This window comes from Mercurialis annua, linkage group LG1-X, assembly GCF_937616625.2.
Source record: "Mercurialis annua linkage group LG1-X, ddMerAnnu1.2, whole genome shotgun sequence".
NCBI lineage: Eukaryota > Viridiplantae > Streptophyta > Magnoliopsida > Malpighiales > Euphorbiaceae > Mercurialis > Mercurialis annua.
This window is the reverse complement of record NC_065570.1, coordinates 62845920-62918008: the sequence shown is the minus strand read 5'-3', so window position 1 is coordinate 62918008 and position 72089 is coordinate 62845920. Positions and strand designations below refer to the sequence as shown.

Sequence of the window (72089 nt, the reverse complement as noted above, 5' to 3'; positions counted from 1 at the left end):
ATAATTATATATATATATTACTATCTGTTAATGCATAATTTTAAGCCATCCTTGAGCTGGGGGAACCCACCGAATTCGGCCATCTTCTTTTAATTGCCCTGCCTTCTTGATTTGCTAAGCCGAAACTCACCAGGCAGCAAGTTGGGAGCAAACATTTGCCAAAACTGACTCATCTGTCCCCGCCTTCTACTTCCAAACATTTGCAAACATTGATGAAGACTCTTCTTCTTGCTAGAGCATCCTACGTCGGGAGATAACCGGAACAAGTATGCCATATGAAATTCCAAATGTGAAATTCCAAATGTGTAGCAGAAGTGACAACTTCCAAATCCGGTTCCATAAAGCAATAGATTGCACCTCAAACTTACCAGAAGCAGCCCTATAACAACTCTTAACCGAAAATTTTCCTTTCGACTCAAAAATCCATCACCAACCATCCTTACGGATAGTAATATCAAGAATATTATCCGCATCACTACTACTAAACATGTCTCTCACCAATCCTATATCCCATGCATTTGTAATACCTTACACTGTCGTGATGCAAGTTTCCGACGTGTGATATGTGATCCTTAAAAATCCCGACGTGGCACATGTGATATTTATGATAATTGACTTTTGAAATTTATATAATCAATACTTAAATTGGAGTAATGTGAATATGAATTAAGAAAAGCGAAAGCTATACAATAATTGAGGCATCGTTGTGAATAGTGATTACAATTTGTTAGGTAGTTTGGTTGTTGAGCGAAATTGAATTCGTACAATTCTTGAAGGTATTTATAATAAGTTTTATGACTGTTTAAATTAAGATTTAATCGATAAGGTTTTGATTAATTTTCCGGTGTTACTCGGAATAGCATTCAGATATTCTCTGAAACTAACATGTTTGGGTAAAACTAGAACATTTCACAATTAAACTGTTTGATTAAGTTATAAAAAATTATATGGGTTTATAAAGAGGTGTATCTGAATTTGAGCCGTTCATATTATTAAATTAAGGGTTGTTTATATGAAATACTGTTTTTTCTCCAACATTTATTTTTTTACTATCTCTTCTAAATTTTTACATCTCATACCAACTTTCTTTTCTTTTATACTACTTTTTTAAAAAACTTTATTTTTTATATTAACGCTCATTTTTCAATATTTTAATTATTTTTTTCACCATTATATTCTTGCACTTAATATTTATCACATACTTAAATTATGGCCTAATGCCTTAAAAACCCCCGACCTTTTAGCCCCTTTTCAATCCTACCCTGACGTTGAAAATTTGTCAATTTTACCCTATTTTGCATTTTTGTGTTTCAATTGTACCCTGAAATATTAAATTAACGTCTTTTTCATTTGCAAAAAATTTAAAAACATTCTCCATGTCTAGCATATATGAATTGTATGTTTTTAAAATTTATTTAAATTTAGTTAAATTAATTAAGAATTTAAACTAATGTTAATTTATTATGGTTTTTAGTTAGTTTTTAAAAGTAAAGGACTTATTTGTACTTTTTTGAATAAAAAAGAATTAATTTCATCTCTAGACTTAGTTAATTGAATGATTTCATCATTTAAGTAAAAAAATTAATACAAATTAAAAAATTGGGGTACAATTGAAAACGGAAAATTCAAAAGTGGGTAAAATTGATAATTTTTCAACGTCAGGGTGGAATTGAAAAAAAAGTCTAAAGGTGAGGGGTTTTTGAGTGATTAAGCCTTAAATTTTTAATTTTTTTTTGAATTTTTTTTACTGTTGATGTTTATCGCCGGTTTTGATATCAACACAAAATCAACACAAAATCAACAATATATAATAAATAACTAACTAATTTAAAATTTTCAATCTTTTTTTACACTAATTTTTATTTTTTTCAACATCGTTTTAGTTTAATTTCATTTTTTTATTTTATTTCATATATAGTGTGATTTTTTTTGTTAATGTTAAAATCAACTAAATATTAACATAATATCAACGCAATATCAACATAAGATCAACATTGTAACATTACAATAATTTAACATCACTATTGTGTTCTTCACCAATGCTAAAATCAACAAAATTTCAATCGAAAATCAACACAATATCAATACTGTAACATTCCAATTATTCAACATCATTATTTGTCTTCTTCCCTGATACTAACATATCATTATCTAGTCTCAGTTTAATTTAATTTATTTTTTTTTAGTTTATTTCACAGACAATATTATCTTATTTGTCAATGTTAAAATAAAAAAAATTCAATTGATATCAACATAAAATCAACAATATTGTAACATTACAATAATTCAGCAATCACCCATCATCAACAAGTCGTGCTGCGGAATAAAAAAACGCAGAAATACAACAAAACACAAGAAAATGCATAAATAACAGAATTTTATTCCATAAAATCACAAAATTATTCTACATAACATGAAATGAGTATTAGATTCTTTAAAGATAATCTTTATACATGTTTAATGATGAAAACATAGTAAAAAATAAACAAATTACAGATCTGAAAATGAAAAAAGAAGAATAATAAATTTTAGATATAAAATCAAAACGATAAAAGAAAGATGATGGCGAGATGAAGGCGGAACGGCGAAGGCGGAACGACGTAGACGGAACGGCGGAGGCGAAACGACAGAGGCGGAACAGCGGAGGCAAAACGGCGGAACAGTGCGAAGAACAGATCTGAGAATTGTGTGAAAGGTGAGTTGAGAGAGAAAGGAGAGAGAAATTCGAAAAGAGAGAAAATAATTGTAATTGTGAGGGTTTGTATTATCAGAGTTCTATTTATATGAACGATATAAAAGTTATAAATTTTTTCTTGTAAGGTGGTTTTGAAATATCAAATATGAAACCGTATAAAAATAAATTCTTACTTAATCTTGGTTATTTGGGTAACAAGCCCTCAAATTAAAGTTGAGAAGGTCAACGATGACAAGTGTTTTCCATGGCAGGCCCACTAATGGGACCCTTTATCTAACAATTTTTTTCTCTTTTTTTTCATTTATTTTTGTTCTTTTTAGCTAATTCAACATTCTCTCTCTAAAACACCATATCCTTTAATCTCGCTGAAAAACAATGAAATTTATGATCAATCAAATCCATTTACCTTGAAAAGTTAAGAATTGGATGTTTCATACTTCTCTGAATAATAATTTATTCTCTTTTGATGTTATACATTATGATCTATGGACTTCTCCGATTTTGAGTAATTTGGGTTATAAATATTATATTGTGTTCTTGGAAGATTTTACTAATTTTATTTGTACTTGCCCTTTGGCTAGAAAATCAGATGTTTTTTCAATTTTTGTCAAGTTTCATGCTCTTATTCAAACATAGTTTGAACGTGAAATTAAAAATTTACAATGTGATAATGGCAAGGACTTTGATAACCAAAATGTTCAAAATTTTTGCCATAAACATGGGTTAGTTCTCCGTTTTTCATGTCCTTATACGTCCTCACAAAATGGTAAAGCCGAACGTAAAATACGCTCACTAAATAATGTCATTCGTGCCCTTTTATCTCATGTGTCAATTCCTCCCTCATTTTGGCCGTATGCTTTAAGCATGGCGACGTATCTTCAAAATGTTTTACCAAGTAAAATTCTTAATTTTCAAACTCCACTCTCTATTTTGTATAAAATACCCCGAATTTATCTCATCTCCGGGTTTTTGGGTCTTTGTGTTATCCACTTTTACCTTCCACCACTCTTCACAAACTTCAAGCTCGTTCGAAGCCGTGTGCTTTTTTGGGATTTCCGGATAACCATCGGGGATATAGGTGCTACGACATGCTTTCAAAGAAAATCATTATTTGTCGCCATGTCATTTTTGATGAAACTAAGTTTCCGTTTGCATGCATGCCCCCCTTCCCGACATATACTTTTTTGGATAGTGATGAAAATACATACATTAGACACACATCCAACAAGCCTCCCAATATGCCCCTTCTATCCAAAATCACGATGGTACTGTACCTTCACCACCCAACACAGCGTCAACTAATCTCACTACCCCACCGGCCCACACTTTGAACATCCCATCAAGCCTGGCCCACCAGCCCACTCACCTTACCAATAGTACGACCCCTTTTGTTCTCTCACCCCTCCTATTCCATCAAAACCCATTACACGTAGCTAGAGAGGGATTTTAAGCCCAAAACCCTTTTTAATCTCCACACTCAAACTATTTGCTCACCCATTCCCACAAATACCATGTCCCAACTTTGGGACCCTAATTGAAAAATGGCCATGGACGACGAGTACCAAGCTCTTATTAAAAATGAGACGTGGATTTTGGTACCTCGTCCACAAGATGTCAATGTTATGAGATGTATGTGGATTTTAACTCATAAAATACGTGTTGATGGTACTTTTGAGAGGCATAAAGCCCGTCTTGTAGGTAATGGGAAAACTCAGCGTGTTGGCATCGACTGTGGGGAAACTTTTAGTCCGATGGTCAAACCAGCTACTATTCGCACTGTGCTCAGCCTCACATTATCTCAATCTTGGTCCATCCGACAACTTGATGTTAAAAATGCGTTTCTCCATGGGAAATTGAATGAAACTGTATACATGCACCAACCTTTAGGTTTCCGTTATCCGACCCATCCTGACTATGTTTGTTTACTCAAAAAGTCTTTATACGGTTTGAAGCAAGCTCCCAGGGCCTGGTACGCCAGGTTTTTTGATTTTGTTTCGAAAATTGGTTTTACTCACAGTATTTCGGATAATTCTTTGTTTATTTATAGACAGGGGGATCACATGGCTTATCTACTTTTGTATGTTGATGACATCATCCTCACTGCTTCCTCTGACCACCTCATCAAGAAGATTATTTCCTCACTTGGCTCCGAATTTGCTATGAAGGACTTGGGCAGGTTAAGTTCTTTTCTGGGTATTTCAGTTACACATCATCCTCATGGCTTATTTCTGTCCCAAAAGAAGTATGCTTCTGAGATTATTAACCGGGCCGATATGTCCTCTTGCAAGCCATCTGCTACACCTGTTGACACAAAGCCTAAGCTCAGTGCCACCGCTAGCCCTCAGTTTTTTGATCCATCGCTGTACCGCAGTCTGGCTGGAGCTCTTCAGTATCTCACCTTCACCCGGCCTGATATCTCATATGATGTTCAACAGGTATGCTTGTTAATGCATGACCCAAGGGAAGTACAAATGGCAGCTCTTAAGCGTATCATCCGTTGTCTCCAGGGGACTCTGACACATGGTTTACACTTGTATAAGTCCTCTACCTCTACTCTCTTATCCTATACAGATGCTGATTGGGGTGGGTGCCCTGATACTCGCGGATCCACTTCTGGGTACTGTGTCTACCTTGGTGACAATTTGATCTCCTGGTCTGCTAGGCGTCAACCAATGGTATCCCGTTCTAGTGCCGAAGCAGAATATCGTGGCGTGGCCAATGTTGTGGTTGAATCATGTTGGCTTCGCAATCTGTTGCTCGAGCTTCATTGTCCAATTCAAAAAGCAACTTTGGTTTACTGTGACAACGTTAGTGCAATCTACTTGTCTGGTAACCCGGTCCAACACCAACGGACCAAGCACATCGAGATGGATATCCATTTTGTTCGTGAAAAAGTGGCCCGCGGTCTTGTTCGGGTCTTACATGTTCCTTCTCGTTATCAGTTGACATTTTCACCAAGAGCTTACCCCAAGTTCTTTTTGAAGATTTTTGCAACAGTCTTAGCGTTCGATTACCTCCCGCTTCGACTGCGGGGGAGTGTTAGAATATATTGTCATATATTTAGTCAATCATGTAAATATAGTAGGCACTTATTATTGTCATATTAGTAGCCTTGATTTAAGGTAAACATTGTATATTTATAGTCAGATCAGAAATGAGAATAATCAACAGATTACCTTCTTTCAGCAAGGACTTCAAAAGGATTTTCCTGCTTTAACAAAATTATTTGCCATTGATGATAATTGACAATACCAGAAGAAAATAATCATAAAAATATATGTTGTTAGTTGCAGAAAAATGAAGAAGACGATGAACAAGAGGTTGGGGCTTTGATACCATAACAAATTTAGATAGTAAAACAAATTTTATTAATAATTAAAAGTTGATATTACAATAGAAAAATCAGTTTACATACACGCTGATTTGGTTTAAGAGAAAATAACTGCCCTACAAACTCTAACAAACTTATCAAACTTAATGACACGCTAATCGGATGGAGGTATAAGAGTGACTTGAATCATAAGCTGCATTATTTGAGTTATCAAATTTACAAAGACCTAAAGTTATTTTTACTGGTAAAGTTTAATGCAAAGTAGAATTAGTATTTGAAATCTATGGGAAATCTTGTGGCATTTGGTTGTCTTCAAAATTTAGAAATGTAAAAACAGCAGAGTTTTTCGGAATGATCTTCCAAATAAGGAAATGGTTATTTTTAATTGCTTTTCTAAAGCAGTTTTTTTAAGAGTTTTAATAGGAGTTTCTGCTGTTCGGTTTTGGACTTCTTTATAAATTTTTTCAGTATTTTGTATTTAAACAGTTGATCTGCTTGTCCGCTATTTTTTGCCTAAATCCTTAGTGTGCCACCTAAAATGTATCACATTTCGTGTGAAACTTTAAAGTAGCGGTTTTCGCCTGACTTTAGTACAATTTTATTCATAAAAAATGAATTAGTGTTTGATTGTAGATTTTTGTCATTAAGCTCTTAATTCTTTATTAATATGAGCTGGCATTTGCAGTCTGGAGATGATTCAAATTTGCTATCTAACCTAAAACTACAATAGTTCAATATAAAGTTGAGATGGCCGAGTTGGTCTAAGGCGCCAGATTAAGGTTCTGGTCCGAAAGGGCGTGGGTTCAAATCCCACTCTCAACATAATATTGGTTTTATTTTCTTTGCCTATTTTTATCAGGTATCAATGCATTACTCGCATAATTTATTTCAAAATTCAAGAATGTGATCCATAGGGTTTTAATATACACAACAATGAAAATAATTTTTTTTCTTCATAGGATGTCATTTGAAAGCTCAATTAGATGTCAATGCAATTATAAATTGAGGATATTACTCTTTATGCTTAAACTGCAAAAATAGTTGCACCCATAATGGTCTTTTTTTAATTCATTTAATTTCATTAATTCAAATATAAAATAAATATATTTGTAAAACAATTCGAAATAATTCAAAAATTAAATCCGTTGATCTGAAATGGAACATATAACATGTTTCCTGATTTGCATATCTTACGAATATAAAAATAAATTATTGATTGTTTCGCTAATTAAATGTAGTTTTCAATCAGTTTTCGATCAAATTTCTTCAATCACCCGCAAACTCACAGCGTCTGATTCAATTATCACTTGATAACTCTTTCATAAAAAAAGAGATAACAAATCTTTCACATAGAAAGGACAATAAACCTTTGACAAATAACGAACAAAATAAAACATTTAGAAAAAAAGAGTCAAATAATAAAAAATAAATAAAACTAATGTAACTCATAAACGATTCCATTTTTTGGTTAAAAGATCTTCAATTTATCTTTACTTCTTGATAATTGAATTGCGCTTAATTGGTAAAGTTTAATTCATCAAGTAAAGATGAAAAAGAATTGGCTATTTATTTTTTTCTTTAAAACTAAAATAACATAAATAATGGAATGACTACCGTCAACAAAAAAATTAAACCATTGACAGCTATGCGCCAGAAAAAAAATAAGAAAAAAACTCTAGACGGCTAGGATTTATTTAGAGTGAAAAGACAGATTTTTAGTTGCAACCATACTTAGTTAAGTTGTTTTTAACGTAATATTCGCTTTGATTAAAAGTATTTTTAAAATATTTGTTTAGATAAAAATAGATATAAAAATATTTATTTAGTTTAAGGTTTAATTTTTAAGATTTAAAGTTTTAATTTAACATTTATGGTTTAGAATTTAGTTTTAGAGCGATGAGGACGGTGGTGATTGGCAGTGGTTAGCGGTGGCTGAAAGTGTTCACTAATAAGTAATAACTGTCGTTGAAAATGACGACCGACTAGTCTAGCAATTTGTGTCACTGTGTCATATATGTGTCGTACCCATTTAAAAATAGCCAGATTATCTCAAGCCGAACATGACATGTTTAACTTGTGTTAAAATATCAAATTCAAACACGACACGTTTATTAGACGAGTTAACACGTGTCAAACTGTTTAACTCGTTTATTGTTTAACACATTTATAAATAACATGTTTAACCCATTTAACATATTGTCTAATTAAATGAGTATAATCAGACAACAAATCTCCAAAATAATAATAAATAATAATACAACAAACAACAATAATAAATTATATGTATTATATGAGTATATTGGTCATATATAATAATTTAATTAATTAATATAATAAATATAATTTAAATGTGTTTTAGACGCGTTGGGGCGGGTTTAACCTGTTTAATCCGCTATTTAATCGTGTCATAGACGGATTAACACGTTTATGACTTGGAGCCGTATAAGTTCAATACGAACCCATCTAATCTTGTGTTGTATTGTGTAAACGGGTCGTATAGAAAATTCTCAGCCTACGACTAACGGTGGGAATAATGTAGATATGTGTATGGACCGGGATCGGTAAGACGATCAAGATTTATTATTTTTATATAAATTCAAGTCTGGCCTGAATCCGGTCTGGACTTCATATTTTACTATCAAAACCCGGGCCTTAGACTTTAAATATGCAGGCTCATGCCGGGTTTGAAAAAGTTTACATAAAAATTTCATTGGAAAAAAAGCCGAGCCCATCCATAAAATGACAATGCTCTTTTTAAAATTAGGCTTGAATCGAACGTAGAACAAAATATTATTGCCAACCTAGCACAAGATGGAAGAACCTGGATGGGCCTCTAACCAAATCCATGAACAAGTATACAGTGGGGACGAAGGTCTAAGGTGGTGGACAACGTGGAAAATGTAGAAATGAATATGGACCGGTCAACCGGTCCACGAAGGTAATATATAAAACGGTCTATAATAGTACAGTTTTTAAAATTAAAAAGATAAATTTAAAATTATAAATGGTTAACCATTAAATCAGTTAATCATTTAAAACGGTTTGGTTTTCAAATTTTACGGTTTTTGACCAAGTAACCATTAAAAAAATAGATATAAAAAAATTCATAGATAAAATTTTAAATATAGTCTAATAATTATACTTTAATTTTCATTCTATTTAATTAATAAAATATAAATAATAAAATGAACAAAAAATTATAATTATATTTTATATTACTATAATTATTTAAAAGTTTAACTTTTATAAAATAAATAATCATTCACTATATATAGAGTTGTATAAGATATATTCAAACCAATCAAATCAAACCAATTCAAATAAAGCAAGCTAAATATTATGATTTGAAAAATTACTGGTTTGATTTTGATTTGAAAATAAATAAAAAATTATTAATCTTATTTGTTGTTTCAAAAAATTTAAACCAATATTAAACTAAACTAAACCAAACCGACATATATACACACAAACAATATACATATATTTTTTTGATAATTAAGGGAAGGGAGAGCGCTTGTGGGAGGAGATCGATCCCACGACCTAGCAGATTACTGCCTGGCACTTATACTATTTGAGCTATAACTCATTGGTCACATATAGAAATTTTGTCAAAAACATAAATATCGTTAATTAAAAACAAAAATCCTATCACTATTTTTTAAAATTGTACTTGATAAAATTGTATATTTAAATATCATTTGATGTAATGATAATTATGATTTTATATTTGTACATGTATTTATCGATCAATAAATTTTATATTTTTATAATATTAATGTCATATTAATAAAATATAAAGAATTTATAATATACAAATTTTATGAATTTTTTTTCACTTATTAGTCATTATTATAATTTGCTATATAAATCTAATATTTATTTTAATGATGGATAAATAATTTTAAATTATTAAAATTTTGATTTTACATGATAAATAAATAATTATTTGATGATGGTTTGAACTGTTTTTAAAGAAAAAATTATCAGATCAAACCAAACCAATTTTGCTGGTTTGTCATCTGTTTAGTTTGATTTTAGTTTGAAAATTTATCAAACCATTATATTTGGTTTGGTCCGTTCAGATTAAAATATTAGTAAATCAGTCAAATACAATTATATATATATATTCTCTGATTTAGTTTATAAAAAGAAATAATTACTTTTAATGTCTTGAGATTTGTTATACTACTAAGTAGACCATGATTTTTTTGGTTGCCCATATGATTTTCAAGGCTTCGCCTTTATTAATCTGGATCTGATCCACGTCGCGCAGCTGGCATGGTGGGTGAGTCTGCTAGCCAGAATTTTCTGCATTTATATGGTTCGAATCCGAAACTTTATTTAAGCGATAACAAGCCGCTTACCACTTGAATCAATCCCCGTTGATAGTAGACCATGACTTATAAATGTTATACTAAAACGCTCTTCCGTTATATTTTCTGTTTGTTAAAAAAATATACTATATGTCCTTTGAAGTTTTATATATTATACTAATCAACCATTTTATTTTATAATATTACACACTTTATCATCATATTTATTGTTGACATGTTTAGTTCTTCTAATCCGATGAAATAGAAAAAGATATAAATGATATAATTTTTTTTATATTATAATTAGTATGTCTGGCTGTAATTTATTTTTAAATATAAAATAAATCTAAAAAATACTTCCTCCAGTTCATAATATATGTCATATTTGAAAATAAAAATATCACTTTAAAATATCAAGAGAGCATTTATTGCTATTTATTTTACTTTATCCCCATCAATATATAATTTACTGAGATTAAAAGGTCTTTGAAATCTAAAAATAGTAGTAATTAATATTAACAATTTAATAAATGTATATAAATCAGAATATATTTATTATTTTATTAATTTATGTGAAATAGTCAAATGCAACAAATATTATGAACAGAAAGGAGCAATAAGTATGCATTAATAATAATAATAATAATAATAATAATAATAATAACATGATTTATCATTAATGTGTATTTATTACTAATTTCTATTTTATGTGTCGCTACAAGTTTGCAATGTTATTACATTTTGGTGTTTTTTTTATGAAGTTAAAAATTCAACTTAAATGTATGATTTTAATATGTACGTATTACTATATTAAAAGTAAATAATAATACGACATATTAATTATAATAAAAAATAAAAGAAAAATCCTTTTTTTATTATTTCTATGTTTCTTTATAATTTTAAATTTGAAAAAATAAAACATGTTAAAAAATATATATGATCATGGTAAAGTGTATAATTTTTAAAATAAAAGGATCGATTAGTATAATATATCAAACTTAAAAGGGCATGCGATATATTATTTTTCTTAACGAACAGTTGACTAACGAAAAATGAATTTTAGCATAATAATACAAAACTGCGGAGTGTTTTAGTATAATTTAAATGTCAAAATCTAACTAGTGTAATATGTACAACCTCAGAAATTGAAAATAATTACCTTTTTTAAATGTGTTTTCTTTCCTGTGTATAGTCTAAATGATATTAAGTATCATGATTCGATCAGAGTTTTATGTTTTTTTTCCTTAGATAGAGTTGGGTAGAAAGGAAGGAGATATTACAAAGCTGTTACAAGGGAAAGAAATACATAGTAATTTCTTTTTGCCTGTTGCGCCAAGTTGTGAGCTTCTATGTTGTTCTTCTGATCAATGTGATGAATCCTGCATATTTGAAAGAATGTTAATATATGCTAGATATTTTGATATGTACTCAGTGATACGAGGAGCAAGTTCCCGTATTGATGGACTGGGATAGAAGGGTGGCATCGCCTTCAAAAATGACACGATTCCACTTCATTCTAAGACTCTAGTACGTGACTTCTCACAAAGCCATAAATTCCAGGATACCCGGATCCCATGTTCCTGAAAATGGAAGAGAACTTCCCCAAGCATTTTCCTTTTGAGTTATAAGCTACGCCTGCAATGGACCCAAATTTCAGATTCTTACAAGTCCCTGCCTTATTGTGATCATATTGGGATGGGGCAGAACATGGCCTGGGTATCCTCTTCTAAAAAAAGCGTTATGATGAGGTACTCACTCCAAGACTGGTCATGGCTGTCAAACATGTCATTTAACCTAGAAGGAAAGCGTTCTGATGAGGTACTCATTCCAAGACAGATTATGGCTGTTAAACAGGCCATTTAACCGAAGGGACTTAGTCTGGAGTAATGTTCGTCCTGATTCTAGGAGTAAAGGAAGTATCTGAGGGAACCCAAGGATCAGAGTTTTAAGTTAATTTCTCCTTACTATTATAATAATTGAAAAAAATGTTTATATTTATGTATAATTTTAGCATGATTTTTTTTTATACTTTTAGCATTATTTTCCAAATATACTAATGTCTTAAAATTCAGAACATATACCATCATTTTTTTTGTCTTGCCAAAAATACTTACAATCAGTTTTGATCTATGTAGCGGGATGTAGGGGTGGGCATGGACCGGTTAACCGGTCCATGAGGGTAATTTGTAAACCGGTCCATAGTGGTACGGTTTTTAAAATTAAAAACTTAAACCTAATAATTTAAACGGTTAACCATAAAATCGGTTAACCATTTAAAATGGTTTGCTTTTTTGGTTTTGCGGTTTTTAACCATGTAACCATTAAAAAAATTAGATACAAAAAATTATAAAAATTATTGATAAAATTTTAAATATAGTCTAATAATTAAACTTTAATTTTCATTCTATTTAATTATTAAAATATAAATCTTATATATACCTACTTCAATAAGGTAAATATTTTATTAAGAAAAATATAAAAAATTCAAAATATTATATAAAAATATTTTTTAAATATATTTTTGTGTTTAGAATTTTATATGTGTAGATTATAAAATGTAGTTTATTTGAATCATTATATATATAGAGAGAGATTATTTATAAACCGGTTAACTGCGGTTTTTAAAACTCCAAAACCTAGACCTTAACCATTAACCATAAAAATTAAAATCAAAACCTAAACCTAAACTCTTGGACTGGTTAACCACATTTTTTGGTTCAATTTTACGGTTTTGGTTCGGTTAATCGGTTTGACCAGTTTTTTTGCCCACCTCTAGCGGGATGTTATACATTTATGTGTATAAAATTAAGCTTATATGGCGGATATAACACTAAGTACATCAGATCCAAATCGATTGAGGGTATATTTGAAAAAGGTCATAAAATGATGGTATGTATAACATGGTTTCAAAAATATGGTACATTTAATAAAATGGTTAAAATTGTGGGTTGATATGGATATTTTTCCTAATAATAAATAAAGTCTAAGAAATGTTATTGAACTTAATATGTTTATTAGTTGTGGGATTATATTATTTAGCTGTAATGAAATTATACTTAGAAATGAAAATCTATCTCCACACATATTTACTTTAGTTTGATCCATTATGAAGGATAGTTAATCAGTCATGAACAAGGAATTTACTTCTATTTATAAGAGTACTTTAATTAGATGGTTAATGAACAATCTTCAACTGACCTTGATTAGACCCATCGATTTTATAATCAAGTTTAGGAACAAGCTATCCTTTAATAATGATTGTTTATAGAGGTTAGCCACAAGTTATAAATAAGTATTAATAGATTTATGATGTGATTATTTCTAATGTTTTTTTTTTCTTGTATATCTTTCTTGTGACTGGTTGATTTTCTTTTTCTTTTTTGATTTCTCTATTTGTTACAATACTGCTGTGATTTGAATCTTCGTTCTTCTATGAAAATAGAGATGAGCAAAAAATATAGCTCATTAAAATTCAGGGTTTGATTAATAACTTTCTTTAGTTTAATTACAGTTAGGAGTTTTAAAAATTTAATTAATGAAATATTTTTAATTTTAATTATTATTTTTAATAATTTAATTGGTTTAATATAATTAATCGGCTAATTCAATAAATTCAATTATACATTTTTAAGATTTTGATTAATTAGTTAATTTGATTCTAGTCAATTTAGTTAATTCAATTGGCTCAATTTTGATTTTTTTTGATAAATGATGATTAGATTAACACAACTGCGAAAAGTGGAAAGCAAAAAAGCTAAAAATGCTAGCTTGAAGTTTTGATTAAATTATTTGATTTTTAATCAAATCGACCATTTGCTCACCAGCACATAAGGATACTCATATTTTATTGCGTAGCACTAAACCCTCATGTTATTGCATAATCAAACAATAATAATTGCATAATTTCTCGTTTAAATTTACGTAATATACTTTAGATAATTTAAAATAGACGTACTTTGAAATACAATAGAATGAAAGAAAACTAGAATTAAACCCAAAAAGAATTAAGAACAAAAGTTCCTATTTCTTTGTAAGGTTGACTATATTGTAACAACAAAAAGAAAAGGGAGTTTGGACTCAAAATATCAACTTGATATTATTTAATTTTCCTTGAAATATTAAAGAAGATTCAAAGAAATGCATATGTAAATTGTTTAACTAAATGGACCAATAAAGTGTTAGTTTTTTAAAATATAGCTAAGCCACAATCATCAATAGTTGGTGAAATAAAAATGGCTTTTGTATGGTCAAGAAGACATCAGGAGTGACTTTGAATTGGTATTTACACATGTAGAAAATTCTCTTAAAAGTCTTTGTCCGTGTGGATGTTAACCACATTTTTAAAAATTTAACCGTAATTGAACCGAAGTGGTTATTGGTTTATAGTCCAACCTGTTGAATTAGATAGGAGTATGTAAAAAATCGAATCAAATCGGAATTTTCAGTTTGTTCGGTTTGATATATATATATATATATATATATATAAAAAAAAAAAATTGATTTATGAACATAAAAAAAAGCTTAGTTAAACTCTAACATAAGCCGAACTAATTAAAATAATTGAACCGAATCAAAAATCGACTGAACAAACCAGTTCAGTTCAGTTTGAAGAAAAATAACTTTGATGAATTTTAAAAAAATAAAAAAAATTAATTTGATTCATTCCATTTGAACATAAGTACACAACATAAAATTAGGTCAAGTGGCTATATTCCATATTTTTATTTAAACCAATTTTCCATTGGTTTAACCGATTTAAACTCCGAATGGAAATTAAAATGGATTAAACTCTAATCTAATTGAGTTTTCAATTTTGACATTTTTACAGACTGAATCAATTACTGATTTTCGGTTGAATTGGCATAACCTACCACTGATCTGATCTGATTTTTAAAACATTACATTTACCTTCCCATTGCTTATATATGTACTCAACACGATTTATCATTTAATATCAACCTTTTTTATTATTATTATTGTTAGTGTTTCTATTTTTATTTTATAAAAGGGATACTCATTTTCTTATTAAATTATAATATTGAATGAGTTGACAAAAATATATTTCTTCTTTTCAAAATTAATAATTGTTGATACTTATTGAATTTTAAATATAAAAAAAATGCCTTGTTGAGTTTTATAAGAAAAGGTAATTTATTTGAGTTTATAGTCTTGGAAACTTTCATTCGAGTTTGGACTCCAATAAGTATCAGTGTAGAATTTAAAACTTTTCCGATTTACCACATGTATAGTATCCGTCTGCTGATCTGGTTCGATTCATTGACACTTTTTATATATTTTGTTTTAAAAGTTAAACATTTTATATTAGTCAACACGATCTCAAAAATTCTTCCCATAATTAATTTTGAAAACGTTTTATTTGTTAATTGATTTTTTTACCGTTTAGAATTATTACTATTATTAATATTTTTCCTATATTACTTCATCTTCCTCTTTCAATTAAACCACACAATATTATACACTTAAACAAAAAGCTTTTTCACTGAATTTATTCAAGCAATATAGAGAGGTATAATTGTACGATTTTCAGCGTGCATTGTTAATCATAATTGTTTGGTTGTTTTATCGTAGGGACATCGTGATTGATAGTATGCTTTGCACCATTTGAACATTATTGAGGAACGATCTAAAGAAAGTGACCTAGTCCGCGATTCAGCCAGAAACGTAATAGGTAATTTTGTTCTATTTCATAAACTGGTCCAATAATTTTAAGGTATGTACAGTTTTTGCGATGGCTTCCGATGATGTTTCTAGTTTTGAATATAATTGTTTCGATGCTAACAAACCGTTTCATTTTAAGGGTCTGTATTACAAAAGGTGAAGGCAAACAACTTATTTTCCTTATAATGAAAAATGTTGTTTTTGTCTTTACTATTGATATGTATGTTATTAATGATACTACTGAGAGAGAAGGACTGGATAAACATAATAACACTTTACAATAATGGCTTAATAATGACTACTTGTTGAAGAATTTCATTCTTAATGCTTTGTGTGACGATTTGTGTTGATACAATTGCTGAAGCTGAACAGAAATACGATGAGACTGAGTCGCGGACTAAGTCACTCTCTTTTAGACGTTTCGCGGTACAGCTCGGTGGTGCAAAGCTGGCTATCAACCGCGGGATCCCTAGGATAAAACAGCCGAATATACTGCTCTCACTGCACTGTGAAAGCAGCTCTGAAAACACTTCTCTGTATTGCTATTTCTTTCTTTCTTGTATTGCTTTATTTCAGTGTATTTTGAAATGAAAAGAGGGACCATTATTTATAGGCTGGAGGAAAGAGCTGTTGAGAAAATTATACAGATGGAATATAAATGCTGAAAATATTTTTGATAATAAATTGTTTACAACAGTCAAACACATATGGAGCAGTTTAAGGGATATGTTTTATTTGAAAAATAAAAATCTGTTGCATTAAAAATTATTTACGTATCAAAAAATAATAGTGCCAACCGAACCGACCCATCCAACCCAGACCAGGCCAGGCCGGACAAACAGCGCACGTGTGTCGTAAATACGGTAGGATGTAACTCCTAGCCCGTTCACAAAACTAGGTACCCTTTGGGGTCAAACCCAAATGAGAAATTCCAAATTAATAACCCAATAACTAGAGTTCTCCTAAGCAATGTGGGACAACACATAAACTCTCCATATTCTCATTTCAAATAACAAGACACTTCCTTTTTATTTTATTTTTCAAGTTCAATTAATTTCAACAATTTGTATGACTACTACAATTCTGATAAGACATCAACTAAGATTTGGGATGTGCTGTAAAACAATTTTAACACAGAGGAGGATGGAACAAAGAAATATGTTGTCGGCCGCTACCTAAAATACCATATGATTGACAAAAAATCCGCTGAGGCACAACCACATGAGTTATAGAAAATCGCTCATGAAATTATTTCTGAAAGTGTGGTTTTAAATGAACAATTTCAAGTTGCAAAATCAATATTTGGGCAACGGTTTTTCTCTCTCTCCTATTTTCTCTCAGCGCCAACGCTGAGTGCTCAATGGCGGGGAAAAGGTTAGTGAAATCAGCCGTTTCTGTGACTCCGACATGAGTAAAAGTTGTCATCGTTCCCAGTGTTCCAGTTGTCAAGTCAGATGTGGTTGAAATTAACCCTAATTTGGTCTCTATTGGTGGTGATTCAGTTATTATTGAAGATGATCTGATCGGTAATATGGATCCACTTGCGAATGATGTGATGTCTGCATTTAGCGGTAATGTGAGTGATTTATCGGTGATGGTTTGCCCACAAAGTTAATTTATGTATTAATTGTCCATTAATTACAAGTTGAGGGGACAAATTGCTATTTAAGTCGACTATGGAGGGCAATCTCTCAATAAAAAATGAGTGGTTAGGAATTGCCGACGATGCGTCAGCTATAGCTATAAAAAGGCATCACTCATAATAATTGGGAAAAATAAAAGAATTTGAAAGCTTTGGACCATTAAGAAAGCACGACATCGATCCTTCACCTACCACACAATCTCTCTTTTCCTTACCAAACCCTCTCTTCTTCTACTTGTTGTTTGGCATTAATTATTATCAGTATAAGCTTTTGTATTTCTTTTTTTAAAATCTTGATCATCATTAATGTCATCAACACACCACCATTAACATCTTTTCGATGAATATTATATTTTGCCCTTCATTCAACCATTTTAAAAAAAATTCTGCTGTTATTAATAGGGACAAAATATAAAAAAACAAAAATAATACAAAATATTTTTTTAATTTGTATATAGTAACAAATAGAACCTCTAAAATAGGACAGAGAGAGTATATATTAATTAAATTATATCACATAAGATATTATATACTCCCTCCGTCCCGTTTAAGAAGGGACAAATGACTTTTTCACATATATTAAGAAACCATTAACTACTATAATATTTTCTTATTTTACCCCTATTTATGATAGTGTTGTATTTTGTGTATAGACTAATAATCATTAATTATGGAAAGAGAAAAAGGGTTAAAAAAAGAAAATTCATATAAATTGGCACAAAAAACATGATATGGCCTTTTTAAGTGGGACAAATAAAAATGGGATATGTCCCTTCTTAAATGGGACGAAGGGAGAATTAATTAAATTATACCACATAATATATTATTAATGTATAATTCATAATTTTATATGATATTTAGTTATTTAATTTTACTCTTATAATAATTTATTTTTATTTTTATTTACCAGAATTATATATTTTTATTAAGATCTGTTTAGTTAACTGTTGTTTTTAACTAATAGGCGATAATAGATGATGATAGCTGGTAGTCGACACCTAATACTAATACTCCCTCGATCTCTTAGAAGTTCCATTTCATTTTGCATAAAGATTAAGAAGAGAATAATTAATTTTATTATTTTATTTTTGTTTTTAACAATAGTGGTTTTTATGTTAGAATTATAATCATTTATTTTAGAAAGAGTAATAAAAGATAATATTCTATATAAAATAATGTAATATGAACTTTTTAGATGAAACATAAAAAAATACGTCTCTTTTTAAACCGCGTGAAAGAAATATTTAATAGAATGCTTAAATATGAGAAAGGAAAATATTTTAAAAACAAAAATCATCTTTTAAAAAAGACAGTAATTAAAAACGATAAAATATTAAAATTTAATTGATTATATTCAAAAAAAAAATGAAAATAAGATATTGTCATCATAGTCAAATTTGTCAATCTAAAGTTTGTGTTTTTCTTACAGGTATTTTTATTAGTTTGAAATAAGGCTTAATTGCACTAAAAATCACAAATTTTTGCGTGTTTTTGATATGGCATATTTAACATTATCTATCACTTTTTAGTATATACGACACGAGACCGTTTTGGATGTAAAACGACGCCGTTTTACATGTAAAATGACACCGTTTTGAATGTAAAACGACACTATTTTTCAAAGGTTATGCAACCGATGCTAAATATGTCAAAAAGTGTTAGATAATGTTAAATACCAAAAGCACGGAAAACTTGGTGATTTTTAGTGCAGTTAATCTTTTAAATAATCATTATTGCATAGAACTATAATTTTATCTAAAAACTATTTAAACAGTTAACTAACATTATAAATCTAAAAGTAAAAAAATGATTATTTCCAATAAATATATAGTAAATTGAAACAGAAAAATCATACAATTGAATTTTAATTGGTTGGTGAAAAAGTGAGAAAAACTAAAAGGAAAATTATACATTAAAAGATATAAAAATCATGCATAACTTGACTACAAAACATCATAATATAAGCTTTAAGTTAAAACTTGCCTTAGCTAAATACCCTAATAGACAAATTGCAACTTACAAGCATGAAAGTCGATAAATTTTGTATCTATCTTCAACCCCAATTTATTGAAAGTATCTCGAATAAGCTTAAGTTTGATTTAAGGTAAAAAGTTGATTTATATCAATAAATTTTTAAGTTATAGCTATAAAAGTTGAGCTTTAGTGAGCAAGTTATAATTTTCATATTCTTAAAAAAAGTTAAAATATTCATATTTTAATATCATATTAGAGATTAAATATAGTATTTATTTCAGTTTCAAATTAATAGACGATATTCATATATTCTATTATTTTAAACTAAAAAAATAATATAAATGATTAGTTGTCATATATACATTTATAAATATACAAATTGTGTTAAAATAGAAATCTACTAATGCTAAAAAGTTATTACTATATTAAATAAAAATAGTATGACACTTTTTTATACAAATTAACTTATTCTGTTTTAAATAAACTAATATTCTTTTTGTATATTTTTATCCGTTTTTATGGTCTATCAATTTGAAACGGACGAAGTACTATTTATGCTATAGTTTTTTGGGGTAATTATGAGCACTTCAAGAGACACCATATCATAACTTGAAAATAAATAGAGAGGATTGAAAAAAATGACTGAAAAATAAAAAAATGAGGCGACTAAGAAAAAAATAATATTGAAAAGAGTACACGGACAATTAAAAATAATTGTTGAGTGATAGTTAGAGAAATGACCCCCCATCATACCTTTTGTAGTTTCGCCCTGTTTAGACGGTAAATATAAATATTAAATAGACATATAAATGTCCCGTCGGTCGCGCAACGTCCCTCCCTTCTGATAGAAAATATACTTGAAAAAGTTACCTGATGGAGGCAAACTAGCTGCAGCATTTTGCAACTAGTTTTTTTAGGGTTTAGAATGTGGTTTAATGTCTCAAAAACTATTTATTTTTTTAATAATATTCCGACGTTGTAATTTTTTCAATATTATATTTTACATTTTTGATTTTTAATTATACCCTAAACTAAAAATTGTAGACAATTTTGTTACTATAAAAATAAAAACATTCAAAATAATTAAATTTAAAAGTAATATTATATTCTTTTCTATTTGAACAAATTCAGACTAATCTTTTTATTTTTTAAAAAATTCAAATAAGTTCCAAGTGAAAATTTAATTAGATATATTATTAATTAATTTTATTAAAATCAAAAACCGACTCCACAACGCCCTCCTTCGACCTGCCGCAACCCTTTGACCCGCCGCCGCTCTCGGGGTGCTATTGAAGAAAAAAAATTAAAAATCAGTGGTTTTTGAGACATTAAACCTTAGAACATAATCATAAATAGCCCCCCATGTTTTTGTTTTTATTTTCAATAAGTTTTTTTTAGACCAAACATCTCGTTTAGTCTAAGTAATTAAAAAATAGTTAAATAACACGTTATGCGATTTCAATTTTCTATTTAGAATAGCTGAATGATGTGTTGTTCGAATTTAAAAAAAATTAAAAATAGTTGAACGATACGTTTATAGACTAAATGTTTTTTAGATAACCGAATGATGAAATTATGCCCTCTTGAACCGGAATCATGATTCTACCACTGTTGCAAAGGGTTAATTTGTATTTCACAATAAAAAATCAATATATAATAAAGTTTCTTTTTAACTCTAACTGTTAGTTCATTTCTTAGTTAGTTAATTAATTTGGTGAGTTGGGTGATCGAATGAATTGTACTTGTTAATCAAGAGAAAAAAATGCATGCTTCTAAAATTAAAATTATCATAAACATGATTATGGTATATAGGAGTCAAAAAGTTAAATATGATGATCGATTCAATTTGCACTAAAAATTAACTGAATATTTTTATATCTAGAACCAACTAATTTGAAAAGATAAAAAAATGTCATAGTGTCAAATTAAACCAAATTAAATTTATCAATTCCGTTCGATGAGTCGGTTTCTCCTATTAGAGACTAATGCAGAAAATAAGAATAATTTAGGGGTGAAATAAGATAAACAACAATTTGATAGATTAATTATACTATTCTTAAAAGTGGCTAATTTATTCTTTTCCTATTTTTGGAGAAATAATTTTTCTTACTATGTCTAACAATTCTTCCAAGCTCCAACACTGTCTAAAGCCATTTCATGAGTATAGAGCAACAAGGTGGTCTTACATAATGACAATGTATTACACAATTAGTTGGTGGCGTTTATTTTAAAATAAAGAACCAAACAATTTATATACCATACGACTATGTGAAGTATAATGTCAAAATTGTATGTATTTAAATAATAATAATATTAGAAGCTGATATTATATATAAAATAAATTAATTAGATTGCTTACCAGTTAAAAAGCTGTGGAGACTGCTTTCCCCACCAACCTAATAAATTGGCAGCCTTGTCAATTTTTGGAGAAATTTCCTGTGATGCTACACGATTTTTCTTCTCTAGTACATAAACTTCAATTTGTAACAATAATTTACCTAAACGGCTAAACTACAAGTTTATAAAATTAAACTACAATTTGTTAGGAAATCTCTCATCAGTATAGGGACATCCAAAAATACATATCCGACAAATTATTTTCTTTAACCCTACTAAACGTATAACATATGATGGTTTCATATGACGTTATGTCACACTTTATAATGGTTCTAAAACCATTATCTATTGTATACTTATTAAGATTAAAAATATGTTTGACAGATATATGATTAGTACGTCCGTATAAGTATATTTGACGACGAAATATCTTTACCATTATAAAATTATAGTTCAAGTATATTGTAGTTTTGAATCAATGTTTAGATTACACTCGGTTTACACTTGAAGAAGGCAGAAATTTAATATAATGTTAGTGATTTTTTTTTCCTATTTAATCCATTATAACTTTTTTTTATGAAGATAGCCCTTTATAACTTTACACTGCCATCAAATGTTCATTGTAAGTAACTTGCAAGAATAGTGAGAATAAATCTGCAACTTATAGTCTAACAAAATGATTTGTTGGTAAAATTCAAAAAAATCTTGAAACCAATTTAGATGGATTTAGTTTTAGAAAAGCCAAAAAGATTTTAAGACAACTATATTGGTATATTCCACATATCATGGAATCCTATAGACTTAATTTAAATGCTTAAATAAGTTAGAAGTATGCGCAACAATCATTTAAAATAAAAATAATAATTATTATATATTACTAATTACCTATCTATTTGGTTAAAAAACATCAAGTATTCTTCTAAACAAATAGCATGTTTTATATCAAAAAATAAATAACATTTGCATAAAGTGAATATCAAATGTGACAAAAATATTTCACATTCTTAAAATGAGCTGTCAGACAAGGATGCATCATAAGATATAGCACCGAATATTAATTACTTCAAATGTTATAACATTAACAAAATTACAAAAGACAATGACTAAAGTAAGGTAATAATAATAAGGGCTAATGTCATAAAAATTCACCAACTTTACACGTTTTCTCATTTTAATCACGTAGTTTATGTTTTCTCATTTTTATACACGAACTATCACTTTTCTCAAATCCAAACACGGTGCTGAGGTGTCACGACTCCATTGGTGCAATTTGCTGAGGTGAAGATCATTTCACACCATTGAATGAGTGTCACCTCAACACCGTGCATGAATTTGAGAAAAAATGGTAGTTCGTGCATGAAAATGAGAAAATTTAAACTGCGTGATTAAAATGAGAAAACGTGTAAAGTTCGTGATTTTTTTTGACATTAACCCTATTAATAATAATCATAATATTGAAAAGCAACCAGGCACCAACAATGTATACATCAATGTATACATAGCACAATATATCAAAAAATCAATTAATTTTTCTAATTACAAAAATAGATTCAAAATTTATATCATAATTATAAAATACTAAAGTTTATAATTTAATTTATTATTAACCCAAAAAACCGCAAACATGAGTAGTCAATAAAAAATAAATTCATTATATACATATGTTCCTAAAAAAATTGTCGTCTTAATATGCATATTCTCATTTCATTCGGAACTGGCAAATTATGCTGTAGTAGCTACCGCTTCATTGGCTTTGGCATTTACGGGCTTTTAAAGAATGGAATATATATTTCAAATTATCATAAAAATAAAATAAATATTACGAAATATATACCCTTTTCCTTGAAATCACTCCGAATTACATAAAAACATATCTTTTACTCAAAGATTTTGAGTGTCAAATGTGTACTTTCACATTCTCACACTTGAAACAATTAAAATTAACAAATTCCAAAAATAAAATAAATTTGCCCATTTTTGTGTGTGTAAATTAAAATACATTGCTAATCCCCTCTTGAAGGGCACCAAGGGGTCATATCCATAGGATAGCTACCCAAAACCCTTAAGAAAGAAGTGAATTCTTGAACTTCAGCTAATGCATTTTGTGCCCTAACTTCAGCCATTGAAGCTTCAAAATCAACATAAAACATATACTCAAAGTGCTTTGCTGTCCCTACATTTGCATCATCCACCAATCTAATCGGACGGTTCCTATGCGGCCTTGATTCAATTTTCGTCAAACTTATGTTCCTGAACGCAAAAGCTGATAACACTTTAAACAAAACACTCGTTCCTTTATCATGAGCAAACACAATACTCGTTTTAAACGGCCGATCTGTTCGTGGAATTATTGGCTCACGCGCCAACATCACGAAACGCGTCACGTTACTTGAATCGTCCTGTATACCGTCCGCTAAGATTTGTAATCCGTATAGATCCGCCGCACGCGCGCTTGCGATGGCGGCTGTATCGCGGAGATTGTTAGCTGCTATGTATTCTGCTGCACCTGCTGTGTCGTCCACCGCCTCACGCGCCGCTTGGAGACCGAGTTTGGTGAGAGTTAACTCGCATTGAGCGAGTGCTTGAGGATGTGAAATCACGCGATTAATGTACTCTTTTCTAACGCCGGGAAGAGCTAAGAGACAGTGATGAACTGGCAGCTGAACTTCTCCGACGATGTGGAGGCGGTGACGGAGGAGGAGATCATAATTTCGGTGAATAGAGCCACCGAGAGAATTCTCCACCGGTAAAACAGCTCGGTCGGCGATCCAGAGCTCCACCGCTTGAAAAGCGACTTCGAATTGGTCGCAAGGAATCGCTTCACAGCTAGGATAAGCTTTACCGGCAGCGGCTTCGGAGTATGCTCCAGGAACACCTTGATAAGCGACGCGGAGCTGAGAGCCGTGCATCGGAGCCGGTGAGAGATCCGTAATTGTCAACGGCTTCGTCAGCTTGTTGTTATCGTTCCTCGATGAGCCTTTCAAAGGGACTAAATTCAGATCAATCGAAGTTTTATGACCGTTGACAGAAGCAGCGGAGGAGGAGGCGGAGGGAACATGATTAACGCCGCCGTTGACGGAGTCGCCGGAAGATTGCTCTTGAGAAACAACTTTGCTGGCTAAGATAGCACATGAACTTTGCCAATCAGTACGGCATGAAGCGACACCGTTTGGGAAATGAAATGTCTCAGAACGGTGGATACAATGAAGAACGAGCTTGTTAGGTGAGTTAACAACTCGATGAGTGAGTCGAGGCCGAGTTGACGGAACTACCAGGGATTTAAGCGGGTGAGGAGGAGAAATCGCCTGCATCTTGACCTACTGCTGCTTAATGTGAGTATTAATTAATTAAATTAATTAATGAACAGAGAGAAGAAAGAGTTTTTTATTTTTGGTTTTTTTGGGTTAAAATATAAAGCTTGGTGTTCTCTTGGAACGGCAAGCTGAGGAGAAATGAAAGAGGTGGAGGGGTTTATATATGAGAAAAGAGTAATGGGTATGTGGGTTTGGTCAATCTCACACCTACCCCCTTCCTCTCTATCACAAGTTCACAACTATATACTATTCTCATATTATTATTTTAATAAGTTATTACTTCTTCTCTAATTTCATTATTTGCGACCTTCAAAAGTTTAAGAGATTATTTTTTGTTTTTTTTTATTTTACTTCAAATAAACTAATTATTGGGTCGGATATTCGCCCGGCTTTCTCCCGAGTCTGTTTTGTATAAATCAAATTCGAACATTTAATTTTTTTACAGTTAATTTGATATGAGTTCAAACTCATAATTTTTTTTTTATAAATGATTTCGAATTTTCATAATGTATTAAATTTTAATGTATGTTCGAGTTTGATAAATTTAACATATGAATCAGATTTGAATAAAATATATAATTCAAATTGGCTCGGGCTATTAAAAGAATCTAGTTGAATTCGATTCAAATATGTCCAAATGTCGCCATTAATAGGTAACCTGCAAGTTGGCGTGTAAACAAATAGGCCTGATCGCGAGTTATTTGAGATGAACTTGAAAAGTTCGAGTTGAGTTCTTGCTTAAGCTATTCTAGTTAAATCTCGAGTGGAGCTCGAAATAAAGGGGCTCGTGAAGTTTGCGAGTTTAAACTAGTTTTTCTATCTTTATATTTAAGTGTATATAATTTTATGGCATAATTATTTTGAAAATCCAATTTTTGCATCTTTATATCAATTAAAACAAAATCTTTTAATTTTTATAATTATGTTCAATTTAAAAGGTTTTTTTTTAATTGTATTCAAAATTTAAACTTTATTTTTTAAATTCCAAACTTTTATATCTTTTATCAATTGCCATCATATTTTCAAATAATGTTTAATTTTTAAAGAGTACTTCCCTCTGTCCCATAAAAATTGGTCATACTAAATTGGGAAAAGGGTCATTTATGCCTCTAAGGTTTGACTAGAGGATCAAGTAAGTCTTTAACGTCTGGAAAGGTTCAAATATGCCCTTAACGTTTTAAAAAGTGAACAATCAGCCCCCTGATTTCGACAACTAGGCCCTCAACGTCTTATTTTTAGTCAAAATCAGGGTCTGATTGTTCACTTTTTAAGAGGTTATGGGCATATTTGATCCTTTTCGGACGTTAGGAGCCCATTTGATTCTTTAAACAAACCTTAGGGGCATAAATGACGATTTTCCCTACTAAATTTGTATGAGAAATAAGAAACAAAAATTAAATTAGTTACTTTTAATTAATTTTTGGCTTAATTGCACCAAAAATTACCAACTTTCGCATGTTTTTGGTATTTAACGTAATCTTTTTTTCTTGGCATAAAAAATCATCAACTTTCATTTTTTGGCATATTCGTCCACATAGCCGTTTTCTTTGAAAAATTAAGCACAAAACGGCGCCGTTTTATATTCGAAACGACGCCGTTTCACATCCCGTGGACAAATATGTCAAAAAATGAAAGTTGGTGATTTTTTATGCCAAGAAAAAAAATTTATGTTAAATACCAAAAACACGCGAAAGTTGGTGATTTTTTATGCAATTAAGCCTTAATGTTTCTCATACTTTTAATGTGCCAAAGGTTGGGTTTTTTATGTTTAGTTTTTAAAATTGATTTTTTTAATATTTTGTGCCAACTTAAGAGGTGCATTGATCATTTGTTCTTAATTTTTGCATTGAATTAAGTGATAATAAATGATGATTAAAAAAATATGATATCAGTGGTTGAAATTAATGAAGGGTAAAGTTGACATTTCAACTTAACTAACCAAATTAAAATGAATTATTGTTCTATTAATAGAGATTTCGCCTGTCTTTATAGGATGGATGTAGTATTATGAAATTTTGGTTGAATTTGATTAAAGATGCAATGTTTGCATTTTAAAAAATAAAATTCAAACTTTTGGACATAATTGTAAAAATAAAAAAAGGTTTTAAATTTGACATGATTGTATTGGTCAATGTTTCTCAATTTATATTGCTATTGTGTGCTTTTATCTTATTTTGCTGTAAAAAAAATTAAATACATCAAATATGATAATTTTGTATAGTGGTTTTTAATACAAATACCAGAAAAATGGAAAGTATTTACACAAATATTACATAAAATTTATTTTTACAAACAATATTAATTTTAAAAAATATTTAAAAATATTTTATCTTTTTATATTCAAAATACGATTTTGTATACATTCAGTGCGAATTTTTTTTTTATATATATATATAAGATAATATGCGTATACAATTTTATTGTATATATCTGGGTAGACGAGTGGCGGCAAACATGGCGAGAGTTGAGATTTCATGGCGGCGGCGAGCGAAGCAACGACAACATTGAGCAGAGGGTAGCGGCAGTGAGCTGAGGAGAAGGACAGTGGATTACGGTGGTGATTTTGTTAAGGTAAAGATTAATACTAGTGGTGGGTGTCAATGGATGAAAAAAATAGGTTTTTAAGAGATGTAGAAGACGAAGAGCAAATAAAGGTAGTATTCTGTAAATTAAAAAGTTAAGTTAGTCTTTTTATAAAGAGAAAAATGAGATAAATTTTTTGTAAATATTTCACTCTTTTGTACTGCCAACTTAGCAAATTGTTAACATGGCAACGCTCCTTATCCAACCAAACTCATGATAACCAAACTAAAATCAAATCAAATTAATCAATTTTATTATTATAAAATTTATATATATATATATTAAAAAATTAGTAATATTTTTTAATTTACTAATTACAAATTCCAATTAATTTAATTAAACCGAATTTTATTCTGAAAGAAAATTCATTCCAAAACATTTGAGACTACAGTCATTCACCCCCGCATGGTTGTTTGCACTTTAACAATCACTCTGGCAACCATCTTTGGAGAAGATGAACAATGAGTTTGTCTTCTCCAAGTCGAACTAAGATCTGGGTTCGTCTGGGAGAAGACGGACGCTGGTGGCTGGTGTGTGGAATGGTTGCTCGAGATTTTATGCTATAATGAAGCTACTCAACATGACATGCTATTATGTTCCGAGTTTTCCCCACAACACTCGCGGGCATTGCGCAAAGATAGTTCAACAAGTTAAAACCTAGATCTATTAAAAATTATACTGTCACTTTCTAACGAGTGCTTGAGCAGGTACTTGACGAATATACTTGCTTAAACTATAATGAGTATACTTAAAACATGTAGGCAGGAGGAGGAAAGAATCTCTGAAGCGTGGAGAGATTTAATAACGAAGCAATGAAAATTGACAATCTCAATATCGACATGGCTATCGAAGCCCTTAGAAAAGGGACTAGATTCGATAAACTGGTGGACAACCTGTTGATCAACAAACCAACATCTTTTTCAAACTTGATAAGAATATCCCAAAAGTACTTTGATTTAGATGGGGGAAGAAGAGCATTACAAAGTAAGGAGACGAAAACAAAGAATAAAGTAAGAAAAACCTAAAAAAAATAAAAATCAAAACATGAAGAGAAAAAAAAATCAAAAAAAAAAACAAGAAAGCTTAATCAAGAAAGAACTCGGCCTAATAACGCTAGGTCAAGAAGAATAACATAAAGTTCAGTATGTCAAGAAAATTGATAATATTTAAAGAAGAGTGATGTTGTCCAATATAAGAGCTAATTCAGAGATAAGGATTCTCCTAAAATAAGGGCTTCACCCAAAAATAAAAGCTTCTTCCGAAGTAAGGTTTTCAATCTGAAGATTCACCAAATATAATGACATCACCTAAATAAAGAAAAATGGAATAAAATATTTTACTAAATAAAGCTAAAAATAACATAAAGAACACGAAAACACTGAATCTTGAAAGCTTGAAAAAACAAGTAATAATGGAGAAAATTGAAAATTAAGCTTCTAGAGAGAGAAAGTAAAGAAAAATATGAAAAAGATGAAGAAAAAATTATGAATAATTTGATTGTAATGAATAAAATGAGGGGAAACGCAAAAGACCCGAATCCTAAAGGACGCGCGTACATGATTTAACATGAAAGATATGATTAAATACAAGGGACACATGTTGATGATATGGAAAATTATTAAAACACGTGTCGTAATACAAAATAAAGCATTAGTTATAAGAAAAACGCTAAGGCAAAAAGAGTCTCGCCAGCAAAAAAAATCTAATTAAAGAGTCTTATCAAAGAAGAAGAATTGTCAAGGCAAAACTCAACAAGAATCAACAATAAAAAAGCTAAAAAAACAAACAAGCCATAAATACTAAAACATCAGCTTACTTGTAGAGGAGCTAATAATAGAATTTCAATTTCATATAGTAACATTATAAACCGAGTCCTGTGGGATTCACCTACTGAGACAGACTTTGGGACTCGCTGAAAAATGATAAGTCAAGAACGAAATTCGAGTTAAGAAATACCGAGTCCTACGAGACTCATCAACTTAAAGTAGAATCCATACGGATTCGCCTAAACAAACAAAAGACTGAATCCTATAGGATTCGACACTTACTTCCAAATACGGATATTCAAAAATCTAGAATCTAAATATAATTCAATTCCGATAATAAAGGAGAATCTAGAAATTCTAGATCTTCTGAGAGATACTTTCCTACTCGATATCATATCCTTATTCAAGAGAATAATCCTATTTAATGACTCATCTTTAAATAGGACTCATGATAAATAGGAATCCTTTATGATCTATTTGGATTAATATGTTAAATAAGAATCTTTTTCGTTAGAATTCTACATATTAAAAGGACTTGAGGTTATGCCTGTGCACATACATAATTACAATTATTCTCAATAAGTTCTTAACCTATTCGTAAAGTCTAGACTGACTTTATCATCGGAGTGTTATCGGACAACCACTGTTTGATGAGCAGTCTAACCATTGTTTTGTAAGCCTTCATTCGTTGTGAAAACAGACTCCCTCAGTAAATTATAAAATATGTAGACTTTTATATATTTTTATTGTTTAATTAATTATTTAATTTTATTATAAATCATATATATAAAAATATAATTATACAATTATATAATTATAATATTTAAATATATTTTTCTTATAAGATGTAATTAATATTAATGAATTAAATAATTTATTTTATTATAGGGTATAACTGTATAAATTAATATTAATGAGTTAAACAAATAATTTATAAGTTAAAAAATTATAAACTAATCTTACAGAGATGTGAATAGTAAAACTCTACATATAGAGTAAAAAGTTAAAAATTATAAATATAATAAGTTTAGTTATATTAGAGTTGATTTACTCTATACGATGGAGCAATACTCTTTTATAAAGTTGAGTTGGAAATGCCCCAATTTTATAAGAGAGTGCGATTCCAGCTGTTGGTAGAAGACTGCCTAGCTGAATGTGAGGGGAGGGATGTTCGTTTCCAATTTGCGAAACGTTCGTGTAACCAAGTGGCTCATTCTTTAGCCAAATGGGGTATCTTTTATGGTAGAGATTGTGTGTCTGACGGAAATGTTTCTTTTCCGGTTAATGAACTTGTAACTTCTTTTATTCATTAATAAAGTGCAATCTTGATTCTCAAAAAAAGAAGTAAATAAACTAGTATATATATTTTTAACTACTATATAAAATCATTTCAATAAAAAAACCTACTCTATATAATTGAAAACTATATTGACTAATAAATAAAAAAGGCCAAATGACAAAAAAAGGTCAAATCTTCACAAAAATTCAAAACTTTCGATTTTATTCAATTTATCCTGAAATGCATGATTTTGTTTCAATTATATCCAAGTACACAATTTTGTTTATGTGGCGCTGATGTGTGGCAATGCCACACATCAGCGCCACATGAACAAAATTGTGTACTTGGATATAATTGAAACGAAATCATGTGTTTCAGGATAAATTGGATAAAACTGAAAAATTTAAACTTTCGTGAAATTTTCATAAAAAGTTTGGATTTTAATCATTTGGCCATAAAATGAATAATTTTGTAGTTTAATTGGTTAAATGATTTTCTTTATATAATTCAAAGAGAGAATTGGAAACTCAATTTAGGAAAAAAAATGAATCAAACTTACTTTTAATTTATCATTGAACTAATTAAATTGATAGATATGAATTGATTTGATTTTTAAAAGGCCTAATGCCTTAAAAAAAACCTGACCCCCTTTTTAATTCTGCCCTGACGTTGAAAACTGGTCAATTTTACCTTATTTTGTATTTTCTCGTTTCAATTGTACCTCAATTTTTTAATTTTTTTTACTTAAAAGATAAAATCATTCAATTAACTAAGTATAAAGATAAACTAGATTCGTTTCCATTCAAAAAAAGTATAAATAAATTCTTTATTTTAAAAAATTAACAAAAAACCATAATCAAATTGAAATTAATTTAAATTCTTAATTAATTTAACTAAATCTAAATAAATTTTTAACATATATAATAAATATATGCTAGATATGGAGGACGTTTTTAATTTTTATTTTCAAATAAAGAAAACGTCAATTTAATATTTCAGCGTACAATTGAAAAAAAAATGCAAAATAGGATAAGATTTGTGATTTTTCAACGTCGGAGTGGGATTAAAAACAGACTAAAAGACTAGGATTGAAAATAGGCTAAAAGGTCGGAGTTTTTTTTTAAGACATTGGACCTTCTTAAAATAATGTAGTTAACATTGATTATAAGTTTTCACATTAAACACGTATTAAGATGAACCAACCTCTCTCAAAAAAAAATGATGATAGGATTAATAACCAAATGGGAAGAAAGGCAGAAGATAGTGTTGCTCTAGTGTGTTATTTAAATAGAATAAAGTATTTTTGCCTAGTAGCATCCTTTTAATTTGGACCATTATTTGATATCATGATTAAAGTTAACACTTCTAGATATTGTATTTGACTTTAAAGAATTTTCTCAACTCAAACCAAAATTGCAAGAATTTAATAAGAATAAAATAGAACCATTAGGTTTTGTTTATCAAAATAAAATTATATAAATATAAAATTAAAGTACATCCAAACAAATTAAATGTCAAAAAACTAAAAACACTAAATTAAACTCAATATTTAATCTACTAAAACATAAATATAGCAAATAGTTCAAAAATTCTAAGAAAAAACAAATTACGACGCACAATAAATCGAAAAGATCTCGTACACCATTTATACATATGAAGAGAAATTTATAATTTGTTTTATTTCGAAAAATACTTCAATTAAACTTTAAAAAATATTATTTTTAAAAAAAATGAATATCAAGTTCGAACATGCTGAAATGTGTGGAGTAATTCAATGATCTATGCAAATAAACTCGAAATGATCATATTAAACATACTAAAACAAAAAAGGACTCCAAGATCATAGTAGCTTTATTTAAAAAAAACAACAAAATAGGAATAGATATAATATATCAATAAGTGTTTATATAAGAAGAATGAATAAAAATACCTTCGTCAAGTTGATCATTATGAGTGTTATGTAAAAAGCATAAATTTAAATAACATCAAAAAAAATGAAGAATCTTATAAATGTCATTGTACATGAATTACAGTTGATAATAATTTTAATGGTAGTGCTGACAATGATAATATACATTTATTAAGAAAATAATGGCAGTATTGGATGTTAGATGTATTTTTGCAAACGAAACATTCAAAATAAAGTACGCTTGCAAACTAAAAAAATAGAAGAGTATCTTTGTAAAAGAAAATGACGTGGACAGCGTAATTTTTTATATTTTTAATCTAAATAAAATAACAATTTGTAATTCTATTTTGTGTGTTTCTTCTGCCAAATTCCAGTGCTCTAATTTATCAAGAATATGTTTCCATATTTAAGCATTAATTTTTTGTTGAATCTAATGAAAGTATTTTTATGAATAATATAAAAAAAATAAATTTAACATTTTCAAATTGAAGTTATTCATATTATTACTATAAAATGGTGGGAAAGGAAGAAAAGAAAAACTGATCGTTTACCAGAAATGGAGAATGGAATGAGGTCATTAAAGGAGAAATTTCAAATTGAAGATATAAAAAAGTAAAAAACAAAATTCGACAACTGACTGCTAAAATAAATACTTAGAAGGAACAGTTAGAAAAATGTTATAGCTCAAATGGTATAAGCGCTAAGCAGCAAACTATCAGGTCGTGGGTTCGTTTCCTTCCACAAGCGCTCTCCCCTCCCCTAATTATTAAAAAAAATACTTAGAAGGAACAATTAGAAAAATGCTTTAGTTTGGATCTACAAAGACAATTTTAAGTCAAAAATATAAATCAAAGTAGTAAAAGTTAATGCATAAATAGAATCAAATTAAAAATTATAGCTAATTTGACTATAACTTACAAGTTGTTTTACCCTTTTGATTACGTAACATAGTAGGTGAAGAAAAATTTGAGAGATCAATTTTGCTTCTCAACTACCGCTTTCTTTTGCTTAACTTATTTTATTCAGTAAAATATTAAATTAAATTAAATGAATACTAGTCTTCAGATTTACATTTGCCACGTTTTACTTATTTACATACGGCTTATTACTAAGTAAAGACTCCAATTTTACACGTGCACCTGTTTGTATTACCCTATTGTTTTTGAAATTTGAAAGAAAAGAAAATTGGATTTTTTGGTCCAACATGTCAATTTTTATTTTTATTCTTTTAGCTAAAGCGATTGGTTTGACTATTTTAAACCTACTTTAGATCCTTTTCATCTCTCACTTTTATCTTTTATATTTATATACATATAAAACTTATCTTCTGATAAAATCACTCATCTTTCAGTTCCTATACGTTTGCACTTTGCACCTTCATATTTTGAAACCATTAAATATACCCGAATTATAATTTTTTATTTTTAATTACACTCTTAAACATCAAATTGACCTCTATTCACTTAAAAAAGTTCAAATCAATACTTTAAATGTTATCATATATTCTAAATAGAGTTTAATGTTATATTTAAAACAAAAATAAAACTATTATTTTTAAAAATTATAAAACTTAATAATAATTTTCTATTTAATATAAATAAATATATTTATTTTAAAAAAATTCATATCTCGCAGCCACACCGCCTCAACTCTAAGAGATTAATTGACGATATTTTGATATTTGAATGATTTTGTCGTCACTATCTGATCCGCTAAAGAATATTATATTCAATAATTTTTAAAAAATTAAATATTTTTTCTAAATATAGGCAATTTTAAATTTGTTTAAAATTTAAAATTTAAAACACGTTCGTCTTTCTCGAAACAAACCCGGAACAAACCAACTGTCTTTCTCCATGGAAAACGTGGTCGTCTTCCTTTCAGGAAGACGATAGATCCGAGAAAGACGAACTATCGTCTTTCTCAGAGGAAGACGATTTGGCCGTCTTACATGGAGGAAGACGAACAGATATTTAATTTTTAATTTTTTTAAAAATAAAATTGTTTTATATTTAAAAAAATTATTTAAATTATTTATTATTATAATTAATTGATTTATATTTTAAAAAAAATTATTATTAACTTTTAATTTTTTAGAAAGATGGTTTTTTTATTCTAGTTATAAATATGAGGATCACTTAGGATATCTATTATTTGCAGTGTTGAAAAAAAACGACAATTTGATGCTTAAGGGTGTAATTGAAACCAAAAGGTGTGGATTTTAATATTTGAGGGTGCAATTAAAATCGAAAGATTATAATTTGGGTGTGGAGGATTTCAGAGGATGAGTATATATATATATATATATATATGTGCCTAATTACTTAAAACCACCCCATATTGTAATTTTTTTTTCGTTTATACCCCGACCTAGGAAAATTTTCAATTGTATCCTATTTTGAGTTTTTCGTTTTCACCTCTACCCTGAAGCACTAAATTGATCTTTTTTCATCTAAAAAAGTTAAAATAGTCCTTCATTTTTAACCTATATTCTAATTAAACATAAATGTTATTAATTTTACAAAAACACCATCTGATTTAAAAAAATCAACTAATTATAAAAAAAATTAAAAATTCCGACAAAATTGTCATCCGTCGTCGTCCTCCTTCCACGGAAGGAGGAGCCGCGTGTTCCTCCATGAAAGGAGGAACAACTATCTATTCCTCCATTTTTGAGGAACAACGATTTGTTCCGCCATTTTGGAGTAACAGATCAGTTCCTCCATGGATGGAGGAACAATGTTCATCCTTTCATGGAGGAACATGAAGGAGGAGCTGCTCCTCCTCCTTTTCCGGAAAAGGGACGGCAGCTCCGGCGAACTCGGGCGGAGGTGTCCAAAAATAATAAAAAATTAATTTTTTTGTTTAAATTTAGTGACGGATCTGAGAAGTAAGGTGGTAGATTGAATTTTTATTTTAATAATTTAATTTTTTAATAAATGTTTAAAAACAATTAATTATGTGGACTTATTTTAACTTTTTTAAAGTTGAAGGACTTATTTGTATTTTTCCAAATAAGAAAAAATATGGTAAAATCCTTCTATTTAATTGTTATTAACGTTTTTATCCTTAAATTATTTAAATTGTCAATTGTACCCTTAGTTGGGATAGAGTTGAAAACGAAAAACCCGAAATAGGGTACAATTGAAAATTTTCCTAAGTGTGGGGTGTTTTTAATTAATTAGGACATATATATATACATATACATATGTATATCTATATACATATATGTATACATATACATATATGTATACATATACATATGTATATCTATATACATATACATATGTATATCTATATACATATACATATGTATATCTATATACATATATGTATACATTTATACATCTATGTATATATGATATATGTATACATATATACATCTATGTATACATATATATATATATATTTGTGTGTGTGTGTGTGTTTGACCTGTTTGAACAAATAAAAAAATAATCAATGTATATACCGACCTAAAAATAATAATAGGCCTAGGGATGACATATGGATTGATTCGGGTGTTTAGGCTCAAATCACAGCTGTTGTATTAATTAGGTCGTTTTCATTTTTTAATAGTTTTAATTAATAAGAGGTTCAACCTCATTAGCAATGTTTCTTATTAGGAATAGTATTTTAATTCTAATTAGGATTCTAAGACTTCTCACTATAAACATTTGAGAGCAAGTATTGCATTATTAGTTTCATCTACCAAACCAATCAAACAAAAACCAAGTTATGTGCCTTTTATCCCGTAATTTTTGAATTGTTTGTTAATTTAGGAGTAGTTCCGATATTAATCTCGCTTGGGTTCTTTAACCTCTAGATTAATCCTTATAATTTACAGTGTTAATTGTGTTACTTCAAAGCCCTGTGTCGACCTTAAAGACGATTCAGTTAAAGCATATGACTTAAACACTTCCTGATTAATTCAAAGGTTTGAGCTTGGGAAAATTTCCTTGGGAACATCTTTTGGCGACTTTACTGAGAACGCGTTTATGGTCAGCACAAAATTGATATTTCTGAAGAAGATTACAAGCAAACTCGGTCTCAAAGCCGAGCTCAATTGAGAAAGAAGATCGTATTAACAGACGAATTAGACTCGGATACCATAGAAATCATGGCCAAAGATAAGTAAGTGTCGTAGCTGCCAAAGGAGAATTTGATACCCCCGCTGAAGGAAGAAACACTAATTTTGTAGCCAAGAATTTCGAACTCGATGTCGAGAAAGAGTTGGCCGATTATTCACACGATCTCCCACCAACTCGCCCATCCTTATCGCAAACCGATTTTATGACCATGAGGAATGAAATCGCTCAGGAGAATTAGCAGATGTTGATGGGGCTATGAATCAAATGTCTTTGGCGATGAAGACAATCATGTTTGATCATGCTGCGGTGCAGAGAGAGATCAAAAATAATTTAAAAAGCTAGGTGAGTGCGATGGACAATTTGCGCAAGCTTTCTTCTAGATAATCAGTGGCCGGACAAAGCTACCGGAGGGCCGATCATACCCAAACACCGAATAGATTTCGAGCTCATGGAAATTTGGCCGAGCCGGTACAACAACATAACAAGATGGATATGACTTACGGCTCTATGAGGTTACTAACTCGCCTAGAAGGAGAATCTACCAATAGGGGGTGAACATGCAACGTTAAATATGTGTAAACCTCAAGTAATGATCCTTTAATTAATTTATAGGAGGTTGTATCTAGCGACAAGGATGATCCTATGGATGAAAGAGCAGAAAATGTGTGTAACCGAGGTAAGTTTCTATATGAGCCAGAGAAACTCGGTGTGGATCTTAGGTCTATGTCTCGGCCATCGTACATGAAACCTTATCCTAATTGGAACGATAATGTCTATGTGTTCCCTAGGGGGTACAAGGTCCCTAAATTTTATTTTTTTCTCAAGAGAGGAGCGAAAACGCTCCAAAATGCAAAAACGCTCCAAAATGCATTAAAACGAACAAAAATACATTGGCATGTACTAGAATTGATATATCGTTGATAAAATGCACTAAATCGGCTGAAAACGTCTTTTTGGTGTGAAATCATGGCAATTTGAGCAAGAACACGTTCGTGGCATAAAAGCGTAAAACACGTCCTAACATGCGTTCTAACCATTAAAATCAAACAAATACAAGGTATGATTTGTAAAACGTGTTAAAACAGCCTAATAACATGTTTCTAATCAATTAGTATGGCAATCATGGCAAGAACATTGAAATAGACAGTTATAACAGTTTTATCACAAAGTACTATAAAAATCATCTAAACATGTAATTATAAAACATGAATATAAAAAATCTATAATATGCATGGCACAGTGATAAGAGGATATAATCGGATCCTCAAAAGTACCATTCTGAGTCTTTGGCTCATTTTTTTTTATGTTGAATCCAATTTCGGATCTGTTCGCCGTAAGGCGTTCTTGAGTGATAAAGCATAGAAGTTTGTTTTCTGAACTGGAATCGATTGTAAAGTGCGTGTGTCAGGGTTGGGTAGTTCGGCCACTACTAGTATAATTTAGGGTTTGTATTAATTTTATGTATGTCTAGTATCACCTTCAGCTAGATGAATTAGCAATATTATTTATAGAGGTCAATTTAGACTTAGGGTTCTTACGTGATATAATTTTAGATTTTACTATTATCAATAGGATTAATTATTTAAAATTCATATTTTAGCTTGCATGTTAAACAAAAGTAGTCTAAAAATTTATTTTGATGCTTAAAAGTGTTAAAAATGATTTATGGGACTCTAAGCGTTTGGATATGGTCAATTTTAGTCCGTTAGACTTGCAAATTAGCCCATAAACTTCTAATATATTGCAATTAGTTTAATTTCTTAGACTTAGACAACAACGTTTTTGGATTTTTATAGGCTATTTACGGATAATTAGATTGTAATCCCTCAAAATTCGCAATAAGTTTTGCTAGTTAAGAAATTAGTAAATAATTACAACCGAAAATTGTGAGAAATATATTGATTGGAAAAAAATTGGATAGAATTGCAACGAAATTATTAAATTAAGATAAATTTATAAATTTTAAATTTTTTTAAAGAAATTTATAAAAATATCTGAAGAAATAAATTTTTAATATCATTAAACCACAAATAAGAATAAAGGTAAATAATTGTCCACCATATGAATAGCTTCGCCTCCTCCATAAACAGATTGCCTGTAATAGTATATGATTTTCTTGAATGTGTAATATAATAATATTTTAATTTTAATAATATATATTAACATTTAATCTAAACTACTCGTGTATTTCTATGTATAATTATGTCTCGTTGCCATATTTGCCTTTCAGCAGTCCTCATTTGAGACCTAAATTTTAGTTAATATACACTTCGAAAGTTAGTTATCCATTGATGCAATTTGTTACATATTTCTATTTTAACAAAAACACCACAAACACAATTGATGAAGAAATTTTTTTATTCATCAAAAAAAATTGATGAAGTTCTAAATATTTATGAAGCTTGTCTCCTAAACATTTTATGAATGACGAAATCGGAAGGTAGAATGAACGGCCGCCTACATGCTGGTTCAGCTATTGATTATTTTCATATGATACTATTTACTTTCTCGAATTGTCTTATTAAAGAATACGTTATTTTTCAGTCATTGCTCGTCATTGACTCCTAAAGTTATTAAATAAACCGTGGGGATTTTATAATATTTCTAATAACTTCGTTCTCTAGTTCTATATCTATAAATGAATTGAATAATTAACACTCATATGTTAATAATCAATAATAGTGTATTTATATTACAAATATATTTATTCAGTGTAGAAAACAAATTATTTATTTGGAGTAGGTACGAGATGAGGGCTCCTAACAACAAATAGATGCACTTATAAAATAAATGGAGGAAAGTAACAAAATCTTAACTATATTCAATTTTTTAAAAAAGTTATAAATTTATCCTTACTTGACCAATACGCCGGAAATCTATCTAGTTTTCTAAATCGATTTAATTAAAAAAAATGGAATTTTTTTTGAAAAAATCAAAATAGTATTTTTTAGCATCACTAAGCCAAATTATAATCATTATGATAATCAATCAAAAACAAATCATTATGATAAGGATATTTAGTGGTCCTTGCCATATTAGATATGTAGTGATCCTTTAAGAATTGAAGGAGGGGGTAGGTAGCAACTATGGTGGATAACCAGTCTACAAGAACAAAGTTTCTGCTACTATATTACGAACACTATTCACATATTAATATACATTTTAGTTATCAACTATTTTAATTTCATTTTCATAATACATAAAAAAATTATTTAACTAATTTTAATATATTTAAATAGAGGAAAGTAACAAAAATAAAATTTATACTAATCTTAATTTATAGTTTTTCAAAAGTAATATATATAATATAAATAAAGATAAAATAGAAACAAATATAGTTAAAATGTATTGATGAATAAAAATGATATATAAATTAAAACAATTTTTTTTATCTAAAACGTCAATTTATAAGGAATGGAAGGAGTAATATTGGTCATCACTTGATGATATGGATTGGAGATGTTTTTGTTTGGTAGGTAGTACAGGAAAACCTTGTGATGATGCTTCCACCAAAACATAGCATTCAGTATGCGGAGATGATATTAATTATGATTATTGTAAAATAATTTATTATGTTTAGCATAGTTTAGAATTTGAATATGAATTTTTAATTTTGATAATTTAAAATATAAATTATTAAACTTTTTGTAATTTAAAACATCGAGCAACTTTTTAATAAAAAATGTTGATATAAATGTTAAGACTTAGTGTTTTAAAAATTGAACCGGTATATAAAAAATAAAATTTTGGATATGGTTTTATGATCGAACCGGTTGAACTGTCAGTTCAACCAGGTCAATCACCGTGTCAAGAGGTTTAATCTGATCCAGCCCAGTCAGACCGGGCAGCTAGCCTGTTTCCAGTAATCAGTTTAACCGATTGATCCGGTCTGATATTTTAATCACCGGCCGGAATACATATTATCATGTCTTCGTTCCAGCATCCACTCAACATTTATTTATTGGAAAATTGTTCGTTTTCGTATATTAAATTGTTAAAATTACAAAAGAAGTTAAAGTTCATGATATTTTTATAATTTACCCTATAAAATAATGAACCTTTCCTTCTAGTTGTGCGCGACAAATCGTATCTACCCAAAAACTCAAAATGATTGATTTAATTTAATTATTATAAATATTTAAATTTTTAGAAAATAAAGTAAATAGTATCTATTAATATAAATTTTCAAAAAACGTCATTAAATTCTAATGTGTGCAAGTAAATAAAAGAGAAAATTTTCTACGCTACATTTATTTTTGAACATTATATTATTTCTTATTATATTTACAACTTTTTTTTTTGCCCTTACTTTTCTAACCTTTTTTTTTTACGAAAAATACCTTCTTCTTATTTTAATTTCATAAATACCTTTTTTTTCACTTTTCAATGATTTGTTTTCTTTTTTTTTTATAGATTTTTATGGTATTTTTAAGTGTAATTATGGTGTATTATAGTGTATCTATTGTGTTTTTTTATAGTATAATTATGTTGTTTTTATAATGTAACAATATATATAGTGTATTTATGGTGTTTTTGTAGTGTTTTTATAGTGTATATCACAAAACACTGCAAATACGCTAGAAAAACATAAATACAGCAGAAAAACATCAAAGATACACTATAAATACACCATAAATACACCATAAATCAATTCATTTTTACAAAATCAGTAGCATCAAAATAAAAGAACAAATCTATGAAATAAAGACGAAATAATTATATGAATAATAGAAGAATTTTATAACCATAAAAATAATAGATCTATAACAATCTCTTTACAAAAAAATTAATTTATTACAAAAATCCTAAAAAATTATAAAATATCTAAAAACGACGTCGAGAAATCCATCGGAAGAAACACGGCGACAAAAAAATCATTGAAAGAATCGCGACGATGAGAAGAAATAATGTAATATCTATTTGAACTAAATTTTATTTTTAGTTTTAATATCTATTAGTCTTTTCTTTTTTTCGTTAAGATTTAAAAAAATAGAAGAAAATTGTATTTTAACAAAATTAAATATCTAACCTACCAGACAAACATTGACCCTATGGGAGTCCACAAATGAAAAAGAAACATGGAAATGCAGATTAAAGAAACATGGAATTCAATAGAGTAAATTATTACATTCATACTTTAAATTGATCATAGTATACAGAAAACCAATCATGATCAACAGTCTATATTAATACATTATAAGTACAATGGTGGTATTTTATAATCCTCCAATTAACAAAATACTCGAGCTAATTAAGAAAAGAAAAAAAATAAGTGCATCTCAAAAAATAAGCTGATGATACATAGAGAGAGCAAATATACAAGGGATGGAGAGAGGGATTCTTAACGATTTCTTAAGCGTAGGAATTTCAACGAACTCGAAAACTACATACATTGTTGATAATTTAGAATTACAACACAACAACATCCCGATGGATTCTCCGATCTACACAAATAACTCTTACCTCTATCGAAACCTATTCGGAAGAAGACCCGGTCCTCGTAAGAAAAATCAGTACATTCCGCTGCTATTTACCATTTTGACCTCAAGAGACTCAAATCTACATTCGAAAAACAGCACAATGGCCCCACTGTGAATATCTTCTCAGCAGTAACAAACCACTCCGCGTATCTCAAAGTCCGACCCACTTCACCCATCTGAAAAGCCGGCCTACTCTGAAGGGCAACTCGTAGTCTTTGGTGATAGCAGGCTCCCTCCTTGCTGCCTCTGATTCAGACCATACATATACTCCGCGTTCTTGCTGACTTCCAGGTACCGTGTTATCCAAGATAACAGCGACGAGAAATGCAATCACCATATGCAGCGATAGTAATGTGTTCATAAAGTAGTTCAACTGCAAAAAAAGAAATTATACGAAATTTGTTATGCAAGCAGTTCGGAAAAAAATTCTTACAAGCCAGGTCCATCAAAAAAACTGACCCAACCAGTCAAACGTTATAAATTTTACACATTTTTTTCTAATTTATTATTTTCTAACATTTGAGCCTAAAAATAAGAAGTGGGTGGTAAATAAGATATCAGTCTCCATTGTCACACGAGCAGTAATATGCAGTGGATATAAATACAGCAAAGGACAAGCAAATAACAAGACACTTACCCCTCCATTTTTGCTATTGAATGGTCCGTGAGAAGCTACAATATATGGCTGAAAATAACTGGGAACAGACAAGTTGCTATTCGGAGAGATGCCATATTGTTGAAAATATGCCGGCACTGAAAGTGAAAAAAATAAAGATAACCCAACTATGATGATATTACGAGAGCTTCCAGCCTCGCTATAACGTAGATTTGATAGTCCTAGTGCTGTAAGCATTGCCCACATAAAACATAGAAGAGCAGCAACCATCACTTCAGGAATTGAAGCGATAAACCCTCCAACTTTACCTGTGAATAACAAAAATATGATAACGTTGAAATACGGACTCAGAGTAATAGCAAATAATTAAAAAAAGAAAACTTGGATTTGCTGCATTGTAATTCATGTCCGTTGATATACTCAAATGTCCCGTAGTAAGAAATTAAACAGGAAAATATGAGGTTGGTTAAAAGAAAAACAATCAAACTGCCCAGTCCACTAACTGAGATTGCATTTGGGAGTGAGTGAAACATAAAAAAAAAAAAAAAGCATAAAGCAAAGAAGTAATAATTTGAAATGCCTAAAAAGGAATTTTAAAACAAAGATAGATATTCTACATTGTTACTAAAATTAGTTGGCAGTTATATTAATAACAATAGAGAGTAATAAACATAAACAAAATATCATCATAAATTGCCAATGCAGCCAAAAGAATCGTATCATATGTGACCATTACTGGACTCCAAATGAACTTCACAGAAATTTCCATGAAGTCATTACGAAGTCGACTTATTCTTAAAAATTCTCTTGAAACACAGAAAGAAACAACTCCATCATCATGGTTAATCAATCTATGTATGAGAGAATTTGCAGCTGCTACACTATAAAGAATATGCCGCAAAAGATACATCTTTAAACAACAATGGAAAAGATCAACTTTGAAAATTGAAAATTGATCACATACCTATAAGGGATAAGAGAATCAAGATGAATGCACCTATTTCAACTGCTCTACGGCTTCCCATTTTAGTCACAGCTATAGTATGAACATTTTCAGTGAGTGTTGAGGAGCCAGTTCCAGTACCCCAAAGACCAGCCAAGAGGCTAGAAAGTCCTTCAAGGCCTATCCCTCGGCTGAGAACACCTGGCGTTGGAGGCCTAGATGCCACCAACAATGATGATGCATGGTAGGACCCAACCTAATTTCAAACCCATAGAAATATTAAGCATGTATCATGCTAGCAACTTTAAGCTAAGAAATAATAAAATAAAATAATGAAGAGCGTGCATTTCTTTTGGCACCTTTTATGTTACACTCTTACACATAACAAATGAAACATAAAAAGCTAGAGATTGTGCTTTGTTTTTTATGTTGATATGACTATCAGTCTATCACAACTTAGATTGTTGCCGGGATTGGAAGGTCAAAACAACTATTGTCTAGTAATGAGAACATGAAAGAATTTGCATGCACTTGTAGGCAGTGCATATGATTTAATCACATAGACATCACTGATAGAGAATTTGAAGAAACAGAAAGAAAAAAAATCAAAGCAGAAAAATATTAACAAACGAGTAATATATAAATTCGTAATATTCATAAACAATTGACAAAGTGATAAATATAAAATTATGAGATTCGTAGTCAAGTTTTTATTCTTTTAAGTAATATTAATTCATAGATGCTCCTTAAATGAAGAAATGGTTAGATGAAGAAAATTCAGAAAAAAATAACCAAAATGTGTGATAGAATTTAAACTTTTATAGATATCATTAATTTTAGAAAAAGTCAATGTGTGGGAGGCAATGTAGAATATACATCTCCAGACTCCAAGAGAAGACTCGACATATCAATCAAAGAGAAACTAACCGAATCCACAGAAGCAATAATGGACACCACACACATTACAAGAGCCATTTTCCACTCGAAGACAGGAGTACCCCATTGTAAAGGATAAGGGAACCTGAACCATGGGGAATCTTTCAATGCATGAGAAGTATCAACCCGACAATACTTCATCCTGGAAACATGCTTTCTGCAGTGGTCAGATACAATATTTGATGCAGGAATATTTGCATCACACCCTTTGTAATTGTAGACTCCTGCTTCAGTAAGAAGGAACGCAGCTATCCATGTGATTGCTAGACCCAATGGCACCTGATTGAAAACAAGAGCAATAATAAGTTTTGGAAGGCACAACACATAACAAGCAACCAACAATTCTAAGAGCTTAAGCTTAAGCTATTAGAGATGCAACATACTGATGGTGTAAATTGGACAAGGGGACTTTTTTATATCAAAGAAAATTAAGCTCTGTATAAAATTTCACTAGGACTCCACCTGTAAGTCCATTTATTTGTTCCTCTTGGATTGAATATACATATTTTTGTTCATTTGTTGGGCCTACAAGTAAAAGTGGGTGTTAATTTTTTCAGTCCCACATTGATTGAGAAAAGAGGATCTAACATCATTCATAACTCTTTCCAATTAAAAGCTAAGGCATTCCAGTGTGAAACACCAAGAAGTAAAAAGTAATGCATCAACAAAAATAAAAACAAAATGATTGGACATGAATTTGTCAAAGTAAACTTACCGCATAAATAAGAAAAACCCGATGGCCTAAAACAGATATCTTTCTAAGATACTGCAAAAAAATTGCAAGAGTGTTTGAGATATTTTGGCTACCACATCATAATAATAACCATTAAACAATAACGATATTCTGAAAGAGACAAACAAAGGCTGGCATAAACATAATTGAACTTGAACTACGAGTCCACATAACTTACAAGAGAAAACAAAATAACCAGTAATATCTGCATCACGCCAATCTCAAGACAATGCCCGACTATTGGAAATCCATAGCTGTAAAATGAAAGTCCAACAGCAGCAATAGTTGGGGCAACGACTACTGGATTGATCAATCTGAAAAGGTAATATGTGAATCATGGATTTAATGGGCATATTTTGAGTAAGTCCTGAAATTCAGCAAATGAGAATTTTGCAACATTTTGCATAATTCCATCATAATGAGTTCGGCAAATACTTGACTGCAACATAAGATGTTAGCGGTACTGATAAGCACAAACAAACGCCTAAATCAGATTTCATAGGAAATAAATTTTCTGATTTCTCCAACAACATCTGACAGTTTAAAACCTGAACCTAGTCTTGCTCGACTATGTCAGCTGATCTTAGGCATGACATGTTAACTATAAGGTATACATAAAAACAGAGATCAACAAATGAGTCTGCCCAATGGAAAATATGAACAACATCAACAAGAATTAACAAACTGACTCACTTTTTTTAGATATTAACTTTGCAGAACAACTTTTGAATTGCCTTATGCTATCCACTGTATGGAAATTTGCGTATAATACAATAAAGCAATGCGAGAGCATGACGACACCCTATTATAAAGGATGAGTCATTCAAGTGAGAAATTTCAAACATACAGCACAATACATGCTACAATCATACCTCAATAATAATGACATTAATCCACTATATCCAAGTAATGCTTGGAATGCTGAAGCAACAATAATAGCCCCTTGTAACTTCTTCATAATATGTCTGAAATTCTGCCACAATAATTAATTGTCAGGAATCATGTTAACACTCGACAGTAACACGATAATCAAAGTTATAGAACCATCTTAAACTTCTCCAACATGCTTTATCATCTCACAATCTTAACTCGAAAAATAATGACACTCGACTCAATTAAGCTTGAATCCAAGTCAACTGGACTCAGCCACATGGATTCTTTATCCCACTCTAAACAATTTTGGGATACATCTTCAAAAACGATATAGAGAACAAGTCCATAGCAGTTGATAAGAGATCATGATTCTTCAATCCATAATCAAAGATTCAGGCTAACACTACTATATTTGAAGTCCCTATACCAGCTGGTTTTCTATCTTCCAATTTAATCATAATTCAGATACTTAATCTTTTGCGAAAAACTTGCAGCAAAATAATGCTTGATCACGACCAACTTCTAATCTCCCCATATGGTAAATAAACTCAAACGGACAATTGCAAAAAACCAGTAACAAATTTAATTAAAATCAAGAAAATAGGAGGTGTACTTGCAAAACTCACAGTTAAGATACAATTAAATATATACAAGATTTGTTTAATCAATTATGTGATTTCATGTAAACTAATTATAAAACTAGTGTATACTAGCTATCCTCTAGGGGCCCTAAATAGTAAGTTCAACGTTTTTAACATAGTGAAATCTAAGCCAAAGAACATAATCTAATGAGAAAGTAAACTACAGGATGATTGCACATTGAACATTCAAGTATCCAATTTCCATAATTAAAATGTTTCAAAATATATATAGATATATGTTAATATGTACTTCTATATTTTAATTCAGCCAAATGTAGATGTCTTTGTGCAATAGTATGTTGGCTATAGGAACTGTAATAGGCATGACATGACAGGATCTCCTTTGCAAACGCTAGCATGTGTCAAAGTCAAACAGAATAAGACAGCCACTTGTAGATTCAAATGAATGGAACGCTGAGGAAAAGGCACTTACATTTCCACTTAGTCCTTGGAACTCGGGGGAATTGATTATTACTAATGCTGGAGCAAGGAAAACAAATGATGGGCCTTGTATCAAAGGCAACCTTGAACCAAAAAATGTATGCAAAAGTGTTGTCACTCCCGAAACAAATAGCACAGTTGACACCACTATAGCAGTATCCTCCTACACAAACTAAATCAAATAAGATCCAGCTATTGGCAATACATGTTTCAAATATGATAAACATCTTCAAAGATATAGAGGAAAATAATCCATAAGTACTCACATAAGAGCCACCCATCGCAGGAACTATGACGAGTGGAATGAGAATCAGTGAACCTAACATCGAAAGGTAATGCTGGAAACCATATAGACCAATGGGAACTGAAAACATAAGCAACAGGTATAGACCAAATTAAAAGTATCCACAGAACCAATGTAGCACGAAATCTTTTATTTAACCATAAAAAATAATAACTTTATAAACTAGGTAGCATAGACATTTCATTCAATTAACGTTTCCGTTTCGAAAATTTGGCATTTCGGATACGAATCTTCATTTTTAACATGGAAAATCTTAAAATAACACTGTTTTTCAAGTGTCCTGTTTTACCGTGTCCATGTCTGTGCTCCCTAGTTTATAAATTATCATTGAACAACCCAATCTTGCTTGGCTCTGACACAACCAAATAACCACCTAAAGAATGGGGAGAACTCGAAACAAAACACAGAAAAGTCATATCTATTTTTTAAGGGAAAAAGACCCAGTTTTTATATACCAAAATATAACATATTAACAATTCAAAACAGTAGAATTTTTTTCCAAAATTACCAAGACCAGGAAAGTCTCTCAACTCATACTTCATATGAGAATGCCTTCCAACAAACCCATCATCATTAATGCTCTGTGGCAACACATCAGCCGTCTCCCCACTATTTCTCATTCCTCTTCTGCTACTACCATCCACGGAACCGGCTACGTCCGGAGCCTGCCCGTTGGCTCCATGGCCCGAATCCTTCTTCGGAGCCGCACTTCCACCTCCTCCATCAGAATCCTTTCTCCGCTTCACTGGCTGCTCCTTATTATTACTATTACCATCAGTGCCATTCACAGCCACAGGTGATGAAGTTCTCGTAGTAGTAGTAGTAGCTGTGGGATTAATTGGTTTAGCCCGACCCGATTCAATATCGGGTTGGTTAACGGGTTGCGGTTCTCTAGGCTTAGGAGCAAGTGAAATCTGTCCGGAATTACTAGCATTGCTCTCGCCGGAGAATTTGGGTCGAAACCCAGTTTTTTTAGCCCAAGAAGAAGGCGGCAACGGGGAGGATTCAGGCAGAGGTGGCCATGGGCCGGGTTTGGGTCGGGTTTTCGGATCAGAAGCAGACATTATGGTTTAAAAAAGCTGCATTAGAACAGGAAAATGGAAGTATAGATCTGAGAAAATGGTTAGGGTTTTGAGTTGAAAGTTTAGGGTTTTTGAAGTGATAAATAAAAAAGCTGTCTTTTTTAAGAGCGAGAGTGTGTGTCTGTGTGTTTTAGAGAGAGAAAGATTGACAACAGAGAGACAGCTCAAAGATAAAGAAAGAGTTTAGTGTGTAGTTGATTGTGGTGCAGACTAGAGCAGCTTAAACCGCGTTTATTATTTTTTATTTTTATTTTTATTTTTTTAAATTATTTATTATGCAATATTATACTTTGAACAGGATCAAGGAATTATATTAATCATAAAAGACATTATTAAAAGTAAATATAGTCTGTGAGAATTCAATATTAAATTTTGTGTAAATTAATAAATTAATTACTAACAACAAAATATTTGTATTGAACTTGTCATGATGTTTATTCAATTTTAAATTTAATTTATTTTTCATGATAATAGTTATAGTCTATGTTCTATAATTATTTAAGTTTTATTACTGAAAAGTGGAATTTCATATGCTCTAATTCTCCTGATCTCGTGGAGAGAGTTAAATTACTTCGGCAACACATAAAGTCTTGGAATACATAGGTTTTTGAGGATCGGAACAAGAAAATTCAGGAGCTCTTTAGGATGATTTTAGTTAAAGACATAATTGTTGATTCGTCTCCAATGTCGGAGGATGATATGGCCGAATATACAAACCTGAAGCTGATCTATGATGTGCTGAAAAGTGTGCGGAGTCTCTCTAGCTACAGAAATCAAGACTTCGATGGAATTCTAAAGGTGACAGAAACACAAAATTCTTTCACATCATGAATTCTTCTTACTATAAGAATAACCACATTTCTTCTCTGCTGGGGGATGGGTTATTTAGCTGGGACGGAAGGATAAACTTTGATATTTCTGGTCTCGCCTTTAATCAGATGTCGGAAACGCATAGTGAGTCTCTGATCAAGTCTTTTGACGAGACTGAAATCCTTAGCGCTATCTCTTCATGTGGGGTGAATAAATCTCCAGGCCCGGACGGCTTTAACTTCTATTTTTATCAGAGAGTTTGGCCAGTTATGAAGGATGTTATTGCTGATTTCTCCAGCAAGTTTCACAAGTTTAATACTTTGCCTAGAGGTACTAACTCTTCTTTTTTGATTCTGGTTTCAAAGGTAGTGAGATCCGCTAACATCAAGGATTGTTTATTTTAAATGAAATGAATATCATAATTATTGTTATTTTAAATCTAATTTAATTTTTTATTTTATTGAAAATATTTTTTTAATATATACTTTTTACATAATTTTAGAAAAAGAATCATCAATTAAAAATGGGTTAACTACATATAAAATTATGACTTTTGCACCAACTTTCAAAAATAGCATGACCTTTAAAACGTGTAGATTACAGACACTACCTTCCATTTATTTTTAAAAATGACATCGGCGATTTTTAGTGGCATTTTTTCTGATGTGGCATGACACGTGGCATCTTCATAGGGTGTCCAAATCGGAAAAATTTCATCGCAAAATGTGCTCATGATGAAATTGAAAAGAAATAAAAGGTGGTGTCTATGATTGACACGTTTTAAAGGTCATGTTATTTTTGAAACTTGATGTAAAGGTTATGATTTTGTATGTAATTAATCCATTTAAAATTCAAATGATCTTTCGCATATTTTTTGAAAAAAGTTAAATTTTAGAGGGAAAAAACAAAAATCATTTTCATAATACTTAAAATTATACTTGAAAACTATCAACCAATTACAACAATTTCCAATCTTAAAAAATATAAAAGAATTGTTTTAAAATTATCCTATTTTCATAAAATAATTGTAAAAAATTGAATCATGAATTGCTTATTAAATTAGGTATCCAGTTTCATAAAATATTTATAAAAATACCTTTTTTTACCCAGCATTTATTCATTATAAATACACCATAATTACATTATAAAAACACCATAAAATTCACCATAAATACATTATAACTGCACCATAAAAACACAAATACAAATAAAAAACACCATAAAGGGTATTGATGGAAACCAAATCCTATCATAACTATAGTGGAACCGAGTCGCATAAGATATATCCTCTAGGAGAATATCAGTTCTTACCCAAAGTACAAGAATCTGATAATATCAGTGTCTAAATCCATGAGATTCGCCGAGTCTGAAGATCAAAGGAAGAACCAACCGAATTCCCAGAAGAACCGGTATCCCCGAGGACTCGGAGAAAATGCGTCGCCTAAAGGATTCGCCGAAAGCCCAAATATACGAGAAATCGTATCATTAAAGATCGAATCTACGGAATATCTTTCTTATTCGGATACAAACTTCAACTTATGAAGATAAGTTTATTCAGGAAGATATTCCTGAATAAGACTCCCTCTAAAATAAGAAATCCTTTTCCTATTCAAACCCAATCCCTACTAAATAGGAATCATTTTCCTATTTGATGTCTATTAGGTATTCTCTCAACTACTATATAAAGAGCTTGAGGTATGCCTAAGAACACAATTACATTCATATACTAAAAACGTTGCTCAAAGCCTAAACTGACTTTAGCATCGGAGAGTTAGTCGGACAACCACCGTCCGGTTAGCTTCTACCCTATTTTGCAGGTTTATACACCGGATCAGAAAGCAGACTCCATCAATTGGCGCCGTTTGTGGGAAAAAGCTTGAGAGCTTCAAACTAGAAGAAGCTTTTTCTGAACTCAAAAACAATTTCTCGTTGAAAGAATGACTTCTGACGGATCAAACCTCAAAACAAGAAAATTAGCACACAACATTATCCACAGGAGAAAAACAAAAGTGCAGGAACCCAGAATATTGTCGGCGGTGACATTCGACGACGATGATTTTAAGAGGATCAATCGACCCATAATGATGCCTTAATTGTAGTTATGATAATTGAACATTGGAATGTGGAAAGGGTATCAACTTAATGACAAAGAAAGCCTACGAGAGCCTCAGAAGAGTCGTCGCAAAACTAAAAAGGAACACCACCCCGTTAACAGGATTTGGTGGATCTCCCATCAGACCTATGGGCACCACTACTAGAAATCAAGCATTTAGCGACGGATTTTTTCGTCACTAAATGCCTAAAATCTGTCGCTAATATCAATTAGCGACGGACTCAGTCCGTTTGTGGATTTCTGGTCGCAAAATCTTTTACCGACAGAAAAAAAATATTTTTTTAATTAAAATCGTAAAATTAAATATTATTAATCAGTAGTCCACAATAACCCATCCACCCGCGATAGACCACACACTGTCACCCACCCACAATTCTCGCAAACTACCCAACTTCCCAGTATGTCACCCATCATTGAATTGCTCCCATCCAAAACTCTTTAACTTTGGAGTTCCCCCTCACGCAGCCTCATCTTAACCAACCCAAACTCATGTTATATACGTATGTATATTATATTTAAATATAACTAAAAGGAATAAATATTTACTCTCGTAATTTACTACCGCATTATAAAATAATTATTTTTTCATACTAATTATTTTTAAATAAATAATTAATAAATAAATTTTTCAATAATTATTTTAAATAAAAACAATAAATTAATTTTTTTAATTAATAATTATTTTCTAATTAATTTTTTTATTAATTAATTTTTTTTAATAAAATAGGACTTTTAGCGACGGGTAGTTTAATTCGTTGCTAAAAGTGATACATTAGCGACGGATTAAACTATCTGTCGCTAATTTATATACTTTTAGCGACGGATTAAAAAATCCGTCGCTAAAAGTGCAATATCCCGCCATTTTAGCGACAGAATTTCCGTCGCTAAATTTGGCGGGATTCATCCCACCAATTTTTATTAGGATTTAGCGACGGATATAAAATCCGTCGGTAATCTTCATTTTAGCGACGGATTTAAAATCCGTCGCGATTAAGCTGTTTTTCTAGTAGTGCACAGTCATACTATATGTGAAACTGGACAGAGAGAGGAAATATGAAGAACTACCGACGCGATTCTGCATCGTAGATATTGATCTACCATACAACGTCATCCTGGGAAGACCATTCCCCCCACGACTCGACCATAATAACAAGTATAAAAGCCCTCACAATGAAGATACCTACAAAACAGGAACTGTCACAATCAAAGGAAGCCAGGCTACCGCCAAAAGTTGCTACAAAAAATCGGTGCATAAATCATTCGAAATAATGCCAATCGAAGAAATCTTGAACCACGATATAGAAGAAAAAGAAAGCATCCCCAACGACGAGATGAAAAATTTGGATCTGAATGCGGAGAAGAAGGAGAACCTGGGAGTGGACATAAACTCCAAGCATGAAGAAAAAATCATGGCTATGCTGAAAAGAATTATCGTAACATTTGCCTCTAAAGCCTTAGAAATTGTGGGGATAGATCCACATTTCATAACCCACGAACTGAGCGTGGCAGAAGGCGCGAACCCCGTAAGACAAAAAAAAAAGAAAATTCTCTGAGGAAAAACAAAGAATAATAGCCGATGAAGTGAAAAAAACTAAATAAGGCCAGAATAATTTTTTATTTTAATCTTTAAGATACGAAATTTGAAAATTTATTTTTAAATAAAATTTATTTTAAAACAAAATGGATTCCACATTAAATAATATAACATTGTCTATACGGTTAATGTCATAAAGATTCACCAACTTTACACGGTTTCTTATTTTAATCACGCAATTTAAATTTTCTCATTTTCATACACGAATTACCATTTTTTTCTCAAATTCATGCACGACGCTGAGGTATCACAGCTGCATTGGTGTAATTCGCTAAGGTGGAGGTCATTTTACACCAATAAATGAGTGCCACCTCAGCATCGTGCATGCATTTGAAAAAAAAGTGATAATTCGTGTATGAAAATGAGAAAATTTAAACTGCGTGGTTAAAATAAAAAAACGTGTAAAATTCGTGATTTTTTTTTGATATTGACTTTTGTCTAAACCCCTTTACTAAAAATTATTTGGGAGATAACATTTTGAGTTGTGATTGTGATAATACATTTTATTAATATAAGTAAAATAATGATGGGTTAGACCCCACAGTTGCACACACAAAACAATTGATCAGATCAAAAATGAAAGGAAAAGCACATCTGTTAGCTGGTTCTGATGGTGCAAAAGCCTTAGCAAAGCAACCCAAAATGAGCGAAAGCAACGGCTAGTCTTTGATTCAACTAAAAAAATAGATCAAAGCTTGAGAAAAATAAGTTCTAAATTCTAATGTCTTAAAATACCCGACTTTTTCGAGTGAGATCAATTATAACCAAATCTTTTAAAAAAGACCTAATTATTTAAAAACATCTCACGTTAAACTTTTTTTTCCATTTATATCCCGACGTATGAAAATTTTCAGTTATACCCTATTTCGGGTTTTTCGTTTTCACCTCTACCCCAACTAAGGGTACAATTGACGATTTATATAATATAAGGATAAAAACGTTAATAACAACTAAATAGAATGATTTTATTATATTTTTTCTTATATGGACAAATACAAACAAGTCCTTCAACTTTAAAAAAAAGTTTAAATAAATCCTCATAATTAATTGTTTTTAAAAATTTTATTAAAAATTAAATTATTAAAAAAACTTTTCGATCTACTATTATATTTCTCCGATTTAAAAACCCGTCACTAGATTTAAACAAAAAAATTATTATTATTTTTCGAATTTTGGGCTCCTCCGCCCGAGTTCGCCGGAGCCGCCGCCGTCCCCCTTCCGAAAAAGGAGGAGCAACAGCTCCTCCTTCATGTTCCTCCATCCATGGAGGAACAGATCGCCGTTCCTCCATTTTGGAGGAGTAGATCTGTTTCTCCATGGAAGGAGGAACACTGTTCCTCCTTCCATGGAGGAACACACGACTCCTCCTTCTGTGGAAGGAGGACGGCGGCGGTTTGGTCGGGATTTTTTAATTTTTATATAAATAATTATTGTAAGTTAAGTTTTTTTTAAGAGAGATGGTGTTTTTGTAAAATTAATAACATGTATGTCTAATTAGAATATAGGTTAAAAATGAAGGAGTATTTTAACTTTTTTTTAGATAAAAAAAGATCAATTTAGTGCTTCAGGGTAGAGGTGAAAACGAAAAACCCGAAATAGGGTACAGTTGAAAGTTTTTCTACGTCGGGATATAAACGAAAAAAGTTCAATTTGGGGTGTTTTTAAGTAATTGGGCCTTTAAAAAACACTAATTTTAGCCATTTTTAATAAGTACCAATTTTAGCAAATCATTCATTCTTTTTTTTTTAAATACCAAATCTTTTCAAATATTTTCAATTCTAACCAACTCTAACCGCTTTTCGTTTGAAAAATACTTAAATGAAAAAGATGACAGAATGTTATAACTAAACGAATCGAAAAAATTTAGTATAAAAAGAAAATGATTGCTAAAATTAAAACGTACTTATTGAAAAAGGGTTAAAATTGGTGTTTTTTAAAGGTTTTGCCGGAATTGACCTCAACCGAAAAAGTGTGTTATTTTTAAGACACTAAACTTAAAAGTAATTAAGAGCATTGGATCAATCGGATTTTTCAATTTGCGACTTAGGGGCAAATAACTCACTTTCACCAATTTCAATCAACTAATAACAATACTCTATATTTTTGCGTCAATTAAGAATAAAATTCTACAATATGGACAAACTTAAGGATCATATTGATCAAATTTTAATTGACTTAAAATGGATAATATTGTCCTTAATTGAGCAAAAATTAAAAATATTACTCTTAATTGGTCAAAATAACTAAAAATGAGTTATTTAATTTTGAGTCATAAGTTGAGGGACCAAGTTGACAATTTATTAAAATAATAATATACATGCTGCTCAAGCACCAGCTAGCCGTTTAGCCTTTAGGCTTGAAAGTGATATGTATGGGCACCAAATTGGTTAATTGACCCTACAATATCCAACATAATTGCCTTGCTGGATTTGATGTGCCTTCTAGTGTCATTGCCCATGGTTAGCTTTAGCTCACTCACTAGCCGGTGAAAAACCGAGCTAAACCGAATCAGATTCAATTTGGTTTAATTTGTAATAAAAAAAATTATTTTAATTCGTTTTGGTTGTGAATATAACAAAAATATGTACACTTTAGTGTAAATCGAAATCAAAAAATTAACAAGAATATGCTTTAATCCCTCAACAACAATAACAAATAAATAAAGAGAGATCGGGTTACCTTGTCGAACACCTCTCTTAAGAGAAATAAGATCAATCGGATTGCCGTTAATTAGAACACAAGTGTTAGCCATAGTCAGACAACAAGATATTCACTCTATCCATTTATTCGGAAAGTTCATGCACGACATCACAGAAAACATATAATCCCAATCAATACTGTCAAAAGCTTTCTGAAAATCAAGTTTCATGACAATTTTTTTTTCCTTTCTCTTAGTAACTAAGTGGACTTACTTATTAGCTATCATAGAACACCCAAAATGCTTCTCCCCTTCAGAAAAGCATGTTAACTGTCTGAAACTATATTAGTTAGAAGCGATGCTAGTCTCTTAGAGAGAACCTTATAGAGCAGCTTGAAAATTCTGTTAACTAAACTAATTGGTCGATATTCCTTAATATTTGATGACCCCTCCACCTTCGGAACAAGCACCATAAACGAAGAATTAATACCTTTAGGCTAGATATTGAATTTGTAGAACTCTGAAAAAAAAAATCAACAATAACATCTTTCATAAAAGGGCAAACTCTTCGATAAAAATAGAAGTTGAATCCATCAGGACCTTGTGCTTTCTTTTCACCACAAGAACAAAGAGCATTGAAAATCTCAGTATCAGAAAACGGTCTGATCAACAAATCAGCCTAACAACTCGTTAACTTAGAAAATCGTAAACCCGACAAATCATACTGCACTCTATCACTCTGGCTATAAAGAGTACTATAGAACTTCCTGATGTGGAATCTTATATCTTTTGACTCAAGGTAAGTAGTATCTTCCACTTGAATTGAAAAAATGTGATTGTTCCTGTAATGGGTAGAAGCTACACTATAAAAAAACTTGATGTTTCTGTCCCCTCAACATCACATTTCAGCCTGGACTTCTGAACCCATAACAAATCTACCTTTTTCTAAGCTACCCATAAATCAGCTTTGAGTTTGGAGAGTTTGTTATTTTCCACCTCTGAAAGCAAACCCGACTCTGCAGCTAATTTCTTTAATAAAAATTTCCCGATTAAGCTCAGTAGTTCTCTTGTTCCGATCTCCAAAAACCTCCAAGTTCCATATTTTGATATTTTGCCACAACTCTCTCAATCTCTGAATCAGATTTAGAGAGTTAGAGCAAACTGAAATCCAACTCTCAGCCACAAAATTACTGAAATCCTTATGCTCCCACCTAGAATCAACCGAGCGAAAAGGCTTGGGACCCCAATTAAAATAATAGAAAATTACTCTAAGGCCCCTCACGTTTAATTCACAATTTGATATCTCTTGTTTGAAAATCAAACAATTTGATATATCAGTTTTGATTTTTTTAAACTATAAAGTCCTTCTGATAATTCCATTAATAATTTGATATTTACTTTCAAACGATTTGGTACCTCATTTTCAATTATGTAAATGACTTGGTACCTCACTTTTAATTATTTTAACGATTTGGTACCTCATTTTGAAACGATTTGCAAACGATTTGGTACCTCAAGGTTCATTTCGTTAACGATTTGGTATCTATATTTAACAAAAGGGCCTTATAGTTTACAAAAGGCCAAATCACTCAAAAACCCCTCACCTTTAAACTTTTTTTCAATTCCACTCCGACGTTGAAAATTTATCAATTTTACCCACTTTTGAATTTTCCGTTTTCAATTGTACCCCAATATTTTAATTTTCGTTAATTTTTTTACTTAAATGATGAAATCATTCAATTAATTAAGTCTAAACATGAAATTAAATTCTTTTTTATTCAAAAAAGTACAAATAAGTCCTTTATTTGTAAAAACTAACTAAAAATCATAATCAAATTAACACTGATTTAAATTCTTAATTAATTTAACTAAATTTAAATAAATTTTAAAAATATACAATTAATATATGCGAGACATGGAGAATGTTTTAAACAAATTTCCAAACGCAAAAGACGTTAATTTAATTTTTCAGGGTACAATTGAAACACAAAAATGAAAAATAGGGTAAAATTGACAAATTTTCAACGTCAGGGTATGATTGAAAATGGGTTAAAAGGTCGGGTTTTTTTTAAGACATTATGCCTTTACAAAATCAAGATTGAGGTATAAAATCGTTTGATTTTCAAACAAGGAGTACCAAACTGTGAATTATAACAAGCGTGAGGGGTCTTAGAGTAATTTGCTTTTAAAAAAAATTAGCACTGCGAAAGCAAATAGAAATGTGATCAGACTGACCTTTTGGTAAGGCCATCAAAGACATATCTGGCCACAAAGAACATGAAACTGCAGAAATCAAATATCTATCAACACGAGATTTCGCGAATGAGTTTTGCCAAGTAAAAAGCCGTCTTTGGAAAGGAAGATCCAAAAGCTCAGAATTGTTCACGAAGTCAAAAAAAGGCCAACATGGAAGAAGTAAACCCCGTCGCAGTCCACCTTTCTTCCGGAAGTAACGTTTTAAAATTATGTATAACTAATTATACTGTATAATATTAATCTTTTTCTTTCATACAAAGATATAAAATCAATAATGTCTAGGTGAATAATGTTATTAAATTGTTATTATATTTGTTTTAGTGACGAGTACTAATTTTACTTTGTATAACATAAAGATAAAATCAAAATGAACAGTATAATACTAAGGTATAGATAAAAGAAAGATGAAAAGTAAAAAGTATTGATATAATATTTGAAATCTAAAACTAATTAATAAAAATTTATATTTATATAATTAAGAAGATAAACGGAATTTTTTCATTGGTTCTCACCAAATAAGACAATTTGATGAGTTTCCACTTCTGTTAAACTATTTTCTTATATTATTTTTTATTTAAATTACTATTTATATGAAATCATAACTCTTTTCAAACTAAAACATTAAATAAAATCAAACTAAATTAAATATTAATTTACTTCACATTTATAATGGAATTATTTTCAAAATACCTTATTTTCAAACATATTTGTAACAAATTTGGCCATTTTTTCGTAATTTCCCACTCTATCTTAATAACAAACAAACATATTAATAAAAATACCCACTATATTTAGAAGTTTTATCTCATTTTAGGTTAAAATTTTACATATCCACACTCTTTTTTCTCTCTTTTTCTCAAAATTCTCTTTTTTTTTGCTTTTTTTTCCATTTAATTTTCTGTTTGTCTCTTCCGGTTACTTTTTCTTTTGCCTTTTCCGTTCGTTTTTCCGATCGCGTTTTCGTTCGTCTACTTTCGATGAGTTTCTCGTCTCTTCGGATCGTTTTTCCGTTCGTCTCTTATGTTAGCGCTTCGTTCGGTTTTTCCGTTCGCGCTATGGATTTCTCGACATTGTTTTTAAATTTTTTTATAATTTGTTAGGTTTTTTTGTAATGATTTAAACATTTTGTAGATAAATTATTGTAAATCTATGATTTTTTTTTATAAAATTGTTATATTATTCATCTATTTTTTTGTTTTTCTCTTATTCATAGATTTGTTTATCTATTTAAATGCCACTGATTTTGTAAAGAACGAATTGATTTATGGTGTATTTGCAGTATTTTTATAATGTATTTACGTTACAGTGTATTTTTAGTGTATTTCTGGTGTTTTTCGCTATATCTATGTTTTTTTTGATGTATTTCTGCCGTTTTTTTAGTTTGTCTATAGTGCATTTGCTATGTTTATGGTGTATTTGCAATATTTTTATGGTATAAATCATAAAAACACTACAAAAATACTATATATACACTATATATACACTGATGTTACACTATAAAAACACCATAATTACACTAAAAAAACAAAATATATTCATTATTATACACCATATTTACACTAAAAAACACGATAAAAAATTAAAAGAAATATCAGAAAAAAATCAATAAAAAAAGAGAATAAATCATTAAAAAATAAAAAAAGGTATTTGTGAAATTATAAATAAAAAAAGGTATTTCTCGTTAACAAAATAAAGACCAAAAAAATAATTTAAAATTATAAATAAAATAGAAAATAATATAGTGTAGGAGTTTTCTCATTTTTAAATAGATATTTTATCGTGAAATGATAATAACATTTACTGTTAGTTAAAAATTTATCTACCTAATTATAATCTTACTATTTATCAAATAAAAATAATAATATAATCTTCCTGATGACAATGGCGATTATTGTTGACTATATGACCAGATATGTACCCATTTTATATAGAAAAGTATATCAAAATCGTTTATTCAGCATAAACATGGATTGACTGTTCTTTTGAATATTTCTATGCTTGATATCCATTTATTAAATGTATACTTTAAATAATATTTGTGGTTTTAATTAATTATACGACAACATCCTTTTAAGATGTGTTTCTTGAACACTAATAATAATATTTTTAGTATTTATAAAAAAGATTTATAAAATTTTAATTTTTTAAAAATAAATAGTTTATATAATAAAAAAATTCATAAAAGTTAAAAAATTGTTTAAAAAAATTAAATAATCTAAGTAATTTATATAGATTTTGGAGTTTCTTCTTTTAAATAATCACGACTTATTTATATATTAAAACCTATCAAACCTTAAACTATTTTTAGTGACTTTTTCACATACAATTAAAGATGATATGAATTCATTTTTAATTTCTCTTTTGTCCTTAATAGCTCTGGAATTATTTTTAGTTACTAATTGTCTTATAAATTGTAGTCGGCTAATAAGACTAAAAAAGGATAAAAGAAATTAACTTTAAAAAATATTTATAAGAAATAATGGATTTGGACTTTCCCACCTCAAATGTAGGAAATCAATATCCAGAAAAATGATGAATTGTAGAAAATAAGAGAGTTTATAAATCCATAAATTCTATTAATTTTTTTTCAGCCAAACGATGGGTTTTATCCAAATCCAAGGATTGTTTAAAATCCATCGTTTAGAATCCATCAATCCAAACGGTGCCTAAGTGGAAATTATAAAAATAACAATAGAACTACGTAAATGGAACAATAAAAATATTATCCTTGAAAAGTCTTCGAAAATACCTTCAAAAATTATAAAATCACGCGTGACTAATTTACACAGTTAATTAAAGAAAATAAAAATTTAATAAAATACTTCTAATTTAAAAAAAATTATTATCTAATCAGTTTATCCAAATATCAAATTATCTAAAGGTTTTGAATATCAAATTCCTTTACAAGTTCATATGTAGTATTAAAAAAGTCAACATAATATAATATTAAAATTTAAATGAGAAAAAAATAAATTCACTTATTTATTATTGAGATTTATCATTTTTTTTTCATAAAAATAGTATAAAACTATTCCAAAGCATTTCTATGAAAAAATAAATAAATATGAAGTTATTTCCAATGCAGTAATCAAACACACATTTTATAATAAAAAGTTATATTAATATTATTATAAAAACCACAACATCATATTTATCTTTCATTGATAGTAGCTATATAAATCTTCTCATCCTTTATGATAAAAGAAGAAAAAAAACATGACAAAATAACAAAATTGAAAACATAAAGACAAAACTACAAAACAAAACTTTAAAAATTATAAAAAAATAAATAGTAGATATTAATATTTTAAAATAGTTAATTATTATAATAAATTTTTATTTTACTTGTTTGTTATTTTATAGATTATGAATTCATCTTGACATTTTAAAAATTAAACTATTTAAAAAATATTATTTAAATTGATTCCGTGCAAATGCGTGGACATATAACTAATCTATACTATATATAAAAGCACGGATGGGGGGGGAGGCAAATTTACTGAATAATCCTTTTCAGTTTACTACTAAATAAAAGTTTTATAGTCATTATCTAATTAGTTATTTAATTAATCACTATTGTAATTAATTAAAGTCCTGATTAGAATAGGCAGCTAAATTATCTCCAATTTAGTTTATAATATGTAAATAATTAAATTGTCTCCACATTAGTAGGAATACCTATTTTTTAGTTTGATTGAACTACAAAATTAAAATAGTGTATTTGGTCAATATATTATTATTTAAATTTCTATCTTATTATTTTTAAAGATATTATTAATAAAATTAAGTTAATTATTAAATTATGATTATTATAAAATCAAAGAAGAATAAATTCAGTATGGAAAAAAATTTAATAACCGAATATATTGTATTTTTTTACAATTTTTTAATTAATTTAATATTAATTATAAATAAAAATTGATATAATTATTATAAATTTACTAATATGTTTATTGAAGAGTTACGTTACGAGCCACGTGCATATCACGTAATGCGAAACTAGTATTTGAAGAAAGGAGAAGGTATTATTTCTCTTTGTATCACTAACATACACACGTGTCACTTGCGTGGTGTATTTCCAGTTCGATAGAAACAGCAATAATCACTAACCGCAAAAACCAAATCAACAGAATTTAGCGCCAAAAATAATCTCAAAAAAAAATGTTTTCACTTCAACTCTCACTTTCACATCCACTTCCTCTCCACAACCGCCGCAAGCCGTTCACAATCCGGTCATCTTCTCCAAGCGTTAAAGAAATCCAAAAACCGCCGCAACAAGAGGTTCATGATACGGCGCCGTTTCCTTCGATAAAAGCGGCAAAACGAGTGGTGCTGGTTCGGCACGGACAGAGCACGTGGAATGCTGAAGGAAGGATTCAAGGGAGTTCTGATTACTCCGTTTTAACTCAAAAAGGAGAGGCTCAAGCTGAAACTTCTCGTCAAATGCTTATGGATGATAATTTTGATGTTTGCTTCAGTAGGTAGGTTTTTGTTTTTCTGTCGTTTTACATGGTTATTAGATGTCGTTTGGTTTAGTTTGTAACAATTTATGATTATTTTTTTCAGTCCGTTGATTCGATCGAAAAGAACAGCTGAGATTATATGGGACACCCGTGAAGACGTAATTGTTACTGATTCTGATTTGAGAGAGATTGATCTTTATTCATTTCAAGTAAGTTTAATTTATAAATTTATTAAATTTAATTTTAATTAATTAGTTAATCAATATATTACGTTAGGTATCTGTTTGTATAGGTAGCAAGACCACTTCATTCAATCAATATGCCCCGTTCCGGAAACTTGACATTTTAAGAAACTTCACTTTTTTTACATAGGAAACCTAAAAATAACACCTTTTTGCTGGGTCCGTGTCTAAGCGTCCCGTTTCCGTGCTACCTTTGTAATGTTGGATTAATGAACTTATGGGTAGAATGGTTTATAGGGACTTTTGAAGCATGAAGGGAAAGAGAAATTTGGTGCAGCTTTTAGTCAATGGCAGAATGATGCTGCTAATTTCAACATTGATGATCATTACCCCGTAAGGGAATTGTGGGCGCGAGCTAGAAACTGCTGGGATAAAATTCTGGATCATGAAAGCAAGTCTGTTCTTGTGGTTGCTCATAATGCTGTTAATCAGGCTCTTGTTGCTACTGCTATAGGTATAATGGACTTCATTTTATATTTTAATTTTGGCTGACAAGTTTGGATTTGCCTTTTGAATTTTAGTGGCTTTGTGCAAATTGTGAGATCAGGATTGGGAACTGAGTATTTTAGGATTTTGCTTCAGAGCAACTGTGGAGTAAGCGTGTTGGACTTCACTCCGCGAGCCGAGGGTGGTTCGCCTTATATATGTCTTAATCGTCTGAATCAGGTATGCCCTATGTCTTTAGACTTTAGCATAGGAAAGATCTTTATGATGAGAATTCCACTCTTAGAGAACGAAGAAAATTATATAATACAATATTACTCGACACGGGTATCTTATTTGGTAAAAAAGTAGACCGCAGACTGGAGAAAAAGGACTAGGTTACTGGTTCAAATCCCCATCTCTATAATATACTTATATAATACTACGGAGTTAGTAGTTAATTTGTTATTGTCCGTAATGTATTGAGTTAGTTGTTATAGTACGTATTGAAGTGGGAGACCTTGGTGGTGGGTTCCTGGGCAAGTTTTTCCGGGGTTTAGTTGACATGGTCAATATCTCTTACATTTAAACCAAAATCCCAGTGAAAAACACCCAGTTTGATTTTTATAGTCACTATTTGCAGAAAATGCTAAGGCTACATAATTAGGTATGCATCTTACATACAAAACCAAAACCTTAATGAATAATTCCCTTCCTTCAGAGATGTAGTTCGATTTCTATAATCACTATCTGTAGAAAACACTAGGACTACTCATTTAGGTATGGTCTGAAGGACACATAGGGCTGTTTCCCATCATAAAAAAAAACAAATGTAATGTTCACTTGCATATATTAGGATTGGGATATGCAGCTAAATTGTTTGGTAAAATCGCATTCACTCAGTATGATATGTGCTTATATAAGCAATAAGGTGTTCATATGCTATCAGTAGCTGCACATGAACATTGTAGAACCTGATTTTCTGTTATCTCTTAAATTCATTGTTACAGACACCAAACTCACCTGTTGCTGCTGGAAGCTCCGGGGGCAGAAAAGCCAGTAAGAGGATCATACTCGTTTGTCATGGAACCATACAGAGTGATGCAGAGGTTGAAAATAACAGGATCATACTGCTTTTGCCTATATCATATCCCTCTTTAACTTCTTTCTTAACTCTAAAGCCTGTTTGAAAGGTTGGTTAGAAACTTAGGATATTGAAGGAAGCTTATGAATCTTTCATGTTTTCTAGAGTTGGGTAGGGGTGTTAAAAAATCGAACCAAACTGAACCGACGAGTTCAGTTTGGTTTGATATTATAAAAAAATAATTCCGCTCTTTGGTTTAGTTTGGTTTGAGCAATAAAAAACTTTAGTTCATTTTTGATTCGAATCAATCCGAACCAAAAAATCAACTGAACCTTTGAAATATATTAAATCCTTACATAAAATTCTAAATTTCACTTCAGTTCGGTTAGGTTCGAACCTAATGCAAGCCCCTAGTTTGGAATGACATTTTGTGGGAATAAGCTATTAATTTTAGATTTAGAACAACGGCTTCTATAAATCGTATTGTTTAATCACTTCATAACATCTAATCAAGCATGATAAATGCATAAAGAAGATAATAATAAGAAAAGTGGCATAAAATAATGTTAGGGATAAAATCAATCTCTTTCTTTCATTCACAGGGTAGTTCTTCTAATTTTGAAGATCAGCCAATGAACATGCTTGGAGTTATTCAGGTACCTCATCCATAGAAACGTGTTAATTTATTTGGTTAGAAGCTATATACCGAGCCTCTTTTTTGGATTCTTCAACAGTCCCAGAAAACTGCGGAGCTTCTTCTTGATATGAAATTAAGCACTATCTATAGCAGCCCTAAGAATGCTTGTGTTGAGACAGCCATGGCGATCTCCCGGGTAAGCTCATTCTATGATTTGTGAGTCAGTTCGGTCCATTCCATGTGTTTTCAACTGCATTTAGTGGGTGCTGATTTACAATGTGCTACTTTGATTAGGTGCAAGAGGCAGCCGATTGCTTGGGTGCCGATTGCGTGCCACGGTACGTAGAACTGAAACAAACAGAGGATCTAGATGTAGGAGACATCCTTCGGCAATCCAAAAAGGCAAGATCTCATGATAATTTTATTACTTGAGTAATTCTTAGCTAGTCTTCACTTTATAGGTGAGGAATGATTGAACTATAAGATGATATGCTATATTAAGTGAGAAATGTTTAACGTAATTGATGAAGAAAAGATTTTACAACATTTTCAAAGCAAGCAAAATCCTAAATTTCTCATCATGAATAATGTAATCAATACAATTTATATTGAGTGATTTCTTTTAGTTAAAATCCCGTCCCCCTCCCTTGAATTTCTGGCTCCATCCCTGCTTTTAAATGCAATCTGAAGATATCATAGTAAGCCCTCCGGTGTATTTAGTCTCAAATAAATGAATGTACGAGCCTGCCATTTTGCGATTTGGCATTTGCAAGCGAAATTCAGACATTAGTTCCATCATTAATAATTTGATTATTATTAGATTATAATAGATAGAACAACGCTTCGTAAAGGGTCCTACTAAAGTCAATAAATGTCAGCCCGCCTGCCATAAATAATATTTCATATATAATTAAAATAAACTGTCGATGCAACAGATTAGACTTTTATTTCATTTATGAATTGGTGATGTGACATATTTTACTAATTATTGATTTTGATTGAACCTTTTTCTTTTTGTCTTTCATTCCGCACGAGCAGGATACATCCAAGGATTCAACATATAAAAATGGTACTTCGAATAGATTCGAGGATGACACACTTTTAGCACTATGGGATCAATCCGGTAAAGCCTGGCAATCTTTACTGAACGAATTATCCGATGAATCAGAATCAGATAAAGTAATAGTTGCAGTTGGTCATTCCGAAACTCACATTGCACTGATGACACATTGTCTGAACCTGACCAAAGATTGGATAGGATCATTTCATCTTGACGCAGGAAGTATAAGCGTCATAGATTTTCCCGACGGACCTACTCAAAATGGCGTCATCAGGTGCATAAATTACACAGCTCATTTGGGAAGATGGTCTATTCCCATTACAAGATCAACTGCAGATGATGAAGAGTTTTGATTTAGTGTACTTGTTGTATAGTGTCTGTCATTTAATCAGAATGTATATCAGTTCTTGGTGAGAATGGTGCTAAAACGAAATGTATATTCGAGAATTGAATCCTAGTCGCAAAGATTCTGAGCCTTTTTCGCTAGCTCGTTATTAGAGGGACGGTATCCAAATTTTTTAGGAGATGAGTACAATTATAGAGTGATATTTTTGTTTTGGCCTAATACCTCAAAAAACCCCGATTTTTAGCCCCTTTTCAATTCTACCCTGACGTTGAAAACTGATCAATTTTACCATATTTTGCATTTTCTCATTTCAATTGTACCCTAATTTTTATTTAAATGATGAAATCATTTAATTAACTAAGTTTAAAGATAAAATTAAATTTATTTCCATTCAAAAAAGTACAAATAAGTCTTTTATTTTTAAAAACTATCTAAAAACCATAATCAAATTAAAACTAATTTAAATTTTTAATTAATTTAACTAAATCTAAATAAATTTTCAACATATACAATTAATATATGCTAGACATGGAGAACGTTTTTTAATTTTTTCTAAACGAAAAAAGGTCAATTTAATATTTCAGGGTACAATTGAAACATAAAAATGCAAAATATGGTAAAAGTGACCAGTTTTCAACGTCAGGGTAGGATTGAAAAGGGGCTAAAAGGTCGGGGTTTTTTGAGGCATTAGGCCTTTTGTTTTTATTAAAAGTAAATAATATAAATTTTTTAAGATGATTAAAAAATGTTATTATATTTTAAACTAATTTTATTTGAAATTTAATTTTACAAGGTGGATAATTACCTATTATATTTTCTATGCAGACCATCTACGTATTTAAAAATAAAATATCAAATACTCAAAATTTAATAATTTTTTGTATAACATACATTTTTTTTTAAGACTCAAATATTGTCAACAAATATAAAACATTTTATCATACTTTTCATGTGACAACAATCAGTCAAGTCCCCCAAAAAAATTATTATGATGCATCAAGAAAGGAAAAACTCAAAAATGCAGTAGGAATTGCACTAAAAATGTCCTTATAATTCAAGAACAAAAAAACAACAGAAATACACATCAAGTTTTTGTATGGGTCAGGCTTTCAAATGAAGCCCAAACTCAAGGCCCATAAAAGCTATCATCGTCAAGAAACTGAGAAATCTTTGAGAAATTAGAAATTGGGGTTTAATAAAGGTTTTAGGGTTCATAGAATTAAAAAAAATGGCAACTCTGGGAATTGCAGGAAGATCCACTTCAACATTGATGCGTGCAACATGGAGAGCTACCACAACAAGATCAACAATCAATCTATCACCGTCACTTCGCTCTCGGATTAATCCCAATTTCCCTCTACCCCGGTCTCCAACTTCGCCTTTTTCTTTTAAGTAATTCTCTCTCTCTCTCTCTCTTTTTGTTTATCATTTAGTAGTGCATTGTCAATGATTTTTGAGTTTTTCCTGATGATTTCTTGATTTGGGTATTTTTTTTTAAATTTGATTGATTAGTGGAAGCTTTTTGAGGAGAGAATTGTGCTCATTATTGCCGCTTCATAGTAGGATTGCTTCTTCTTGCCTTGTTTCAAAGCTTCCCCGTGATGTCACCGCGTCCGCCGAAGGTATTTTCTTAATCTCCCTTTCAATCTGTGTGGTTTTTTTATGTTAGACCATTGAATAGTGATTGACAACGCTATTTAACTAAGTTAGTCTAAAGATTTTATATTATAGCAAGTACTGTTGATATTTTAAGGAGGGACTATTTGTATGGCATTGTCAATTGGTCTTCTTAAAATAATAATTATAACAAACGCGCGGTATTAGTGGGAGCTGACAAAGGTTTAGGGTTGAAATTTTTCAGAAGAAATGGTGACTGCGGCGTTAGGATTTTTTGAGAACCAGTGTTAGTGCTATATGCGTAGGTTTTCATTGCATAGTTATTTTTTATTGTAGTTATGAACAAAATTGATGGGATAGATGGTGTAAAATAACTGTGCACTTAGTTTGGAACAAGGGAATAGTATTAGTAGAACTCATGTATTAATGTGTATTACTTCAATGGTTATTAGACGTAATGTTTTAGATTGATGACTTGGATTCGTGAAGGTTAGGTGTGTCACGAGAGAGTGTTTTTGCTGAAGCAGCAAGAATTATGACATGAGAGCAAGACATTAAGAATATGAGGGTTAAACGCGGATTATATAGAAGGTGTATCTTTCTTATAGGGCTTTGCAAGGTTACTAAGATGTATTGTATTTGTAGGTGCACAGTTTAGTATCTATTCTAGGCCTAACCGTGTTTGAATTTTTTTACTGAATAATGTTTGAGTGTTGTGTACACCTGCTAAATTTTCTATGAGTTTCTATGGATACCAAGTAAAACTAAGAAAATAGAATTTTGAGATCATAGCTGCAGTCTTGAGGAATAAAATTGATCTTTCATTAACCAGATTACTACTTTGTGATCTTTTTACCTAGTAACTTCTTTGCTCTTCTTTATAACTGTATTGATGATTTTTACCATTAAGAACTTATAAAAAATTTAATGTGCAAATGGTGAAAAAAAATTCGGCATCGCTTAGATTGAGAAATTTTAGATGACCGAAATCAATGAATTTTACAAAATCCAGGCGTTTAAACGAAATCCATCATTTGGTATGTTAAAAAGTGATAGAGAATCCACCATCCTCCAAATTCATTCAAATCCCTAATTTTTTTAACACGATGAATTGTTATAATATTTTATTTATTAAAATTATCATCGCTATAAATTCATTGATTTTATATTCTATCCAAATGCTGAAATCTTAAATCCATGGATTTCATTTTCAAATTCCATGGATTTGAAACCATAGATTTTATTAGATTCATGGATTTTAAAAATTTAATTCTTTCGTGTCTTGGATTTTACTCGGAAGCAGAAAATGTTGCATTCTAATCGGTTTAGGTCCATAATTATTAGATTCCTTCAATACATTAACATTAGATCACCTAGGTTTGCACTTATTTAGAAGGCCCTATCAATTTTCCTATCCAAGATATTATTGATAAGTATAATTTTCAATTTGGTGAATATCAATACAATTTATTGCTCAAAATGCTTAAGAAAGAAGCCAAGTCTGCTGCTCACATTATGAATTCACCATAAGCTTCCTTACAAGAAATGGTAAATGATGATAAGTAGCTATATTTAAAAAGCATAATGGGAAAGGCAATAATGCATCACTGCTTAAAGTGATGATGAAGACTATGCATCGGGGATCTGGAACACTATGAGTCTGTGACAACATATGAGTTTGAAAGAAATGATATCAAATGATTGCTGGAGATGGCTAATTTATTACAAAAAAATTTGAATATGATGTGTATGGTCATTTATGTAAAATGAAAAAAGAGCCCGGGGATGCATCTTGTCTATTATGCAATTTGGCGACATGGTTTGAAATATTGCGTTTTCAGAATCATTTAATTATTTGACAAATCAACAGATGATTATTTAACACTCTCTGGTTGTGCCAATGATCTTTTAGTAAGTGGAGTGATTATTTCACACATCAATTGTTATTTGGAGATTAAACAAAAGCACCTATTTTCTGATGAAATCATTATTCTAGTAAGTGAGGAGAAAAGTACCAAGTATTGTTGAGGAATGTGTTAACTTTCATGTTATTTGGAGATTAAACAAAAGCACCTATTTTCTGGTAGGAATCCAACGCATTTGTTTCGTGAAACTCTGTTGTGCGTAAGTAGTGTCTGTATCAGTTTTCTGTTGGTATTGCTCTCGTGGTTGAAAATTTATAATTGCAATGTACTTTGCCTTAGTAATCAGTTTCACCAATTTCCAATTACTGAATTGCATCTCAACTACCTACTGTTTTAAAATAGAGCTGTTATAACATCTATGCGCTCGCTTTGATGTAGGTTAATTTCTTTTTTATGCGGAATACAAACAAATGTTAAGCTACGAAAAGCAACTTTTGTATTTCCGTCTAAATTGTTCTTTACGCTTTCCTTCTCTTGATGCCAGGTAGATTTGCTAATTATCTGAGTCCTATCTAGTACTGGGTGCTTGCAAAGGTGAACGACGAGCTTTGTTATAGTAAACTCTGTAATCAGTTCTCTATAGAAATCCGAACAATATTGTTAACCTGTCTTTAAGTATAGCAGCTCGTACGGAGTTTTCTCTTAACATTCTTTTAGTCTAGCTTGCCTCGAATTTGCTTTCCGATGAGTGGAAACATGATTTTTGTTTATGTATCTTGGATCATCTGAGAAATAAATTGGGATGAAGATATGGTTTTGATGCCTGTCTTTATGGTATCTGATTATGGCATGAATGAAAATGAAATGTAACACATGGTGCTGGTAGTGTGTACTTTTAATACTGAAGATCACTGACATTTGTTTTGATTTTAATTTTCATGTTCTATTCAATCAAACAACATAGAAATTAAAGTAATCATTTTTATTTGAGTTCAATGCAAGTTAAAATCATAAATTTTAATGAGTTTTGCAATTACAACACGAATTTTAGATTTTGACAATGTTAGATAAGAAATATCATTTCTTTTTTGCAATTCAAGATACTTGATAATCTTTTGATAAAGAAATGCTGATGTGGGAAGTAGAATGTATACTCATCCAACATTCACATTAACACTTTTTTGAAGTGTAAAAAATTGATAGTTCATGTTTGATATTGAAAATTCATATAATAATCGTAAAATACATTAAAATTTATAATTCGTTTTCCAGTTAGTTCTTTTTCATTCTCTATCACTCATATTTTGATTCTCATTTTGATTCTCAACTTTGAATTAAAAGTACCCTAAAAGAAAATTAAATTTTTACTTTCTTGATATTTTGAGCGTCTCTTGCTTTGCTTCTAGCTTCTTAGATTACCTAAACAAGTAGCAAAAATTTAATGTTCGTAAAATATTTTGAAAGAAGAGAGTCCACTTTCTGAATCTACTTGATGCCAAGACAGTGTGTGTTCCTTATCAAAGTTCTCTTAAAGATAAGACATATTTATGGCCTTATTCTTTAATTTTTAACCAAGTGGACCATCCAATTTTTATTTTGATTGATAGTGAAATCAATCATGGTATCCAATTTTGTAATACTAAGCACATTAATGTGTGTATATTTGTTGTTATTCTCACTTTCACCATTTTTCTTATTTACTTTTTATTCCATCAGTTTTTAAAAAAAATTATACACTATTTCATTTCGTAATATCTCAAAATATTTATGTTTTGTTATAAGATTTAATAAATTTAAAATAATTTTTCTTGTATTTTTTATATTCTTTATTGATGCATAGTATGTTTATATGATTTGTTAATGTATATAAAGAAAACATAAATATGAGTGAAAATATAAATTGGAATATAATTAATTAATTATATTTGAAAATTGTATATAAAATTGAAAGTGATAATAAATTTGAAATAAGACGTCTTTAT

The 72089-nt window shown here is 30.2% G+C and overlaps 4 protein-coding genes and 1 non-coding gene across 6 annotated transcripts; 3 read left to right on the top strand and 2 right to left on the bottom strand.

The window, feature by feature from the left end:
* Nucleotides 1–6767: 6767 nt before the first annotated feature.
* TRNAL-AAG (transfer RNA leucine (anticodon AAG)) lies at nucleotides 6768–6848 on the top strand. The gene has a single exon. It is a non-coding gene; the product is annotated as a tRNA-Leu (tRNA).
* Nucleotides 6849–23790: 16942 nt separating this feature from the next.
* On the bottom strand, nucleotides 23791–25492 carry LOC126665549 (arogenate dehydratase/prephenate dehydratase 6, chloroplastic-like). The gene has a single exon (XM_050358373.2). It carries the CDS (start codon nucleotides 25280–25282, stop codon nucleotides 23975–23977), a length of 1308 nt encoding a protein of 435 aa, XP_050214330.1. The 5' UTR covers nucleotides 25283–25492; the 3' UTR covers nucleotides 23791–23974.
* A 16669-nt stretch (nucleotides 25493–42161) lies between these two features.
* Nucleotides 42162–49158, bottom strand: LOC126665548 (nucleobase-ascorbate transporter 12). The gene is made up of 10 exons (XM_050358372.2): nucleotides 48386–49158; nucleotides 47840–47937; nucleotides 47566–47736; nucleotides 46491–46591; nucleotides 45797–45932; nucleotides 45601–45651; nucleotides 44877–45164; nucleotides 43971–44205; nucleotides 43028–43314; nucleotides 42162–42763 (listed from the first exon to the last, which is right to left on the bottom strand). Exons 1-10 carry the CDS (start codon nucleotides 48939–48941, stop codon nucleotides 42542–42544), a joined length of 2145 nt encoding a protein of 714 aa, XP_050214329.1. The 5' UTR covers nucleotides 48942–49158; the 3' UTR covers nucleotides 42162–42541.
* A 13302-nt stretch (nucleotides 49159–62460) lies between these two features.
* LOC126665344 (probable 2-carboxy-D-arabinitol-1-phosphatase) lies at nucleotides 62461–66800 on the top strand. 2 transcript variants are annotated; one of them, XM_050358113.2, is made up of 9 exons: nucleotides 62461–62851; nucleotides 62937–63042; nucleotides 63313–63529; nucleotides 63623–63741; nucleotides 64509–64622; nucleotides 65185–65238; nucleotides 65317–65415; nucleotides 65514–65621; nucleotides 66258–66800. In XM_050358113.2, the coding sequence occupies exons 1-9, from the start codon at nucleotides 62532–62534 to the stop codon at nucleotides 66630–66632; spliced, it is 1512 nt and encodes a 503-aa protein (XP_050214070.1). In that variant the 5' UTR covers nucleotides 62461–62531; the 3' UTR covers nucleotides 66633–66800. The 2 variants fall into 2 exon arrangements, with proteins under 2 accessions (XP_050214070.1, XP_050214071.1); XM_050358114.2 differs by having other exon boundaries at nucleotides 62462–62851; nucleotides 64509–64607.
* Nucleotides 66801–67794: 994 nt separating this feature from the next.
* Nucleotides 67795–70944, top strand: LOC126664295 (uncharacterized). The gene is made up of 3 exons (XM_050356622.1): nucleotides 67795–68017; nucleotides 68138–68247; nucleotides 70652–70944. Exons 1-3 carry the CDS (start codon nucleotides 67854–67856, stop codon nucleotides 70681–70683), a joined length of 306 nt encoding a protein of 101 aa, XP_050212579.1. The 5' UTR covers nucleotides 67795–67853; the 3' UTR covers nucleotides 70684–70944.
* Nucleotides 70945–72089: the final 1145 nt, after the last annotated feature.

Bases quoted from the DNA above. Each gene is read 5' to 3' on its own strand.
- LOC126665549 (XM_050358373.2), bottom strand. From the start codon at position 25,282: ATGCAGGCGATTTCTCCTCCTCACCCGCTTAAATCCCTGGTAGTTCCG.
- LOC126665548 (XM_050358372.2), bottom strand. From the start codon at position 48,941: ATGTCTGCTTCTGATCCGAAAACCCGACCCAAACCCGGCCCATGGCCA. The intron at 43,315-43,970 runs GTATGTGATCAA...TGTTATTCACAG, and splicing joins GATTCTCTTATCCCTTATAG to GTAAAGTTGGAGGGTTTATC. The intron at 42,764-43,027 runs GTAAGTGTCTTG...CTTTTTTTGCAG, and splicing joins TCAATAGCAAAAATGGAGGG to TTGAACTACTTTATGAACAC.
- LOC126665344 (XM_050358113.2), top strand. From the start codon at position 62,532: ATGTTTTCACTTCAACTCTCACTTTCACATCCACTTCCTCTCCACAAC. The intron at 62,852-62,936 runs GTAGGTTTTTGT...TATTTTTTTCAG, and splicing joins TTTGATGTTTGCTTCAGTAG to TCCGTTGATTCGATCGAAAA. The intron at 63,530-63,622 runs GTATAATGGACT...TTGTGAGATCAG, and splicing joins TCTTGTTGCTACTGCTATAG to GATTGGGAACTGAGTATTTT.
- LOC126664295 (XM_050356622.1), top strand. From the start codon at position 67,854: ATGGCAACTCTGGGAATTGCAGGAAGATCCACTTCAACATTGATGCGT. The intron at 68,018-68,137 runs GTAATTCTCTCT...TTGATTGATTAG, and splicing joins ACTTCGCCTTTTTCTTTTAA to TGGAAGCTTTTTGAGGAGAG. The intron at 68,248-70,651 runs GTATTTTCTTAA...TCTTGATGCCAG, and splicing joins TGTCACCGCGTCCGCCGAAG to GTAGATTTGCTAATTATCTG.